Source organism: Dermacentor variabilis, chromosome 7, assembly GCF_050947875.1.
Source record: "Dermacentor variabilis isolate Ectoservices chromosome 7, ASM5094787v1, whole genome shotgun sequence".
Classification (NCBI taxonomy): Eukaryota; Metazoa; Arthropoda; class Arachnida; order Ixodida; family Ixodidae; genus Dermacentor; species Dermacentor variabilis.
The window spans coordinates 35984717-36056805 of NC_134574.1; the positions used below are offsets into that span (position 1 = coordinate 35984717).

The 72089-nt window shown below is 45.4% G+C and overlaps 1 protein-coding gene across 1 annotated transcript; it reads right to left on the reverse strand.

The window, feature by feature from the left end:
- Nucleotides 1-6814: 6814 nt before the first annotated feature.
- LOC142589003 (uncharacterized) lies at nt 6815-30898 on the reverse strand. Its single transcript, XM_075700798.1, has 5 exons — nt 30559-30898; nt 20035-20186; nt 18868-18935; nt 8164-8250; nt 6815-7070 (listed from the first exon to the last, which is right to left on the reverse strand). Exons 1-5 carry the CDS (start codon nt 30655-30657, stop codon nt 6940-6942), a joined length of 537 nt encoding a protein of 178 aa, XP_075556913.1. The 5' UTR covers nt 30658-30898; the 3' UTR covers nt 6815-6939.
- Nucleotides 30899-72089: the final 41191 nt, after the last annotated feature.

Consider the following 72089-nt stretch of genomic DNA (forward strand, 5'->3'; position numbering starts at 1 on the left):
ATTCGAGTTCTTACCATCCTATGGTCACTGCAGCGTACCTTGCCGAGCACGTCTACATCTTGTATGATACCAGGGTTCGCGCAGAGTATGAAGTCGATTTCATTTCTAGTCTCACCATTCGGGCTCCTCCACGGCCACTTTCGACTAACCCGCTTGCGGAAAAAGGTGTTCATTATCCGCATATTATTCTGTTCTGCAAACTCTACTAATAATTCTCCTCTGCTATTCCTAGAGCCTATGCCATATTCCCCCACTGACTTGTCTCCAGCCTGCTTCTTGCCTACCCTGGCATTGAAGTCGCCCATCAGTATAGTGTATTTTGTTTTGACTTTACCCATCGCCGATTCCACGTCTTCATAAAAGCTTTCGACTTCCTGGTCATCATGACTGCATGTAGGGGCATAGACTTGTACCACCTTCAATTTGTACCTCTTATTAAGTTTCACAACCTGACCTGCCTCCCTCTCGTTAATGCTATAGAATTCCTGTATGTTACCAGATATGTCCTTATTAATCAGGAATCCGACTCCTAGTTCTCGTCTCTCTGCTAAGCCCTGGTAACACAGTACATGCCCGCTTTTTAGCACTGTATATACTTCTTTTGTCCTCCTAACCTCACTGAGCCCTATTATATCCCATTTACTACCCTCTAATTCCTCCAATAACACTGCTAGACTCGCCTCACTAGATAGCGTTCTAACGTTAAACGTTGCCAGGTTCAGATTCCAATGGCGGCCTGTCCGGAGCCAGGTATTCTTAGCACCCTCTGCAGCGTCACAGATCTGACCGCCGCCGTGGTCAGTTGCTTCGCGGCTGCTGGGGACTGAGGGCCGAGGTTTGATTGTTGTATTCATATAGGAGGTTGTGGCCAAGTACTGCACCAGGGTGGCCAATCCTGCTCTGGTGAGAGAGTGCGTTACCGGTTCTGGTCACCGGGATCAGGCCGCACTCCAGGCCTGTTTGTGCAATTTTCTCAACACACGTTTTTTTGTATTTTCCGGTGGAGAATTGCGCGGCACCGGGATTTGAGTCACGGTCCTCTTGCACTGGAGACGGATACTCTACCGTCCCCGCAGGAGTTAAATTAAAAATTGGATTATGGGGTTTTGCGTGACAAAACCACTTTCTGATTATGCACGCCGTAGTGGAGGACTCCGAAAATTTCGACCACCTGGGGTTCTTTAACGTGCACCAAATTCTAAGTACACGGGTGTTTTCGCATTTCGCCCCCATCGAAATGCGGCCGCCGTGGCCGGGGTCCGATCCCGCGACCTCGTGCTCAGCAGTCTAACACCATAACCACTGAGCAACCACGGCGGGTCCCGCAGGAGTTGTACGCCTCATTTAACCTACAGTGGTGCCCTATTTGATCAGTCAAGGTGGGCCAATCTGAGCTCGGTTATGCCGCATGGATGGCACTCGGCTAGAGAACCTGGTATTTATGACCTGCACATGTGTGGCCACACATAATTGAGGATATATATATATATATATATATTTTTAGGAGGGTTTCCGTACAGTGATAAAATGAAGGAAAAGACATTAAAAAGAAAGAAAAAAAGGAAAAAAAAGGAACATAACTTGTGATTTGAACTCTTGATCCTTCAATGTTGCCCGGAAAGGTAGCTCAGTCGGTTGGTTCGTCAAGCCAGCGGTTACTTTCAAGCGCCATAGCTCCTCCTCCGAGCCACATACTTATGTGGAAAGGTACTGATGTTGTCCGCGACAGTCGATTCTGAGTGGTTGGAAGGCATAATTTCTTGGAAAAATGGCCGCCAGAGGAGCAGCGTGAACTCGAACGGCTTCAGAGACTAGGAAAAACTGCCTTGAAATGTTTAGACTTGAGGGGAAGCTTCGTTAACAAACTATAACACGGCAATCAACACTCGAATACGACGAGAGAAATTATTGATACGTGGAAAATTCTCTTGAAATAAATCTCGTTTGCGAGACAAATGTTTGTATGTATTGAATCTCTTAAAAGATGAGGCGGGAAATATGCACTCACCGAGAGGGCATCGTCAGCACGAGACCACCACCAGGCACCTTACGGAGATGTGGAGAGCTTCGCGGCCGGAACGAAGCCTCCCCTCTCCGCCGGCCAAGCGTGGAAAACGCGCTTTCCGATCGCTCAAGGTTGTGCAGGCATAGTATAGCTCTAGCGTCTAGGAAAAGCTTAAACAGGTGCGAGGGCGGCACGCATAGCGTGGGAAGCTAGCCGCCGGAATAGCTATCTCAAGTACTGCTGCTGGCGAGGGCGAAATACCTTCGTGTAATTATAATAACCCTAATAGGACTTCTTTCAAAGAAAAAAAAATAAAAAAAAGGAAACGGCTCAGAAGGCTATACTTCGAGAGCTATGACTGATGCTTTTGTATATATATATATGTATTCATCTCATCTATGGGATCGCATGCGCGCGCTGTTGCTTTGTCCCGGCGTGTAGTAGTTAAGAGAGCCAGTTTAAGGGCGGAGAAGAAGGAAGGGGAGGGAAGCAATATTGCAGCGCCGTGGTTTTAAAGCGCTACCGTGGTAGGGAAACGGAAGGCAATATAAGCATGCGAGTCGATGATATGCCCACGACAAACTGCCTTACAATATTTAGACTTGAAGGGAAGCTTCGTTAACAAACTATAACACGGCAATCAGCACTCGAATATAATTATAACCCTAATAATAATTGTAAATATTCCTCTCATCTATAGGATCTAAAGCGCGCGCTGTTTCTTGTCTCTGCGTGTAGTAGTTAAGAGAGCCAGTTTAAGGGCGGAGAAGAGGGAAAAAAGGAAAATCTCTGAAGCAAACTTGCAGCGCCGTGGTTTTAAAGCGCAACCGTGGTAGAGAAACGGAAAGGCGATATAAGCATGTGTGGCCATGATACGCACACGACAAACTGCCTTCTTGCCTACTTTGGCATTAAAGTCGCCCATTAGTATAGTGTATTTAGTTTTCACTCTCCCCACCGCCGATTCCACGTCTTCATAGAAGCTTTCGACTTCCTTTTCATCATGACTGGATGTAGGGGCGTAGACCTGTACAATCTTCATTTAATAACGCCCTAATAAGTAGTGCCGAAACTTCTCCTCGATGCTCCAGACAACAGCTAGGCACTTCAGTTCGTTGGAACGGTAATGGCACTCCGCATCTGACAGTTTGCGGCTGGCGTAGGCGACGACAATCTCGCTTCCATCCGGGTAGCGCTGAATCAAAATTGCACCGATAACAACCTGGCTTGCATCAGTCTGAATTTCAGTGACCAAATCTTCATTGAAGTGGCGCAGGGCAGGGCAATGCGGTAGCTGCCACTTGAGTGTCCGAAATTCATCGTCCTGCGGCGTTCCCCATTCAATATTGGCTCCCTTTTTAAGCAGGTCTGCGAGCGCCTGCAACTGCGTAATACAGTTTGGCGTATGATAATTACATACGGCTTCTATTCTTTCGGGACGGAGCTGTGCTCCATTCAGGGGAATGGCATACCCTTGCTAACATGTAGTGGTCAACCAAAGTAACATTTCTTGTGGTTGAGCCGGAATCCACTGACATGTAACCATTAAATTGCTTTGTCGAGATTTGTGGCGGCGCTCGAGGGCTGGAAGGTTCAGTGGTGGTTCAGAGTTCAAAGGTGATCGTCTTAGTTGGCGCTGTTCTTTCCTAATTAAGAGAAGACTTTAGTGACGCGACTTGACCTCAAAATAAATTTCGAGTCGCAAGCATAATCAGGCTGCTTACGAGGCATCAGACCCAGCACGAGAGGAGTTCAAGAGGGAGAGAATGCAAGTAACGAAAACTAGGGACTTAGGCACTCGTTATTCATATCCTTTATTTTCTTCCCTTGTTAAAAAAAAACAAGCAATGGGAGAATGCTGCTGTGGCAACTAGAAAGGACGCAGGAACGGCTCAATTACACAGTAAAACCTTTATTATTGCGATAGAAATTATATAGACACTCCAGGTGCATTTCTGCCGTCGCCGTCGCCGTGAGGTTTCGCATAGAGTCCAAGGGCGACTAAGTCGTCGCTGCGCGCCGTTTGCTGTACGTGCGAGTGAAAGTTTTCGCGGCCGAGCCGGCGAACGCGGCTGAATCTCACGTGTGCGAGCGAGGAAGGCCGGTCGGAAGTGCGCCGTCTCTTGGTCCGAACGAGGCACGGGGATGAGGAGAGGGAGGGGGAAGCGTTCGTCTCTGGCGGCTGCTGCTCATGGCGCGGCCGCCGTGTCTTGAAAGCTAGTGCGATGTGGACAAGTGCACAACCGCGCGGTCCTCATCTTCCAAGCGATCTGCCATGTTTGCAGAGTGAGCGTAGTGGCGGTAGCTTCGTATGCGCGGTGCTTTCGACGTTGCGTTCGCATTGACGCGAGATACGCACGAAGCTCAATACGTTTGCGGCTGATGCCGCGATTCCTCACTCCAGCATAATGACAGCGAGTTTCCGCGCTCATCGAGCGAGATGTATCCGTGCTTACCTGTGCGGGCGTGACACCTTGCTTGTTAATTTAGTCGAAACAAGTTGGCGGACTAGCTGGTTTGGAGCCATGATTGAATGCATAAGCGCGACTGAACGAGGACGTAAAAGAAACAGACAGACAGACAGACAGACAGACAGACAGACAGACAGACAGACAGACAGACAGACAGACAGACAGACAGACGGACGGACGGACGGACGGACGGACGGACGGACGGACGGACGGACGGACGGACGGACGGACGGACGGACGGACGGACGGACGGACGGACGGACGGACGGACGGACGGACGGACGGACGGACGGACGGACGGACGGACGGACGGACGGACGGACAGACAGACAGACAGACAGACAGACAGACAGACAGACAGACAGACAGACAGACAGACAGACAGACAGACAGACAGACAGACAGACAGACAGACAGACAGACAGACAGACAGACAGACAGACAGACAGACAGACAGACAGACAGACAGACAGACAGACAGACAGACAGACAGACAGACAGACAGACAGACAGACAGACAGACAGACAGACAGACAGACAGACAGACAGACAGACAGACAGACAGACAGACAGACAGACAGACAGACAGACAGACAGACAGACAGACAGACAGACAGACAGACAGACAGACAGACAGACAGACAGACAGACAGACAGACAGACAGACAGACAGACAGACAGACAGACAGACAGACAGACAGACAGACAGACAGACAGACAGACAGACAGACAGACAGACAGACAGACAGACAGACAGACAGACAGACAGACAGACAGACAGACAGACAGACAGACAGACAGACAGACAGACAGACAGACAGACAGACAGACAGACAGACAGACAGACAGACAGACAGACAGACAGCGCTGTCTCTGTGTGTCTGTTTCTGTATATGTCCTCAGAGAGTCACGCTTATACATTATGTCCTTGTTGATTTATAGTTACTAAGCGAACGTTTACAAGTTTACGCGGCCGATAAAACTGCTTTCCTCTCTTTGTATAGCTATCTACTAATTTGCTATCGCAATCGGTGCTTTTCCTTACGGGAGAAACTGCGACTTTGATTCTGCCGCGAATACCCCCTGCGCACGTTCTCTTTCCTTTTTTTCCTTAATATACATAGCTTGTGTTACTGTTTCCTTCTGTCTGTCCCTCTCGCTCACTGTCGCCGTTCTAAGCATGTAGTTTATCGGTAATCTGTTCCTACATTAAGCGAGTCAATTTTAATGCGAAGCTATAACAACCTCCCAGCAAGATTAGGCAAGGTCATATCGAATCTTCTCTTGCATTTAAAAGCGAATTTTAAGCTTGCAAATCCCGCAAAATAATGCTACAACCCTAAACTAAACCAAATAATATCTGTACAATCTAGAAATTGCGCTGATATATGCCCCCAGTTAGTGAAACTTGAAATAAAACTTCATTTCTTGGTGTTGTGAGGAGTGATAAGCTAACTTAAATGTTTGAAAAAAGGCAATCTGTATTACACGTGTAGTGAGGGTTCGCTTATGGTGGGTCACGTGGTCCTATAATAATTTGGGCATCTTAAGGCTACTGGGCACGAAGGCCCCTTCAGCCGCAACAGAGCGCGAGGCTACTCCACCTCCAGGCACGTGCGCGCCAGCTGCGCGCACGTGGAGCGGACGCGTGCTCTTGTTGGTTCGATGATTCTACAGTGGGCACCGCTCGCCACTCTGCACAGTCGCTGCTGCTCTTGGACTGCCAGCATGCCGCGACCAAAAAAGGCGAGCGTCGCCTGTACATCGTGCGCCACACCAGTCGGGGATAATCTAAGGGAAGCAATAAAGTTTAGCTCGGAAACGCGCAAATGTGGAGCCCCTATGTAATGTTTCGCAGAACAGTATTTCCTCTTAAGGGAGTGTCGGCCGTGTTGTCTTATGAATTGAACTTTGCGTGGCTTTTTTGCGCGTTTGGTGAGTGGTTTATTTAGTACTCCCTGTAGCAATTTTTTTTCGTTTATGGTGTTGTATGAAAATTTTGGTAGAGTTGTTTATTTCTAATGTTTGACGTCAAGTGTGCTAATGGTGCAATTTCTTCCATTGAATTTTGTGTTTTTACGTGTCAAAAGCACGATTTGATTATAAGGCATGCCACAGTGGGGACTCCGAATTCATTTTGAGCACCAAGAGACGTTTGACGTACCTGAATTCACGGCATAAGAGCGTTCTTGCACTTCGCCCCATCGAAATGCGGCTACCACAGTCGGGATTTGAACTTGCGACCTTGTACTTGACAGCGCAATAGCATAGCCGTTAAGCCACCGCGGCGGGTGTCCGTGTTCTTCGTATATCTGTCTCCATTAGGTTCATGTTTTTTTTTACAGTACACCTTGGTCAATGTCGCCCCACTTTCTTGTATGGGGTTTTATCTGAATAAGAAAGACAATTAACCGCGTCGGCATCACAGAGTTTTAAGCTCAGGATGTATGCCGGGATATCATGTTAGTCGTCGTCGTCTCTGCAGATGTCCCTGTCGACGAGATTGTCTCCGATTCCACAGATTTCTTCGTAGTTGTCCAAGCAATGCTGGGGAACGTTGTGCACCCGCGCCCTTCTTACCCACATAGAGCAGTCTGCAGAGAAAAGTGCAAAAGTACGCAATTTAGCAGAGATCGAAAGCATTAGAAGTGTGTTTAGGATCTTCATAAGTATGATGCATATAGAAGTATGTTTTATAATGGGAATGCCATTCATTTCAGTTTCGCTCGGTGCATAAATCGCCGCTAGGGCAATGTTATCTTTCTTCCCTGTAACATTGACAGTAATTCAAAGAAGAAAAAAGAAACAAAGAAAAAGTTCGCCAGCCTTCGCATTACTATTGAACGGTCATCAATGGTGGCGCCGTTAGAATGCAAGCAGGCACAGCACTATGCGACTATATACAACACAATAAATTCGTCTTCATCCAAAGTACGGCACAACTCTCGGTGAGACGTGCTGTAATGGCGTATGAAGCTCTGCAAGCACCTTGCTTTTGTTCAGGATCGCCATCTGTTCCAGGCCCTCTACGCGCGCGAAATCACAACGCAGCGCCGACGCTTATCGCTTTCCGAACACATCTACGCGAAATCACCGTATGAAGCGGCCGCTGTGAGGGACGCTTCACTGATGTGCACGAGCCAAACCCGGAGTTGGCAATTCGTGGCTACCTGTAGACATTTTTCTCGTCTAAGTGCTGTCACGTTTTCTTATGCTACATTAATATTGCGTTTTGATTTTATGCTATACTGATTCTATAGTATGGTGTAGTATAGTATAGCATGGTGTGGATGAACCATTGCGATATGCATGTGATTTTTTTACCGTTTTCCTCAGTGTACATTTGGTGCTAAAGCAACCTCCCATTTCTGACGTACGTGGATAGATCAATCCCGGAGTCACTGCCCCAAACCAAAACCGAGGCGCACTTTTCATCACCTGAAGAGAAGGGTTACACAGGTGGCACTATTCTTATACGAAAATAAGGTTTGTTTTACTACGTTCTAAAACGTCGAATAACTACGCCATTTGATATCAGCTCGTTGCGCCAGCACTATACCTCGAGTGGCGGATCAAGGAGACCAAAAGATAGCCAATATATCCTATAACATGGTGTTTCCCCGTTACCCTTATACAGCCTGTATCACGGAAATCAGTAGCTAAGGAACCGGGGATCAAGCAGCTTACGATCATGGCCTCCATAGGGTGTTGTGATCACCGCGCAGGTTCTGTAGTCTGAGTACTTGTAGATAGCAGTGAAAGGGCGGGTTTTGTCTGAAAAGACAGGAGAAAGGACATGAAGCACGCATGGCAAATACAAGAGCTAAAACAGGCCTTGTTTTGCCAGCTTAGAGCATTGGCCCTGCTTGCGAGCAAGCGCCAAGCAAATAAAGAGAGCTGGCATAGGTGATCGTGTAAACATGAGTGTTACTTGTCAATGATGGTCCTTGTTTAAGGCGAAGCAATTTCACTGACAGCAGACCAAAACGGTTGCTTAGAGTCGCACATCCGTTCTATTCTTGATCCCCCCAGAGATGCATCCACTATCGCTTCATGACCTCTTCCTATTGATGCGAGCCTTATACAAGAAGAATTAGAGAAAAGAGGGCACCAACCTAATTTAAATGAACGACTGGCACCGAAATCAAGAAGAAGCACACAAAAATCAAATAAAAAATAATTCTTAACTGTTTGTTCACCAGAGAATGATGTTTACGTTACGACATTTATGGCAGAGCAACAAACGCTTAAGCTTTTAACTGGCCTCTTAACGAAATTGTGGGCAAAACACGAACTTCTCAAAAAGAAGAGGAATCAGCTTTGCATGCACTAATCTTTACCGTCACCCACAACTACTTATGGCAATATGGCATTGAAATTAAACTACCGGGGGACATTGTCTCTGTCATCAATCATGATGTTTTTGGTAATGAGGTAAATATTTTCAAAAATGTGTAATTATTTCTTTGTTGATTGCTTACTTGCCTATGTTTTTTTGTATATATTTTATCGCTGTATCTTAACAATGTTCTTCATTCTTGCACGTATGTAACTTACTCTCCCCCCCACCCCCCTTATGTAATGCCTGAAGGAAATATTAAGGTGCATTAATGAATGAACAAATAAAATTTTCTGTCACTTTAAATGCACGCTTTATTTACTTACTCGCTCAACAGTGGTACTAAGAAAAATCACTGCAGCGAGCACTAGCAGATGTTTTGGTGACAAAACCTGCGCGCTCCGTCCTGCTATTCTCAGCGCGCGTAGTGGGGATTTTCTCGCCGCTGCAAAAATTGTCTCCTTCGTTTAACTACGCTCTCACATTTTATCTTACTAGAGGTGCGTCTCAAGAGCACAAACTGATCTTATCAAAGTGCTTTTGCAGGTGTACATTGCGTAGGCGATGCACGATGACGCTAATCAAAATTGTTGACCTTCCATTTAAGATTGAGGCAGCTGCCATTCTATGGCCTCTTAGAATTCTCAACAAGCCTTGTTTAGTGAAAATTTCATATTCATGAAACAAACCGCGCCAACCATCATTTTAAATAATGGTTCTTGCAAAATGAAGAAAATGTATCGGGCAGACGAAACGCTGTTTCATAAAAACGTCTGTTTTTCTGCTTTTAGCAACGCCAATAACGTTGTCTTTACCAAGACGGAAACAAAATGCTCTTCTGCGGCATAGCAAGAGGGTAGTGAGACGCAGTAAAATATGTCGACTGTTTACGAGCAACTTGGAGCTCCACTCAACTCGCGATAATGCAGCTGATCTAATTATAGATCCTAAGACATAAAAGCAGTCAGCAAACTATAAAAATGTCCGTTGGTTGCCATTGTTGGCGTAGCTACTCCTCTGCGTAATAAATATTCCTTGAGGGTAAGCAAACTCCAACTGCTTCAACGATAGCGAACAGCTTAAGTTTCGTATTGATTCCTAATGCTGACAATAAAGTCTGGAACACGACAAAGGGGGATGGCACCTCTATAAAAAAATCGACAACATAAAAGAGACCTCAATTTCGTGATCTAAATTGCCCAAAATACCCGGGTAGTTTGTGGCAGGTTGCCTAGTAGTGGCCAGGAAAGTGATACTTCAGTTTCCTTCAAGTGGGTATTTAGCAGTGAGGTCACTGTATTTATTGGCACTGAGTTACCCTTGGTTTCAAATGACCACAGTGCAATCTTTCTCTGTACTTGAAGAGTAAAAAGCTTTTCGCTTATTTTCATCATTAGCACAGCCCTAAAAATTTGAGGACATCTAAGCCCTTCTCATGAGTTGTGAATGTGATAGCATTAATGTCCAAATGAACGCGTCTGAGCGGTCTTTCGAGTTACGAACTCCTCGTGGGCAACCCAGTGAGTTGAAACGCTCGTCTAATTGCTTGGCGCGTTTTGATTAGGCCTGACCGAGTCGCAGTTCGAACAGCAGGCGAGAGCTTGCGCGGCCAAGGAACGTGCGGTTATCACAGGCTTCCGAGAACGACAGCGAGGGTGACGTGGCGTGGCGGCGATGCCCTCCCCCCTAACACAACACTTGACGCGTTATCGACGCAGAAGGCGGTCCCTTTCGCTTGCTCCGCTCCGTCGAGGCGCGCTCATGGTGTGGCATCGCAGCCAATGGGAATTTACGTGCCGTTTTTCGCTAGTTCAGACGACAGGCGCAGGGTTTTTTGCTGAATGGGCTATTTCATGATTTGGAAACAAAAAAACGTCCGCTGGTGGTCTTTCTAAACAAGCACCCAACGACAGTCTTAGACCTGCTAAGAACGGCCAGCTGCAGTGCAAGTTTGCCACCCAGTTGCGACTGTGGAAGCAACGTCTCGGAGCATCGCCGCCAACCTCTAGCCACAGCGTGAATAAATCGACTTTGTGTCGGGGAACAAGACGCGCGTCCCCCACTCTCCGTCGCTTCAGCTAGGATGCGTTCGATGAAGCAGGCTTTGTGCTGAAACCGCCGCCAACTTCTAGCCTCATCGCCGTTGTGACGGAATGAGTTCGGCGGGCCAACTATTGTTCCCGAACTCCCCAACGCAGACCTGATCTGCTACGGGTGCGCGAGTTGCCGCGGGAACACCGTTTTCCGCTGCTTCCCACGCACCGGCGAAGACGCAAGACAACGCGCTACCTGGAACGGCTCCGAGTTCTACGGGGCCCTTCTGACGTCGGCTTCGGACCTTCGTACCTGTGTGTTTGCGTGTGTATGTGCAAACTGTGCCGCAGAGAGGCGGCTAGTTTGCGATGACTAAACGAACGTTCGCATCACCTTGTATCGAGAGAGGACCGAGTGTTTAAAAACCGCTGTTGTGCGGCTGCTCAAGACACTCTCCCTCAAGCAGTCATACTGATGTACTTTCTCAAACAGCCATGTTAGACTGATATAAATACTGTAAATAAACCCATATTCCTCGTTCTCGATGAGAAGCAGTCCTTCCCTTTATCAACGTCCTCAGCGTGGATAAGTTGGACGACGGCATGGGCCAGCTACCTTCTAATTCATGCCCGACTCCAACCTTGACAACCGATCACGAGCGATGGGATTGAGCCCCCAATCCTGACAGACCGTAGAATTGCCTATAATTGGGAGCTCACCAATGCTCCTTACCTACTGTATTTCGCTTAGTTTCTTGTGCAACATTTTCATATTTCATCTGACCTGGACTTGTGCAATACAGGGAATAAGTAGAGCAATAAGAAAATCCAAGGTGCATTCGTTGGTATGTTGCTGGTTGAAAGGCTAATATTGGTTTTCATTTTGACAATGTAATATGCGAAACTGAAGGATTGATCAAGTTGTAAAGGCAGAAGAGCTCGTGGTCTTTGTTGAGGCTTCCGGCCTGACGAAAGACTTTAAGCAGGGATGCAGTTTATTTGGCCTATGTCACTGGCTCATGGGGGATTCATAATCCACTAGGGGGAATTATCGAATATGCCTATGGAAAAAGGCTATTAGTAATTACACAAAAAGAACTGATCTAAGTGAAGAAGACTCGATTGTATAAAGAATAATAAATAATTGTAAGTTGAACTAAAGACTCTTTTTAAAACAACTATGAACTCTTCAACCGCGTACCAAGCATCGTTGTGACATTACCGGCGAGAGCAGACTCCGAGGGAAATAATTTCAGGAATTCACTCCAATTTCTGTAAATGTTTTCTAAAACGCTTTTCCTTGCTTGCGTAAATCGTCTACAGAATAACAAAAAATGCCAGTTGTTTTATCGTCAGGCATTCGACACCCTAATCGAGAGAAAGTTACTTCACTTTTACGAGCTTGAGATATATTTCGTCGTGAAGGGACTAGTAAGTGTCGATACTTTAACACCGAGACCGACCGAGCGCGTTTTATTCCCCCTCCCCCCCAAAAAAAAGGAACGCGCCAGCTCATGCAGGAAGAGGAAGAAGATCAGGGATGATGATGGCTATGTACATATGGAAACTATGAACTACGATAATAGTGCACAAACTAAGTTTCCCCGTCATGGAAGCAGTAAGGCTGGCCCCATTACCGACAATATATAAACGGGGAGCGACGGGCTTAATCCACGAGAGGTGAACAATTTCTGCATTCCGGCGACGGCGGTCAGTGACGGAGTGTATGCTGGGACGATGAGATAGTTCACTGCAGAAGTTTGTTGCGCAACTGTGCATAAGACAATGTGGCGCTGAAGGAACTTCTCACGGAGGCCTAAAGTTCGGAATAAAACCCAAATCAGGACTTGGTTTCCAAACTGAATACTGATGTCTCCGCACTTTTTTTTAGCACCGCCGTTTCATCTCAGCTTGGGTAGAGTGCATGCTTCGCCGGGCGATTTGACAGCAATGTGCAACTCTGGCAGCAAACACTTCTGGAAGAGAGGCGTTAGGGGAAGTAGGTGAGAAACAGCATGCTCTGTAGGATATGGAGGAAGGAGATCGTCTATGCACAAGGAAAAATAGGGCTGCAATCGGTAGTCCTTTGAATATCATTATTATATGCGAATGTGGCAAAACGAAGAATTTGATCCCAGTTACTGAAGTCAGGATTGCCGTAGTACATTTAAATCATGTTAGATAGCGTACGTTGAAAGCGCTTGGTAAAGCCGTTGGTTTGCGGATAATAGGTAGAAGTAGATTTGCGCACGGTATCGTTGGCCGGAAGAACCTCGCGAATTTGGGAAATAACACCTTGCTCATGCAAAATGAGATGTATCTGAGTTTAAAAAGTCACGCATGATAGCATATGACCGGAATTCAACAGCAGTAATGTATCTTGGCAGTTGAAGCACCGATAGAATTGGGCCCCTGAGGATGCCTATCAACAGGTTATCTGTCAGTTCATTCATGAATAATCCCTCATTTCTATGCACGCAGGCAAGCTTGATTAACTTTGACTGTGCAGGCACAACAGAACTTAATGTTGGCCGAGTTTGAGATTATCTGCTGGGAGCCAGTCATGAAAATAAGAAAAATGAATCTTTTATTATGGCTATTGATGAAAGTGGTGAACTTAACTTTCTCAGGGCTAATATTGCTACCATGAATTAAGCTAAACATGCTGGTATGAAATCTTGAGGGAAACGAGAATAAGGTGAAGAAAAGGAGCCAACGTTTCGAGAAGGGGGCTTGTCTGTTTGAAGGCGACAAGTCCACTTGTCGATACGTTGGTTCCTTGTTCTCGTTTTGCGCATCAACTTGAATTTCCACTTCCCACTTTCCCCATGTTTTCCATAGTATGAAATGAGAAATTCTAATGAACAAAGACCATTCATGACCTGGGGAAAAATGGCAATACCCGACTATTCTTCTCATTTTGGTGCTTCTCCAGCAATGATTGTATCTATCGCTAGGCCCGCTAAACGCGGCTTACAAGGCAGGCCAGACGCTTGCACGCACAGCGCTACTATTTATGCGGTTCCATCGCCGAAATTCTTGAGACCGATCAAAATAAGGTGACCGGCAGCTAGGGTAGTTTCGGTTTCGGCGAAACACCTATAATCTACGCCAAAGAGCAGAAACTGAAGCAGAACGCCAAGCGGAAGAGCCACCGTGAAGCTTGATGTCGCCACCGTGAGCCACCGTGAGCCATCTTTGTTTATGAGAACAGTGTTGCCTGCACAAGTAATGGATTCTGGAGTTGGCATTAGGACAAGAACCTGGAATTTATAAACTGCTGCACCAGAATATACCACATGTCTCAACTCGGGAGTCTAGCACATATGCATTTTGTAAATCATCAAAAGCCCTTATGTCCGCATTGAAGATCGACTGTTGCTTAGCTTTCGTAACACTTCAACCAATTTCACTCCTTTTCCAGCTATATAATCAATGTTCCCATGTCAGGTATAGGAAACGTCAAAAATTAAACCTATATACTTGACGGAGTCTACTTGTGGTTTACGTTCGAGGCGATAGCAAAACTTCCTTCCGTATTGTGCACAAGAGAAACTAAACTTCCACAATTAAAATTTATGTAGAGCTGAATATTCTCTTAATCATTTTTCAATGACACACAAGTATGTCTGCAAGTAATTATATAGCAAGTGAATGGCTATATCTGATGCGAAGAACGCTTCGATCGTCATCTGCGTATACATACGTATATAGACCATAATAATATTGAATGGACCTTGGTAAAATGAGTAATAATGGTGACGTGACAGCTTCTTAAGGAATACCATGTGACTGCTTGTAAACTCTACGATGAGTTTTGTAAATAACAGTAGCCTTCCCTCGCCTTTAGAAATTTGCCTATCCAATGCAAACATAATTTCATTGCAGCGCCAGTTCCTGTACAGTTTATACCACAAAGAAGATGAGAATCAGTTGCTAGAAGTCTCACGATCAATAGTCTGGCTACCTCTTTATTTTTCTATAAAATAAGGAGAGCCAATTGTGTTCTTGCTCATATGCTACCGGCAGTTTTCCAGAAGCTGCGTAATACCGACCTAGATATATGTGTAAATACTCGCACCCTCGTCAGATGGACGCTGCCGCTTGAACATGCAGTGTGGAAATGAAGTTTATTGCTTATTTATGTTTCAAAGGGAAAGACAAAAATTTGTGAGGATAAAATTTAAATACTCTCTGACTCGGCAACTATCATATAGTGAAATTGGTAAAACGGCGAGTGAAACAAAAAGTAGACCATCGAATTGACGCGTGCAATTAACTTAAAGTTGCAGTTGAAACATGGTAGTTCTGGATATAAATATAAAGCGCGTCTAGTGACCAGAAAGAAAGGTGGTGATGCGTCGTCTTTCGCGAAGAACTGAGAGCACACTTCGTTGAATTATATTTCTTTGCTATAGCGAATCCACGCCATCGTGCCAAATGCGCTCTTTGTCATCATGAGGGTGGGCGTGGTGAGGCCTTTACCCGACACCGTTAGGTCGCAATGCCAGTCGCATACGATGTATCTAACGCTGAAATTCAATAAATTAGTTTCAAAAATTTAGTTTGATATAAAAAAGCACGTCATGCATTCAATGACACAATTCCCCCCTTACATATTTTTAGTTGAAAAACGGTTCCAGCAATGCGTGCCAAGTTCCAGTTCTGAGAATTGGTCGTCTGTTGCGATAAGTGCATTACCAACGCGAGCACCTCACGGGCTGAGATTCCGATATATGTAGTGCGGCATTGCCTTGCATAAAGTGCCGTTCGGCAATACATGTAAGAGCAATCCTCAATTGAACTTTTCTATACATAGTTGCCTCAGTTATTGAACGGGCTGATAAAATGTGCGCCTGCAAAGTACAAATCGCTTTAGAATTGGCGGAGTCCTTCGCGCTCATATAGATATACGTTTCCGGACTCGAAAATGCATGCCAGTTGCCTCGCTTACTAAAGGTATGTAGGCTTACTTGCATCAGCAAGTTATCTTTCGTGTTTTCATGGGCTGTAAGGTCTCTCGTGTGTCACATGTCATAATGGCGTCAAAATAAGACACGCCTAACAGTTAGAGAACGGTGTTGATCACTGAAATCTTGCAGGCAACCGACCTCTTTTACAGAGTGCATGCTAGATGGAGTCATAATTCTGTTGCGCACTAAGACGAAGCTTTGTGTCTGCGCCTTAAAGCTCACATATATATATTCAGGTGAATTCACCGCAACGCATATAGAGAATAGAGGAAATTTAAATAAAAGCTTCCAGCTCTGTATCGTGCAGCAACTGCAGCGATATGTCTGCAAAGCCATTGTCCATCACTCAACAGTTGTATTTTTCATGAACGCATGACTTTAGCTCATGTTCCTCAATATCCTGAGGTGGCGATGAACGAGCAAGAATAAAAGGCAATGCCGGCAGGAGAAGCGTGAATTTTGTATCACAAGACCTATCTTTTGCAACCTAATGCGAAAGTGCTTTATATCACTTCGATGTACCATTTCACTGATTAAATTAATCAATGAACCAGGCAAAATAATGGCAACGTTCAGCTTCTCAGCTAAAAATCACAATGTAGTTCACCATATCGTGTGGAAAGCAGGCGAAATCTCAGGATTTCCTGCTTATGTTCAATTCCGACGAATTTTCCGACGAAAGCAAAACACTAATTGTTAAGCTACAAGATATCGGGTCTTTTTAAGAAACCTGGGGCCATTTAACGTAAAACTATTCCAAAATGTTTTTATTCCGATCTTCTCCCGTCGAATTTGCGTAAACGCCGACGCAAGCATCGGGCGGTGACCCGCAGGGTAACACACCAATCAAATGCTCTCCTCTTTCATAGCAGGTCACTTTTGTTTCCTGGAAAAACGAATAACATTGCCTACACTTTGCAGCGTGTCTTATGTAATTGTCTCAAATGAGGCGAGGAATACGCTCAAGTAAAGAGGAATTCAATGGGGCCGAGCCACTGCACTGGAAATCGATAACCGGATGAAGAGGGTGGTGCCGGCGTCTGCGATTGGTCCGCTTTCCGTTACTTCCGTTTTGTTCAGCATATTAATACATCTTTGACGCGTGCACGTCAGTTTGCCGCGGTGAGCTTTTGCGGTTTTTTGACGTCGCGTGACAGGCAGGTGAAGTGGCTGCAGCCTGAAAACTTTTCACCAATAGCCGCAGGCTAATGGTGAAAAGGCGTCGAATCAGAAAAAATGATTTGTCTTTTGTTCCGTCAAGTCATGCATAATTAGTGTGCGCACATCATATCAGATGGAGAGCTATAGCGAATTTCATGACATCGCGTGACGGACAGGTGAAAGAGAGGTGGTCCAAAAAATGTTTTCACCAATCGCGGAGGGCTGATTGCAGAATTGGAATAGAAAAGTTTGGAATAGATTTACTTTATAGCGCACCTGTTAGTTGAAAGGATATCATCCGATTATCATAACGACGTGTCTGAGAGCATGGAACTTCCCAAATCTCAAAAAAAAAAACAAATGTCATATGTATATGAGTGTCAGGTGTCAAGTGTAGGGTTAAGTTTATTCACCACATACTCTAACTGTACTCATGGGGCGGGGATGGGGTATAAATAGCTATACTGCAGGTTGACTAGCCCCACATAGCCAGTTAATATGGAATCGTGAGAGGAATACGATATTACAGATGACTGCAATGACACAATGTGCATGTTCTACGCATGAAAAGTTCTAACAAGGATGTAGAATACAGATGTAGAATACAGCATTCTCAAAATTGAATAGTCAGGGAGTGTGCATACACTTTCATAGTTAAGCTTGAACTCGCTTGGTGCGCTCGTCGAGCAATAACTTATTGTGTGAAAAATAAAATTTGTGCACGGCCGTGGAATATGACAGTGTTCTTAGTGTCGGTTTATTCGTGAAGACGGATTGTGTTACAACTTGGCCACACAACACATATAACAGGCATTTTTCAGTTTGGAATCTGAAGAAAAGTATTAGTTGGTGTTCATATGTGAGGTGTAATTTACTTTAAACTTGAATTTCAAGTGTGGAGTGTGCGGATTATACGGAAGGTCTGCTACACAACCCTGAAACCCTTTTCTTGCAAACAAAATAGAATATTTATTCACTCTTTGGTTCCATTACTACAAATTAAATCGAACTAGTGCTAATGTTACCCAAAGAGTGTAATGCATAAAAAGAGCTTCTCACAAAGTACGGGCTGATAGTTTCTCGTTACGCGTAAACCGTTACAAAGTTGACTGCGTAAAAATTCCTCATGCTGGTTCCATTTAATATGTTCGTGAATAATAACACCTAAAACTCCAATGATTGGAGCAAATTATTTTTTTTTCGTTCAACGAGAGAGTGTGAGAATGAGTGAGGTCGCTGAGCGGAGAATTACATTGAAAAATAACTGCTTTAGCTGTGTAGCAGTTTATTTGTAGGAAAGTTGCAAATGTCCATGTCTATATTTTTTTCTAATACTGCATTAACTAATTCGGCGAGATGTGCACATTTATACTCGAAAAAAAGAAAAGCTTGCACCATCATAGATAATGCATCAAACTGAAGAATAAACCATTACGGTATCATTATTATATTCTCTGCCGGCAAAATTTACGTCGGAGTGAACTTTTTTTTTTTTCTTAATCCCATCAGGTATAGCCATTCCGCGCATTGGTTCGTAACTGTTGTGAAGGAAATCTAAGTTAATTTCTTGAGTTGTTTCTTGTTGCCATCTTGTAAAGTATTAGCTATTTCGTTAAACACGTTGTACTGTACTCCATACAAATAGGTACTATTAGACAGTACTTTTCACCAGAATAGGCAGCTTAAAACATACCGCAACTCAGACAAGTAAATGTAATGCTCCGCAATTTTTTCTTAATCAACTAACCAAATTTGATCGTCTTGCAGTGTTACACGACGAGTCACGAGGTCGGAATGCGTCAAACACGTTGCAAAACGTACCGGTAATTCGTGATACCGCGAAAGTTAATATTTTGCTATCACGGCTGAAAAAAAAAAAACTTACCATTGTTTATAAAAAAGGTACCTTGTCCGGGAGTGTCTGAAAAGTCTACGTCAAAGATAACGTCTCTCCTGAAACAGACACAATACAGTTGAGGTGAGTTAAGCATCTTCATCTCCAAAATTAGCCCTCAATAAATTTTTTTACGTCTTTCTGATAAAACATTATACTGCAAGAGAACCAAATGGGAAACGGCGTCGGGCACCTTGCATAGGCTGTAGACCAACGTAAGCTGCTAAACCACAATGATTAATCAAAGCAATTCCTAATTTGTTCTTGCGATATGTGCGGAAAGAAGGAGAAAGGAAAACAGAAACGAATGGTGCGCAAGCCCTAAACTTAAAACATAGCGCAAAAAAAAAAAAGCATGAACAGCCACCAATTCACTCTTTTCACCGCCTGTTTAAACAACGCATCTAAAGGAATGCAGAAGCAGGCTAGACAAGTTGGTAGCTAAGAATAGCCCTCAGTGGGTTCAATAGATGTCACGCCAGCACTTCCAACATTTTTCTCAAGATAAAACAGAGAGAAATATTCAAAGGAGTTTATGGCAAGCGGGAAAGTCAATGAAAATATCGCAGTATATGTTTCTTCGTGACATGTCTGCTCTGTGACGCTCTTAAGGAGCCTTCATGCGTGAAAATTGCGTGTGGCGTTTATGAGCAAATATTTGCAGCAAGTACGTTGGAGTGTTCTTGGAACGACAGAAAGCTGAGCGAGTTGGTAAGGATTTATTATGGATTTCTTGGTTTTTCTTTTTCATATGGACAAAGAGGCCAAACATGTGAGAGAAGTGAAAAGCTGAGTAAGTTTGTTCAAAAAAAAAAGACGAAATCGAAGACATTTTTTATACAGGATACGTGGCCTGTGCTCCACTTGTAAGTTAACACATTTGGTAGCGGAGCGCAGTGTTTCAAAGGGTAAGAATTCAAGCTGAGTTCACTTGCGTTTGCTCCTGCAACCAACACTAGAACAATTTATTGAATCTGCTGTGTTAAACGTATTTATCCATTCTATCTCTGTCCTATTGTTTGTAGTAACTTCATGTCATCTGTGCACCGAGGAGCCTTCGACCGTTCGTCGAGGAGCCGTTATAGCGGTCCCACAACGGCCTCCTCCTTGCCGAAGAAAGCACTGCTTCGCGGATGCACGAAGCTTTAGGTGACCCACCTCTGGTGACCAGTGTGATTTTTGAAGTGCCAAACATAAGTGGCTGTCTTTTTCAGTGGGTTAAAATGCCTTCTTGTAGCGCTGAGGCATTTGAAGGACGTGTCGTTTTTGGTTGTGAACACAGCGACGGCGTGGGGAAAAGCTGAGAACATCTATAATAAGAGAAGAAAACAAGACGGCAGATTTAGGGTGATGGGAAGTGAAAGGTACTGTCTTTTCACATATCAAGAGTTATATTTGGCAGGACTAGGGCGATATTATTATGAAAAACAGGAATGCCAGTAAAATGATAGTAATATGCTGGTTTGTCAGCACCGGCTCTACCAAGTACGCGGTTTTAGGGCACCCAAACTAACCGCATAATCAGTTTTGTTCACGGGCAGTCATAATTTATGAAAAACTACAAAACGCGTTAGGCGACCCCATTTGTGCTCTGAACCCGACACTGGGCAGGTAAACAAGGAAAACTAGAGAAACCAACCTTTAACAAAAAGCCACAGTATAGAGACTACTCTTCCGTAGTTGAAGTGAAATGTTCTTACATGTTCGCAACGGTGCCACCGGTGAAGACAATAAGTAACATTAGTGACTATCTTGAAGAAATATTACCTATAGGCACAACTATTGGCTGATAAGTGTGCATAAATAACCTGAGAAGTAAGCATCATATAATCAGTTGTTTCATTCATTCATGCTTCATAAAAGAATCAAGCGAGCAGCTATATTAGGTAATATTGTTGTGACTCCGAGAAATCTTGTTCACGACAGACGCATTGGGAAAGTCTAAGCCATGATCACTGAATCACGCGTTTTGATCTAGCCCAAGACGCCGCAATGGCTTGTGCAGTGTTCGTATTCAATAGGAAATCGTATGTCTTATTCTGTTGCAGACGCCTGTATTAACGAAGAGACGAAATAACTTTAACTTACATTACGCGGTACTCTTTTCTGTACATGTTTTGGGAGTTCTATACCGTAAAACTATTCCAGTCTATTTCATTGCAATCACCTGACGTTAGATTTACGTAAGCACAAATTCAATCGTTGATCGGTGACCCGCGGCGTTGTTTTAAGAATCTAATCAAACGTTATCCGCCTTTATAGCAGGTCATTTTCCATTTCTTTCGGAGTTAATGTCATTACCTACTCTGACAGGTTTTTTTCTTATCTAATTGGCTGACAAGAGGCGAGAAGCTCGCAGAAGTGGAAAAGGCTTTGCGGGGGCCGAGCCGTCGATCTAGCACGGTGAAAGTATACAACCGGATGAGGGTGGTACCGACTTCTGCGATTCGTGTGCTTGCCCTTGCTTAGCTTGTGGTGGCCGATCGAAAATCATGGCTGCTTGCAGTGGAAGGTTACAAATGCCGCCGAAATGGGCCCTCAGCGAACAAGAGTTGCAGAGCGATGTCGTATACGTGCCGAAAGGGCTAAGCAACGATATACTGCCATGCATTTTTTTATTATACACAAACAGACCCATCCTACCCTGTAGCTTTAAGTAGGCTATGCCAAAGCGATGAGTGGGCACCCATCTTCTATTACTTCGAGAACGGAGCAGTGTCAGGCAGTGGCGAAACAAAATTTTGGGCATAATAATGGCCATCTGCAATGCGCACGTTCATTGTGACGTGGTTATTTTTGACGATTTCGTGACGTTGCGTGGTGGACAGGCGAAGTGGTGCAGCCCGGAAAGTTAGCCCGGAAGACGCGTAGCCCGGAAGACGCGTAGAAACGAACAAAAAAAAAAGGATATTTCGTTTGTTTGGTCTAATCGCGCATAATCAGCATGTACACGTCATATCAGATGTGGAGTTCTTGCGGTTTTGATGGCGTCGCATACAGACAGGTGAATTAGGAGTGGCCTGAAAAATGTTCCGCCAACCGTAGAGGGCTTATTGCATAAATGATATAGAAACCTTTTGGATTACATTTACGTTATAGCTCCCTATTTTACGCGAAAGTACATCAGCCTCACGAACCCGAAAGTTACGTTTCACCCTGCATTGGGGTGAACATGTTAGTTTATTTCATGGCAGGGTATGAATGTCAGTAGTTCGGGCTATTGCCGCTGTCACTTGCTAACTGCGACAACCAAATTCATGGTAGTATGGTCGGTCGTATGCCTGGTAAATGCTATAGAGATGAGTTTGATATTTCATGATCATGCTAATTTCACGAAACTGCACACATCGACCAGAGAGCGCACTAAACTGTTTGACAGTGCACACTGAACTGAGGATAAAATAGTATCTGATTAACTGCGTGGAGAACACAAATTTGCGGCAAGTGATTCCGTTCCGCGGTAGGTGCAGACCCATAATGCAGCGACGTTTGTTCTTCGGGATTCCAGGTGCCTACCGGTGCGGATTTCACAAAGCTCCACGATAGCTGGATTTTCCTCGTGTATAGAGCGTTCCAACGAACGCTCCCTGTGCACCGCCATATTGGCATTTGCATTGTTGTTAGCCAGCGCTGCTGAGGAAGTCGTTGCCCGCGCTCAGAAGGCACTGGACACGCGACAGCGCGTCCATTTCGTGTGCTCACACGCAATAGTTCAGAGTGGAAGTGCTGACCCCCCTCAGACGGAAAAATCTACACTCGGAGAAACGTACTTGGTAACTGGTTTGACTTTACCACAAAGGGCGGTTCAGACAAGCTTCTAGCGGCTTTACACGGAGCGCACTTGTGCACCACGCAATTCTGGGAAAAAAAAAACATCCATGGGAAATGTTGTTCCTACAGATCGAGAGTGGGTCCCCATTGTTCAGCGTGATTCTTAGTGGTTTTATTTATAGACAGTCTCTCACTTGTCATGAAGTCGTGAAATTATCGGCGAATTGAAGCGTCGTGTGCATCCAGTGTGGTATAAAGGACCACGCCAATTGCAACCCTCGCTTGGTTGCCGCTATTGGAATATTCAGTCGACGGACCAAATGGGCGATTCCTTCAGCGAGCAGACCGTGGCGAGGCGCACTGGCACCGAATTGCTCAACCATCAGCAACTCACTGACAGCGGCAGAGCCATTCTGATACGTACAGTAGTGAGCGATTGCAATGCGATATTCGGAACGCGTGATGAGCAGTGTTTCGTGCGCTAGCCGTGCGGGCTAGCTCATCGCTGGGAAACCAAAATTCAGTCTCAATGCGTCACAACGCCACCTCCTTCGTCGCATAACATAAGGCATCGGCTGGGGGCTCCCAAAGCCCGCCGGATGGACAACAAACGCCGGCAGCCATGCAATCCGAATATCGAGTTTCAGTAGCTAAACATTGTATATTGGCGTGCAGACATACAAACACATGCACGCACACGCACACACCGGTAGGTACTGGCGTAGGCGCGTGAGTGAAGTTCACCTAGCTCCCAGAGGGCCACACGTAAAGACAACACTGGACTGCAGACCTACAGGGCGCCATCGCCACGAACACTGACCGCCTCCTTTTTTTTTCTTTTTTGGGTGATACGTATTTCCAGAAATGATCTATTATCCCTTAGCGGCTGCTTGAATGTGTCATTTTTAGAGGCCGAATAATAACCTGTTGCATTATTGCGAGTGACTCAGACAGACTGGAAAACCTCATCTTCCTAAACAAAAAAGGAATAGGGTGATCTCACGCTGCAGCGATTCAGTTGTGTAGGTAATCAGACTTTTTTTACCACCACCTGGGATCCAACTGCGTAAGCTATAAAAAAACACGCGAAACTAGCTGTTGGCACAAAACAGCTGGGACAATGGCCGCTATCGTTGCCCAAGTGCCGAAAAGAATGAGTACTTGGGCAGCGCATTTTAACTTCAGTGACTTCATTACCATGCAGTTTGGACGCTTAGAGAAACGCCATACACAATGAGCGAAATGACTCGGCACGCATTATAGTCCAATGTTTAAATCCACCTAAAAGGCGGCCTTACTCTGCGTGGTACGACTTACGCATTGGAAATTAGTGATTAGGTTTATTGAGTGATAGCACAACTCCGTGGCGTGACGAAAGGCGCAGCGGAGTTCTGAAGAGAACCACGAGATTCTGTAGGTGGCCATAAATCAACATTAACTAAAATGTTAATAGCGCTGCTTTATGCTTACCAATAGGCAATATTTCCTTCTTGTTAGCTATTCAAAGTTTACTGTGTCCGTATATGTGCAGCCACTTACAGCATAACCGTGCACCAGAAATGCTGTCTTTAGAGTTTTCTAACTACACAAATTAATAGAAAGAGCTGTGGCGCTAGTGTCTACGTGAGCTGCAAGCATGGCGGTTCCGCCAGTATTGGAATCGCTGTGAGTACATGGATTTGCCTAAGCTTGATGCCTCTTGCTCTAAACGGCTTTGTGACTTTTTAACGAGATCATTTTCACTAAACATTTTTATTATAAGCGCAGGAATTGGCCTTTCCAATGCTAGTGAGAGGATTTTCGTTGCCTTATGAGTTTATAAACACAGGGTAGATTTCCTGAAATTTGAAACCAATAACGGCGGATGAAGCGTAGTAAATAACTCAACTAGAACATTTATAGCCACAATAATGAATATTAAACAAATCTCATGTACATTAACAAAACTTCAAATTGAGGCTACACGATCTCATCACCGACGTTCGCTCTAGTAACTTCCACAGAAATGTCTAAAATGTAGACGCTGCCACAGTCGCCCTGCTAGAGACAACTTCGTAGACAACAGGAACGAAGTACTGAGGAGTATTTGGAAAGGAATAATGGTGCCGGGGCTTACTTTCGGGAACGCGGTCCTGTGCTTAAGGACAGAAGTTCAGTCGAGACTAGAAGTAAATCAGAGAGCTGTTGGAAGATTAGCACAAGGTTCCCACGATAAAACAACAAACAAAGCAGTACAGGGCGATATGCGCTGGGCATCGTTCCTAGCACGGGAAGCTCTGAGTAAAATTCTGTACGAAAAGCGCCTGAGGAAATTGGACGATAACAGGTGGTCAGCTAAGGTATTAAATACCCATACAGAAAGAGCGTTCGCTCACAATGGCGGAAAAGAACTAGGAAGCTAACCAGTAAGTATGCCAGACACGAGGACGGAGAAAGACAGGGCATTAAACGACAGGTTAAAAACGCGGAAGGTAAAAATTGGATAAATTCAATGGAAAAGAAGCATAGTGTGGAGCTATATACTGGAAATAGCAGATTAGAAAGGAAGCGTTTTGTGATAACTCAAGAGGCAGTGCCCTAGCTACTCTTTGAAGCTAGGTCAGGGTGTCTCAGAACGCGGACCTATAAAATAATTTAACGAAGAAGACAGATGTACTGTGTGTGGTAAATATGTGGAAACAATAGAACACCTCATACTAAAATGTGATGGTATCCATCCCGATGTGGATGCGGGCACAGTCACGCTTCCTGAAGCCCTAGAATTTAGAGATAACAATAGCCATGCAAATAAATATGCGGTGGAAATTAGCCAAAAATGATTGGAAGATTGGTGGCTCAAAAGCAGAGAGGTGACATGAGGTTAAAAGTGTAGGAAGAAGTACTTAAGGGAAATGGGGAATTTTAATAACTTACAACACACGTAAACAAAAATGAAAGCCTGAGAATGGTGGCAACTGCCATCATCCCATTTCGAAGGGGACGCTCCTACCTTCCATCTACCCATCTATACTGGGCTGTGATATAAACCGTAGTGGGTTGTAAGAGTGCTCCAGTGAAGAAATACCGTGGCAGTACGTGTTCATGATTATGCCTTCCCGCCAGCTGTTAAATAGAATCGAGTCAGTTAACAAAATAAGTATACCTCCTGTAGTTGAACTTAGCGTCAAAGGAGGTCACCAGCGCCTATACTCACGTGTATTTCTCCGGCATTCGGAATGCCATAAGCGTCAATGCGTTCGCACACACAAAATAAAAATTTATACGAATACATTACCTCGATCCTAGAGCTGTTGGCATGAAAAAGGCAGATTGCCTTAGCCAGGTTCTGACAATATTGTTCGAAAAAAGGGGGGCAATCTATAAGTATTTTTTTTACTTCCTGTTCTTGAGCAGCCATGTCTAAGAACAGACGGAGCAATATGCACCGCACAGCATGGGTGGCTATATAGGTGCGTGACAAGGTATGTAATACCGTGTAGGTATTTCTCTCATAAAGTATGCCGTGATAAAACGTTCGTTTTTCTGCAAGGCTCCCTGTCCATATTATTACATTATTCAAAGGTTCCGTAAGATATGAAATATCACGCGTTTTCAGTATTTTGCGATGATCGTTGTACACAGAAAAGTACGGAAACACGTTAGAAGTACTCATGTAAGCGTTGGCAGCGCACAGCTCTTCTCTCGCTTTGCTTTCTTTTTCGCTATTTAGTCAACATGTTCAATTCACTATGTATGCGGCTGAGTAGCATTATTTACAACGGCAACGCATTCTTTCATTTACATTCGGGTTACATGCTTCTACAGCCGAATGCCGAAGTACGGGAACGCTGTAGATCTTTTCGCATTCGTATTGGTGCTTTGTGCGATAATGCCCGGCGTATGGTGGCGTGCCCGACTTCAAACAGCCAGCAATGGTTCCAGCATAGGATTTCCGAATTTTTTTAAGCATTATCATCAATGATTGCAAAATGAAAGTGACCTTGCGTATGCTTTACTCGAACAGATAACTTCGTTGCGCAGTTTTTATTAGCGAGTAATCTGCGATTTTTCGTTTCTCACGCCCCCTTTTGACGACTTAATTTGCATCTCAACGACAAAGAGTGGTTCGAAGGGAGTTTTGCTTTTCGGAGCAACTTTTGTTTCTTTAATGTTTTGTCCTGTCTTCAAATCTGGCCAATTAAAAGAGCGACACCTCTTCAGTGCTCATAGCTTTCTCATAGGGGTCCTGGGCCACACCTCGGGATTGGTGAAAAGACACAATTCGCAGATACCATGCGCTATAGTGAACATATCAGTCAAGTTTTGCTGTCGTACGCGGCGCGTTGAGGTCGCAAGCGGAGCGCGAAGTCACCTTTCTCTCAAACGCTTTCTTTTCAGCAGAAGCCTACTGCTCATTCTCTTCTGGAAACGGTATTTGGTAATAAAGCGGATTCCCATAAACGGCTGTTATTGACCAATAGCTGACCTCAATCAAGAGAGGTATTTGAATCAGTGCACTTCCTATTGTTACAGAGTACATTTATTGACAAAGTTTAATAAACAGGCTAAAGTAAGAGAAAATCTGTCTTCGAATTTCCATCATAACCACGCAATTCCGGAAGAAGCCAACTATCGTCTGCTCACGTACGCTCGGCTACGGCCGCCCCCGTAAAAATCAAACTTGGCCACCCTGCTTATCGGTGTCGTAGCCGGCAGGTATCGCTAATACTCACATATTATGCTCAAATACTCAAATAAGCATTACTCAAATATTATCGCATAAAATCTAATTTTATTTCTGCAGTATCTTATATATTGCATAACACATTACATAAGCTTTGTATGACTTTGCGATTGAAGCACGGTTTGCCACCAGGGCACACGGGGGTATGCATTTTTCTGCAATTCTGCTCCCGATTTAGCGCCAGAGAATAATTATTTATTTATTTTTACAACAGCAATAACCAACCCTGCATGTACTTAAATAAATATACACATCCAAGTATCTAGGGAAATTGAAATTTTCATTATGAGAAAGTGTCCCGCCTTTGAGAGGAATGATAAAAGTGTCGTCTGCTACCATGCCTGCTTGCTGGGAACTCGATATTTTTCCCGCAGGGCTCAGGCAGTTGCCAACTCTCTCGCTCTTTCTAAAGGCTGCGTCGGCTGCCAAGATTACTGAACGTCTTCAAGTACATTTAAGCACATGTGCTGCAGTGCTAGCTAGGACTCACGTGGCCTCCTACGAGTACGCTTAATTATATCTTATATTGACGTACTGCTTCAGAATCGGCCGCCAGGAGCGTGGCTTTGCACTTACCCATTTTGCGACGGCAGACCACAGCCAGGAAGCAGCAACCTTTCCTACCACAAGTAAGTTTGTGTTTCAAAGTCCTAAAACACACATTTCAGTGAGCGCATAGACGAGCGATGCGTAATAAAGTGCTCAAAAAAATTTGATTGTCAAGCCACTGGAAGTACAACTGTCTATGTCTTGTATCAGTACTGCCTTCCTTTTGCTCTTCTGAAGTTTCATAGAGCACGCAACACTACAGCGCCAACCTAACACACTTAACAAACCAAGGTCAAAACTGCCTAAACGCGTTCATTCAACGTTAACCATGCCGTCGATTTCTCGTCAGGGCTTCGACACCACACCGCAACACAAACAACGGCCCAGCCGCTGGCCCAGCGTGCTATCGGCACTTCGAGCAACAGAACAAACACTTGCGTTGCACCGTCCCACTGCGGGTTATGCAATTGGGCTTGGAGAGAAACCAAAACTGCCAAAAAATACCTGTAGACTAGCTCACCAGTCAAGAAAATACCGATCCGTAGCCTCTACTTGCCATCATTCTCATGATGGTTGAGCGATCGCAGCGCCAGATTTCCCTCTAGTTACAGCAACATAAAACTTTATGCTGCTGGGCACTCCTGTGTAGACGCCTTGGCAGACTAATGGATAGCGCTTGAAAAATGTGCAAGTTGGATGTGGCTACTGCCCGTCAGTCAAGCTGGTAAAGGACAAAGCCGGACCGCAACACGTAGCGTGGTCCGACTGTAGCATATAAGCACCAGCACGCACTCAAGCCCTGTCGTACACAAAGCAAACGCTGCGCATACCTACTGCAAGTAAGTGCGGTGTAAGACACCGCGGCCGCCGTGGTGTGGCGCCACGAGTCCGCTGACTAATCGCACTGCGCCTGGCTGAGGGAAACCGTGTTTGGCGTAGGTTTGACGCGTCGTAGGCGCCAAAATTGGTGGCCGCGTCTACGCTAACATCCAAGACCAAATTTGACTGCGCGCCACGGTGATATTCAGAAGGCGTAGCATTGTGGGCAAGCCCCACTCCGCCGTAGCCTTCGCAGTGCAAGGCACTGAAGAAGGAACGGGAGCACAGGATGCTTGATTGTCAATAACGCTGCTTCTGCTGAGCGCATTGCAATACTTTTTGCGGCAAGATATTTGTTAAATATCCTTCAAATCCATTTCTCCCCATGGATAAAAAGTGGTTCAGGGCCTTTTTGACACATGCCCATTAATTAATAATTGCTGCACTTAATAAACTAATAGTTTGTTGAAAATGATCAATTACTTCTGTCAGAAAACCATCTGAAGTCAGAACGATGAACTTTTGTAAGAAAGTTTATGATCGCCTGTACCCTGCTGGCATCCTAATGCGCTTATTGGGAAACATTTTAACCGCAACAAAACGAAGACCCTTCGTTGCATTCTCCTTGTTTTATTTTTATGCCATGTATGGCGCACATTATTGCTGGGAGCCTGTGTCATCCAGAAGGAGCAGGCAGTTCGTTCCTCGAATTCATCAAATTATTTCCTACTAAACACAAGTAAGCGTGGTTCGATCAAAGCGGAACAAGAAAACTGCGGGCCATTTCGCCTTTGAATTTATTGCCTGTTGAGCAGGAATGGGCGTTCTTGTTTTTTACGGGAGAATTCACTTTGCATTCGAAACTGAATATCTAAACAAATGGGCAATTCAAGTAAGCAACACCATTTCAAAACGCCCAATTAAAGAACACGTTTGATTTTATTTTTTTGTTCACTACCGCCGTGTCCTTTCTTTTTTCTAATATCTGTACATCTGTTCTATATCGGAAAGAGCAGCCGGGCTCCAGTATCATCTGATTATCATGCGTAAATATATTGTCAGTTATCCATGGCTTATCGCAGCAACATATCGATTATGTTAAAGTAATAAATGCGTTTGATTTTTAAAGGTTACCTTCTGCATATAAGAAAAACAGTTAAATGCGCTTTTGAGGAACAAATCGAAGCGATTTTATTTGTGCGAAAATCTTATTAAGACGATCCTTGCAGACGTATACTCATATGTACCGATGAAGGTAGAAGAAAAACTGCGCGCTCTAATATTTTCTACATAGAAGACCGATACACACACCTGAATTTCTTATCGATGGTGTGAGTTAATGTTTCTGTAGCCCTGGCTACTAGAAAAATATACCAGACTGACACGTAATCATGGTACCTACATTAAAAAAAAAAGGCCAAATAAGGAACATGAATGATCTTAATTTCGATTTGTGTTATTCTACACACAAAACAAAACTCGAAATTTCGGTCGCACGTGCCTTACTTGGCGTGTCTCCTATTGCGTACATCTGCTAAGTACCTTGGGCACAACGCGACACATAAGAAACAAACGGTCCGTGTTCCACCTGTACAATCTCTTTACTAGCGGCCGCGCTTTTTAAGAAAAGCAGGAAGTGAAAGCCAAGGAAATAAAAACGAATCGCCACTTAGTAACACAAAGAAACCAACATCTCCCATAGCTTCGCGTTGTGCATTCGTCCGCACTGATTAACTGAGATTCCCAGTCTTCACTGCATGTCCGACTACACCGCATACAGTCGGTCTGAGTCGTGCCAGTACACGTGTGTGACGACTCACCCTCAAGCTGTCTGTTGTTTCACGGCGGCGATTCTCTGGGGGATTTGCGGCAGCCAAGGCAAATAGTAGCAGACACACTGCAAGTTTCAGCCAAGCCATCTTCGAACAATAGCTCACGGCACGCCGACGCCCGTTGAGGAAAAAAATATTCTTTCTCGACGGGGTCTAACGTGCTCTTGTGCTGGGCCTCTAAATATCTGCCCGACAAAAGAGGCAGAGGGGAACCCGTGAGCGCAGACTTCGTGTCTTTTGCAAGAAATGAAAAAAAAAACAAGCACTCAAAGAAGAATAGCTTACAGACTTGACCCCACAAAAAAACAGATAGCACACTGCTGTTCGGACGCGGGCCACTTTTGCACTGGTTGCGTTGCTAGCTAAGTGGACTGAGAAAGCGGAGAAGGGAAACAGGAGATGACTCCGGTCAAAAGCCTTTGCGATAGGGAGTGAGCGGTTTCTGGCCTTACCTCATGTCCAGTGAGGGCTGCGATGGCTTCAGATGTCTTTTCTTACTTAGTAACACGAAAGCAGATAGGGCGACGTGACCGACATCTCAATGGAGGAGTGTTGTCTGAACCGGACTAGAGGCCGCCATTGGTGGTTTTTGTGAAGCGCCCTGCTCATTTTGCAGTTCTTTTCATTTGAACTGCTGCAAAGTGCACGTTATGTGAAGTAATACATCAGTCAACTTCGTCTCTTTTTTCGTCGCTACTTGCAGTGTGAAAAAAAGAAAAGAAAGATGCCAAGTTAAAGAAATATGGATGTATTTTATGTACCATGACTTAAGGATTCCGGATGAGTGAAGGAATGCGGATTATTGCTTAACATCTGGGCTTTTTTAACGCGCACCACCCGATGCATGGTACACGGATGTTTTCGCATTTCGCTCTCCATATATAGGCAGCCGCCTCGGCCATGATATGATCTCGCGTCCTCGGGCTTAAGCAATGTAAACGGTGTCGTCTATTCTAGTGTCTCACTGTACGGAGAAATAGGCGTCGTGTTTCCAACTTATATTGTACATGTGCATATAACTTGAAGTGTCCTTTTACGGGAGTTGCTCTTGTTATTCATAGTATTATTGTTGTAAAAGTGTGCATTGAACCTGTTTGATGTATTTCCATTCACATGTTTTGATGTTCTTACCGTTTCGTATATAAAACATGCATTGTATGTGTAATCATATGCCCACCTGCTATGGTCTCGGTATGAGACTGGCACTATTGTGAATAAATCAATATTGTTTTTGGGGGAGGTATTTCCTTTCGGGCCATAGGTAAGTGCACATTCTTCTGGACATTCTGGTATGCAATGATCTGCTACTGCGAAATGGTTGCTTCGAAACAACATCCGTAATTTTTTTACGAAACCGTCTTCTCCGAATCAAGCCATTTTTTTTATGTGTGGGCAATCTCCCTTTAGCAACTCAGTAGCCCGCATGCGCCCTACCTAGCGGCAAGCGCCGCAAACCTTTTGTGCGGCTTCGGTGGTTTGTGGAGTTAACAACGCACGCGCATGCAACAGTGCGGGCAGCCTGAAGAATAGTACACGTGAACGCGAACTCCTTTTGTCATAGCAGTGACGACCACGCTATAGCTGTGCTAGTGTAGAGCGACATGGAAAACTCCCGATACAGCTTTCGGTTGCTCAGTACGTCGTACATAAAAGTGTTTTTCCCAGCTTGAAAGAAGCCGAAGAATAAACGCAAAGTGCCTCGATCGGCCCGTCGTGCGGTGATTTTGCGTGCACTCGCGGGCTCCTTTCACGCTCAGAAAAACACGTTTATGTAACACGTATTGATAACCGAAAGCTGTATCGGGAGTTTTTTTTTTATGTCGCCCTACAATTATCTCACTGACACATTTCATATAATTATAATATTTGACAATTTTATTAAATAAATAACAAGATTATTTAAATAGGGGGAATAAAAAAAATATTTTGGTGTCTCCAAGCGACGGCAAACAACAATACCTTGGTTCTGTCGACCTACGTGGCTTAAGTTAGCTGCGACACTGGGTATATTCTGCTAAAACCAAATTGAATCTTTTAGAGGAGATCTTACTTTTAAAAAAAAAGGTTATTTCTACTGGTGATATGAATGTGCTGCCATTCATAGAGTTGTTTACGTAGCGTTTAAGTATATAAGAAGATTTTATGAAGTTGTTATGTTTTTTCGGTTATGTTTTGCACAACTGCAAAATATAGCGATCTTTGGAAGCACCTCCTTGTGAACTAAATTTTCACGAGAATCATCGTGCTGCACGAGTCCGCGTAGCTACTGAACCTGACTGCTACGTTCGAGCCCGATTGTCCGGATTGCGGAGATCCCTTCTGCACTTCACAAGGCATGCTCTGGCGGTATCCCTCGTTAGGGACCACGATGATCTCACCACGGAAGAAGAGCGGGAGGAGGTGCTCAAGAGCTCATACCTCGCCGCTCAGCTACGGGCCGCCCGGAGGGCCCGCGGCGTGGCGGTCAGGCACGGCCTGCCCGTCCCGACTTGGGAGCGGCCAGGGGCGGCTCCTCCCTCGTAAGGGGGTTTCAGAGTCGCTCCTTAGGACTTAAATAAAGTTCATTGCCTGTCTGAATCGTGCTGTAGCTTTTCAGTGGCGCGAGCATGGACTGACACTGTTGTTTTTTTGCGCAGCACCTCCGGTTCACTTCCTGATTGGAGCGGGGACGAAATTGAAAATAAATCAGAGATAGAAAAAATCTTAGCACAACTAAATTAATGGGTTCAATTAAAAATATGATATCACTGCATAAGTTTAGTTACAAGTTGAGTTACTGAAGCGGGTGAAATGATTAGAATTAGAAATCGCTGATTACCACACACCAAAGCACATAATTGTAGATTTTAGTGACCCGCCACATGATCAAGACCTTGGCGAAATACTTGGAAACCTGGAAGTAGTAAGCGGAAGTAATGGCGTCACTAATGAAGTCACACTCGAGAAGATGAAATTATATTTAACCGGCTAATTAATGGTAAACAGTCTCCTGGCATAGACTGAACGCCTGCCTAGCAGTGCGGATGTAACGTCACTCCCTCCTCTCTTGCTTCTCCTCTACCGGAGCTTGCTCGCAACAGCTGCGCGCGCACGCGCGTTACATGCTCTGACGTCAGCAGCAGAGAGGGCGCGCAAGGCGCACTTTTTGCGCCCCGCCAGGCCGCGCTCGCCCTCCATCGCTCCTCGACCACATATCGTGCCTCCTGGGGAAAGCCGTTCGTTTGCTTAGCCTAATAAACACCAGCGCTGAGATGCGAGTGCCACTAAGAGACACCTTAGTCAAAGATTATGGTTGCCTACCATTTCTTAGTTCTTTTTAGATTGCAAAGTGCCGATATCTATGCAACCTGCTCGTATAATTGATTTCAATACTCAGTTTACTCACCAGATAGTACCGCTTGGCCACCTGGGCTAAAAGCTGTGTGCACAGCCTGACAGAGGCCGACGTAGCTGTTACAAGCCAGATACAGCGGAACGGCAAGAACAAGACACTTAACAACAATACATGAAGTGGAATTTTAAGCATATATGCTAATAAACAACGCCAACAAATAAAAATAATGCAGAACGAAAATAAAAAGAGTGCGTCATCAGTACATTTACTACAACACTTTTACTTATTTAAACATTTATTACAGCACTTATACAAAAATCGCTCGCAACTGAGATGACGACATGCATTGCGCTTCTTTGTATTTGTTCAAAGGTAAAGGGAGGTCATGTTGTGGCACTTGCAGTTTGTAAACTCTGCGATAACGTAGAAGAAACCACATATCTGTGCTGCGTGTATTTAACACAGGCCTGTGTAGACATAAGCTCCCCGTTGTTTCTAAGAACTGCGCAAATATTTCATTTCAAATTAAATAGACGCCAGAACACGATATAGTCATACATAGTCGTTATGCGAATTATATAAAAGTTTTGAAAATCACTCACACTAGATTCACCATATTTAAGGTTTCCAATCTGTCGTAAAACTCTTTTGCAATGTTCGAACTTTTTGTTTTTTTAGCTGATGTTCGCCAGGCCAAACTACAGTAATTCATTTGAGAAGCAACCAGTGAATAATATATTTTAATTTTAATATTTAAAGAAGCGCACGGCAACGTGACATCGCACCACTGACCGATGCAAGATTTTTACATAGGTTTAAAATGTGTGAATCCCATGTAAGATTCGGAGATAGTGTTACGCCTACTAAAGTCTGTTCCTCAACAATTTCTATTTCATCATTACTGCTTCTAATGACGTGCTCTAACCTCTTAGCCTTGCCTCTGGCCCGGACTGAAAACATAATTTTTATTTTGAAGGATTAATTTTGAGCGAGTATGGTGAAGACCAGCTGACAAGCTTTAATGTTAAGTATGATTACAGTCGACTGGCAGTTTGGTCGCGTTAGGACAAGAAAGAAGCACGGTGCAATCTTCAGAATATAATGAGCTTTACTGCCGAAACAATGTTAATTACGATATTGCTGCATTAACTGGTCTTCTGAAAAAGGACCTGCCGTTTACGTGGGGACCCGCTCATACTGCCGCGTTTGTCCACCTCACCAACATTCTCACCAAGCCACCCATACTGGCTTACTTTGAGAAGTCCTCTCCTACAGAGGTGCGTACCGATGCCAGTGGTGACGGTATCGGAGCCGTCTTAGCGCAGAGCCAAGAGGGTCAAGATCGTGTTTAAGGCCTACGCTAGCCGCCGCCTCACAGCAGCGGAGCACAACTATTCGATTACAGATCGTGGATGCCTGACTCTCGAGCTGTCGGCTGAACTGACCAGCGCTGCAGTTATCCATTGTAAATATACCTTGGAAATAGTCTCCAGTTCTTAATCCTTTTTGTTATTATGGGTTTTTACGTCCCAAAACCACTTCTGATTATGAGGCACGCCGTAGTGGAGGACTCCGGAAATTTAGACCAACTGGGGCTCTTTAAGGTGCACTTAAATCTAAGCGCACAAGTGCTTTCGCATTTCGCCCCCATCGAAATGTGGCCGCCGTGGCCGGAATTCAATCCCGCGACTTCGTGCGCAGCAGCGCAACACCATAGCCACTGAGCAACCACGGCGGGTCTTAATCCTTCGCTCGCGTAACACCATTTATGTTAACATTAAACAGAGGCGCTTTCAATACGCTTCCTTGCGGTATGCCTCTGGTTATTGTCAGCAAGGATGACTTGTGCGTGCTGATACATATATATTATCTCCTGTTGGAAAGGTAAGGTCTAATTAAAGATAAAGGTTTGCCGTGTATTCCACAGATCGATAACTTATGAGCTAAAATTTTATCGTCAAGTGAATCAAACGCTCTGCTGCACTTGTTCAACTGTCATTCAATAATTATTTTTTATAAATTAAAACTAAACAGCCCTCACATCAATTGATTAATTTCAGGCACCTGATCAATAACAATAATACCAGATTTGTACGTAAATCGGATTTTCTACTGCGGATGGTTCATTCTAATTATGGAAAGTGGCGTCATCGTTCGCTGTTATAAAACTTTGGAATTGCTTACCCATCAGCTTTAAATCTTCATCCTTTCAAACATTTAGTCATGCCCTCAAGCTTTTTTATATGTATAACTATATTTACGTCATTAATTACACTACACTTGCCATTTCTATGTATTGACAGTTTTTTATGCCCTATAGGCTTGTATACAGACAATTTTTTCTCGTTAATTTTATTTTTCTATGTTGTACTTTCACGATTGCGTTTTCTTCTTTTAGTTGGCTTGCTCTTCTTTTGTACATCTCTCCATTGTTATTATTAATCGAAAGTCCCGTTGTATTCTATGACATTGGGACCCTCATTTGTATGTTGTCTCTTACCAATAAATTATTTCCAAAGAATAATAAACTAAAACTGAAACTGAAGTTTACGAATAAGGATAGAGGTATTAGTTTCTTTTGGATGTTTGTTAGTACGTGTTCGTTCACTTCTAATAATGCTGATTGCGATAATTGTCCCTTAAGAAAAATATATTGTGAATCTGAAAAAAGCTCTATCCTCTAAAGAAAGTTGTTGAGCCGATAATACAAGATTTTTTTCAAAGGAAGAAGGAAGACCACGAAGTGCGGACGCGCTTCGTGTCGGCTCCGGTACTTTCCTGTGTTTTTGGCGGATTATTGAACTTCTCGTGGAAATTCTTCTGACCAGTGATCGGCGGAAGCTTCAGGACTCCCCCGACACCAATTTTTGCCAGGTTGGCCCATTTTCTGGCCGGTAAGCAGCGCCTTTTGTCCCGCCACGCAGGCGGGGCATGCTAGGCCTATCATCCCCACGTACGCCGCCATTGCCCGGCCGCCGTGGCGGTGGGGCGTGCCAAGCCTAACGTGCCGCGGGAGCTCATTGCAGCTCCCAGTCGCCGACGACAACTTGCCAGGCCTTTCCCGGCGTTAAATGGAACTTGTCCAGATTGAAGAAACAGAGATGAGGCCGGAAGATTTCGGCGAGGGAGCGGGGTGGTGCGATGTCAAGAGGAAGAAAGAGGCCGATGGTGCGACCGAGTCGGCGCATAACCGGCAGGTGCTCATGCAGTGGCGGATGGTAGCCACGTCAACTACGGGAATCACCACAGCGCAGTACAAAAGGAAGTACGCCCGTCAAGTGCCGCAGATTTCCATGGCAAGCCGAATGCCATAGTTACCGCCGGACGATTACAAAATCGTCGTACGCCCCCGAGGCGGTTTCAACGGACGCGATTACGGGGTGGATCGCGTTCCCTGCTGCCTACGTAACGTTGCGGGCGTAGGCAGAGAAGTGGCCGGGGAAGATAGCACCTGCCTCAACGTTAAACGGGACGTCGTAGTGCTCAGCATGCCGTCTGAAGACAGAGCCAAACGTTATATAGCCATTAGCAAGCTCTGCATCGGAGACCGAAAGTTCGAGGCGAACGCCTATCAAGCCGCCCCGGAGAACACTTCCAAGGGCCTGATTAGGAACATTTCTAAGACCGAGAACCCGGCAGATGTCATCGCTAATCTAGTGACGCAGCGCAACCTCGGAGTACTCCACGCCAAGCACATGGGCAACACGATGAACATTATCGTATTGTTCGACGGACTTCACGTACCGAGATACATATATGGATTCCACATACCGAGATACGTTTAAAGGAAGCAGATTGACGTGTGATAGACAACGGGCCGACGTGTGCCCCAATCCCAACGACAAGATTTGCGGTGGATGCGGACGTAACAATATGTCGCCTGACCATCGATGCGAGCCGCGGTGTCGACTGTGTGGCAAGAGACGCTTCACGGGAGACCGCAGGTGCAAGGCGAAATACAAGACCCCATACATAGTCAAGCGTCACCAACTAGAGCGAAAAAGAGAAGAAGATGAAGAAGTGGCCGCAGCGTTCGGCAACGGTTACAACAGCAGCTACTGTAATGGCAACGGAGGCTACTACCTCAATGACACAGAGATAGACCATCATTAAGTCACCGACAACCGAAGAGGACGCTCAACTAGCCGCGGCGTGAAGGGTGGAGCGAGAAAATCCCGATCGCGCGCTCGCAACTGGGCACAGAGGCCGAGAAGCACGTCAATGACGCGCGCTGGCGCCGGTTCGGGCACCGCAGTTGTCAGCCACATCAATCAACAAAGTCAGCAGCAGCAGCCGTGACAGCAAAACAAGGTCACAGCAGCCCTGGGCAACAGGTGATCTGGACGGCTGTCGCTGCTTCCCCCGGCGGCGGAGGCGCTCCGGCGGGCCGCCTTGGTGGACCCGCCGTCGGCGGCGGCGGTGGGAACGAGCTCGAGCGAGCGATAGAGCGAGTGCTACGAAAACGCCTAAAACCATTACAATCGGTTATTGCCGAGCGTAGACACGAAAATGCGCGCCTTAGAGAGGAAATTTTCATATTGAAAGGCGAGGCTCCATGACCGCAATAACCGCAGCAACATCAAACGAGGATGCCGCCGTCCTGGGTGCCTCGATCGCCGGCTCCGTCGCGGCCTGAGCCGGCCGGGATGGACACGGACGATGAGAGCGACTCGGTGGAGCCGGCGGATGAACACGAGCATCGTCCAGTTACCGCGAAGAAGATCGCGCTAGATCCTGCAAGACCCGACACCAAACAGCGATGTGGTCGTTACGAGAAACTACAGAAACGAGTAGACAGCATCGAGAAGAGCCTCGCGGAACGTTTTGCTACACAGACGGCACATATGAACGACATGTTCAATAACGCGGTCGGTAAGCTCTCTGAGCAAATAACACAAATGTTCGCCGCGCACTTGGCGTGAATAGACGACATAGAAGCGAGGCTTCCGCCAGCTGCGGGCCGACCAATAACAACGATGCGCAAGCCGTACGCTAGACAGCAACAACACAATCAGCAGCAGCGAAACACGTTCACAGACGTAGAGACGCAACCGCAGCTGCAACCGCAGCAGCAACCAAGTTGATTCGATGGCCACGGTTTAAATTAAACACAAGCATCACTAAAGCTACACACGTAACGAACCACTCTAACACTTGGAAATAACAATACACAATCTGGCAGTGGAACTGCCGGGGCTACAGGAGGAAGCGGTGTAATTTCTAGCAATTCATACGCAGCCGCGAGACGAAACCGGACGTGATCCTTTCACACGAGACAATCCATCCGGTCAAACTAGCTGGCTACAAAGCCATAGACGCGACCGCGACGGACAACAGCCAAAGAAGGAAACGGGTTACACCCCGCGTGGCGGGGGGCGCGGGGCCGAGGGCGGTGGTGGCACGCCGGCCGTCGCCCCTGCCACGCCCGTCGTTGGTGGCGGCCGTGCTCGACGTAACGCCACTGTGGCGCAGCGCGAACTTGCCTGCGGAAATATACCTCACGTGTTCGTAGAATTAATTCCTAAGAGCAGCCGAGGACTCTTCGTCCTTAACGCGTACAGTAAACCCACGCTGCAGCAGCGATTCGAGGACCTGCTCCGGGGCGCGCCCGCGGCTTCCGGCGGCGAGCCTCTACTTGTTGCAGGCGACTTTGACGCGCCCCACGGAGCCTAGGGCTACGCCCGAGAAACACCCAAGGGCAAACACCTTTGGGAAGGCTCGCAAGACGAAAGGCTTGAATTGATCGCGAATGCCGCCGATCCTACACGCAGAGGGAACAGCATGAGTGTCGACACGCTACCAGAACTCGCGTTCGTTTCGAATGGAACCATAGCGCACTGGCAAAATACGCAGGAAGATTTAGCGAGCGACCACATGCTGATCGAGATGACAATAGGCACGGGCCCGAGCGGTCATGGGACTAACCCTGTAAGCACAGGCCGTAAACTCAAACTTGTGAAGTAGGACACGTTCCGCAACAAACGAGAAGAAGCGGGGCGAGGTGAGGAACCGATTACGGATATAGACGAGTGGACCGAGACGCTCAGAAGGGACGCAGACGCGGCATCGAGCGACGTTCCGCCCGAGGCGAACGTCAAAATAAGTAACAGCAGGCTCCTACGTATCTGGGAAGCAAAGCGAGCACTGCTAAAGAGATTGGAATGTCAAAGAAATAATGAGGCGTGGCGCAAACGCATAGCACAATTAGACAGATACATACACCTGCGATACACCTGCGACGGCCTCGAGAAGCAGATGACCGGGGAGAGCGCTTGACGCCTATTTCTACACCTATTAGATCCGGAACAGACTCGGGCAGCTCAAGGGCAGAAGACTTGTAGACTAGTAAGAGATTATAAAGGGCGATAACTTCCTAGACGCAATACGTGACCGTAACTTTAAGAAAGCCTCCAGCAAGCCGGGTACGACGGCATCGCAAACGAGAAAGTGGACGCACAATTTAGCGAAGCAGAAATTCGGGTAGTCCTGTTCGAGCTAAACACGTGATCGGCGCTTGGCCCGGACCGGGTTACCTACAAGACTCCCCGTAACCTAGCCAACGGGTCGATCACCCGCCTCGCGACCTACGTCAACGAGTGCTGGCGAGGGGGTCCCTTCCCGAAGCGTGGAAATGGGACCTGGTTATCATGATTCCAAAACTAGGCAGGAAAGTTACGCTCGATAATCTGAGACCGGTTTTGATTACGTCTTTCATCGGCAAAGTCGTGGAACACGCAGTTCTCACCCGCGTGAACAACTCTCTCGAAGACCGTGACACACCCTCGCACACCATGCTAGTATTCTGCCGCGATCTCTGCGCACAGGACGTCTTGCTTCAGCTTAAACAACAAATCGTAGATGACAATACCAGCTCCAGGCCTAGATATTAAAAAGGCCATTTGACAACGTTAAACACAAAACGATCTAAAAAAATTAGAACATTAGGACTAGGCCAAGGAACGTATAATTACGTTAGAAATTTCCTCGTGGGCAGGCGCGCATGCAGCTTCCTCGGCGACGAGGAATCGCCAGAATTTGAGACGGGTCCGTCCGGAACGCCGCAAGGATCCATTATATCACCAATACTCTAATTTAGTTCTGCTCGGTCTACCCGAGAAATTCACAGAAGTAGAATTGCACCACAGTCTCTACGCGGATGACATCACCCTCTAGGTTCCCGGGAGAGGATGTGACGGTCACGTCGAGGAAATGTTACAGGCAGGAGTGGATGCGGTGCAGAATTACATGCGTGGAACGGGCATCGAGTGCTCGGCTACCAAGTCCGAACTGTTAATCTACAAACCCACAAGGAGAGGTGGTAAAACCCTGTGCAAAGAGGAACGGGAATACTCCAAAATACGCATTATATTGACAGATGGCACTGCCGTACCACACGTAGACAAAATTAGAATCCTGGAGTTAGACCTGAAGGCAACCGGCCATAACGGAGAGATGGTGCGAAGACTTCGTCGTTTGGTAGATTACACAATCCGACCGTTGCGTCGCATCACGAATAGACGCAATGGTATGCGCGAAGACTGCGCGATCCGTATCATGCAGGCCTGCGCGATAAGCCGCCTAACGTATGTTGCCCCCTACCTGAAGTGTATAGGGTGCGAAAGAAACAAGGTCGAATGCATGATACGAAAGGCTTTCAAGAGGGCGGTCGGCGTTCCACTCAACGCCAGCACCGCCAATTTTCTAGAGCTTGGACTTCCCAGCTCACTTGACGAGTTAATCGAGGCGCACGACGATGAGCAATACCAACGATTATCTAAGTCGAAGACAGGTCGATGGATCCTCGAGTCACTGGGCATCATGTACCACACTCAGCATGGAGAAAAGACGGCGGTTCTGGCATCGGTCCGCGACCACCTGATCGTCCCGCCGCTTCCCAAGAACATGCACCCGACGCACCAAGCCGGGAAACGCAACAAACGAGCAAGAGACCTTCAGAAGAAGTTTGGCAACAGCAACGCGGCGATGTACGTAGAAGCTGCGCGATATGGAGGAGGGAGAAGCGCACACGCGATCGCGGTTGTAGACCGCACGGTGAAGTATAACTTGTGAGCGCCACGGTGACCACGGGACACACGGAGGCTGCCGAAGAAGCCGCCATAGCCCTAGCACTGGTCGCACTGCCGAACGCTGAGATCGTGATCAGCAACTCACAGGCGGCAATCCGGGGCTTCGCGCGCGGTCGCGTCTCCAGGGAAGCGGCCTGCATACTCCAAATTTGTGACGACGGCGTCATCACCCTCGCATCCCCCAGCATTCTACAGTCTTCCTCCTCCACCCTGAAACCTACAAAACGCCACTGTCACTTTTCAACTCTGTTCGCTGCCGGCTGCATTCCATCCACCTGGAAGGAAGCAATAATCATTCCAATACTAAAGGACGGCAAGGACCCAACTTTGGTCAACAGCTACAGGCCTATAGCCTTGGCAAGTTGCCTATGTAAACTCTTTGAGAAAATGGTTAACCGACGTCTCCTTCATTTTCTATAAAGTAACAAACTATTAGATCCCCTATAGTGTGGTTTCAGGGAAGTTTGGTCCAAAACTGATCACCTTGTCCGCATCGAGACAAATATTCGCGATGCTTTTGTGCAATAATTCTTTTTGTCAGTATTTATTGACATGGAGAAGGCTTATGACACCACGTGGCGTTTTGGAGTTCTCCGTGCTCTGGCTGAAACGGGAGTCCGAGGCAATTTGGTGAATGTCCCCCAAGGTTACCTGTCTAACCACACGTTTCGCGTCAGAGTTGGTAATGTACTATCTCGTCTATTTACACAGGAAACGGGTGCACCGGAAGATGGTGTGCTTAGCTGCACTCTTTTCGTGGTAAAAATGAATTCGCTTCGTACTATCATACCACGTACAATGTTTTATTCTGTGTATGTGGATGATGTACAAATAGGTTTTAAATCATGTAGTATTTCCATCTGTGAGCGATATGTGCAGCTTGGGCTATGCAAATCGTGAAAGTGGGCTGACGAGAATGGGTTTAAATTAAACCCACAAAAGAGCGCCTGTGTTCTCTTTTCCAACAAGTGAGGTATATTACCTCAACCCGCTATTTACCTTATTCGACAACAGCTCTCTGTGAACCATGAACATAGCCTTTTGGGCTTCATTTTAGACTCTAAATTAACATTTATCCCCCACTTGAAATACCTCAAGGCCAACTGCATGAAGACAATGAATCTTTTGAAGCTCCTGTCCCGTATATCCTGGGGAAGTGACAGAAGGTGCCTTTTGAGCTTGTATAAAAGTCTGATAAGGTCACGCCTTGAATACGGTGCTATAGTGGTTAGCTCTGCTACGCCTAGTGCTTTGAAGATGGTAGATTCGATTCACCACTTGGTTATCCATCTTGCTACAGGTGCTTTCAGGACTAGCCCTTTAGAGAGCCTGTACGTTGAATCCAACGAATGGTCTCTACATCTACAAAGAACACATTTAAGTTTCTCTTACGACCTGAAAGATAAATAAGATATTCAGCATCCATGTCATTTTACAATTAGCGACTTGTCCACTGCCAGGCTATTCCGTAACCGCCCAGCCACCAGGCCTCCTCAGTCCATCCGACTGGAAGCAGTGTCGGAGGAAACAGGCGTCCCTTTTTTAGAGAATGTCCTAATGGCTTCTACACGGCTTCCACCGCCTTGGGAGTGGCGAACTATCCAATGTGACGTCTCTTTCTTAGAAATATCAAAACGAGCGCCTGAGGCTCACAAACAATCACATTTTCTAGAACTTAAGAAGAAGTATTCCTCTGCTGAATTTTGCCCAGATGCTTCTAAGCCTGCTGGTGGTGTTGCTTACGCAGCTCTCGGACCCTCATTTTCAACATATGGGGCACTAAACACACACACACAAGCATCTTTACAGCGAAAGCATACGCTATACTCTCGGCTATTAAACACAAAAGGCTCACAAACGTCGCAGAGGCTGTTTTCTTCAGACTCATTAAGTGTCGTGAAAGCACTAATTAGTTTACGAAAACATAAGAATTCCCTTTTGAATGAGCTATACAACTTATTGTGCTCCTTGGATATGTGCAATCAAGTGATTGTCATATGCTGGGTGCCTGGTCAAAAAGCTATAAAAGGGAACGAAGCAGCTGACGAAAGCGCTACGTCAGCAACTTTTAGCGGCGAAAATGGAAATATTCCATCCCTGCCACAGACCTAAATCCTTTCTACGCCGTAAATTGAGGAATCATTGGCAATGCGAGTGGGATACACAAGCAATGAATAAGCTTCACATAATAAAACCAAAACTGGGGAACTGTATAACAGGGAAAACCGCACGGTACAAGGAAGTACTTCCTTGCCGATTAAGAGGAAAAAGTATTTCCCTTCTGTATATCGTGAAAATGTACCTCTTTACCCTGAATTTTTTCTTAGCAATGAACAGCTTTTTAACCTTAAATTAGTCTTAGAGTATTTAGCGCAAAGAGAGTCTGAAAATAATTTGGACAGATAATTTTTAGTACACGACCAACATCTCTTCTATTCAAGGGTTCTCTTGAAGAACTAGTGTCACTGTTATGTTTTGTTTTGTTCCATCATGTTTTTAACAAAACTCAATTGCCATCGTTCATGTTTCCCAATTAATCAGTGTCATCATTTTAGTACCTATATATTTGACGCCATTTACAGCGACAGTATTTAGGCCTTTTTACAGCTGTTTCACATCTACCATGATGAATTCATTGTCCACGCCATTCAGAATACATTGTTAAAATTACCATTTGGCATGACGCCCTTTGGCCATACCTGGCCTTTGCGCCATTAAACACCACATATCATCATCAACAGTATCCCTCCTCTGGACCCCGGCGCACACTGATGTCCCGCTCGCGGGCAAGGTGGTGGCCCAGGCCACGGTTCGAGGGCTCACACGCCAAGCCGTCGCAGATCATGTGGCCGCCGCCTCAGCCCCCGAGAGCACGGCATCGGATCTGCCGGATCGGGACACTACGACAGAAATGCAGCAAGGAGAATCACAGTGGGCGTGGGGCGATCACCTAACCACGTTCAGAGACCTCACCCAACCCTACAGACTCGAAAGACGCACGTTCCCGCCACCACACAATAAATTAAACAGGAACGAGGCCGTAACATTACGCTTGCTCCAGACGCACACCTACCCTGGCCCCGCAGTCTTACATCACTGCTACCCGGGTTTATATCCAACAGATGCTTGTAAAGCTTGCGGACAGAGAGCAAAGCTGCGACACATGCTCTGGGAATGTGCCGGCAACCACGATAATGACACCTCCGTTCGCGACGCGTCCGTAATCGCGGCCGTTGCCACAGTACGGGAAGCCTCGAGCTCGCTTCTTCCCGACGACGCCACCATGGCTGCGGGGCCCGCCGGGGACCTTCTCCGTCGCCATCGCTGCCGCTGGTAGGCGGCTCTCAAAAGTTCAGAGTGGGCAGACCAGCTCTGGGCCGTCCGGTAAGCCGAATATGCCCCCCTAGACTAAGGACTTCGCGCCGCCACCCGAGGCCACCGCAACAAAAACTGCCGGACCATGAGGATGATGAAGATGAAGCCTCAATTAATGGCACAAACCCACTATGGGGGATAGGCCACGAATCGGGTGGTAATACGACCCAATGAATAAAAAAACATTAGTAGATAAATAAATAACTCAAAAAATGGAAAACAAATATATAATGCAAGATGAAAAACAAACTGTGAATACATGAGATAAAGTATTGATCAATATTATAGTAAGCCTTGCGTTGATAGGCATACGAAAAAAGGATATACTTAAACTTGATAAGTTAAATTATGAACTATAATAGTAAGATCTAAACTGTGAATTAGTGCTTTTACTTTTTGAATTTTCTAAACTGAAGTAGAAGTAAATCAATTGTTGAAACTAAGAACTATTAACAAGGCACTCGTTTTGGGCCACACAGAAAATTATAAATGGCTAGGCAAACGTTCGTGTGGCTATATCCCAATACTGTTGCTCCAAGGAAGAGTATAACAGTACTGCTTAAAGGCAGTCCTAAATTTTGAAGTGGAATTTCTAGACATGGTTTTCGATGAGTAGAAAACCACCGACAAGAAAATAAAAAATGATCTATAGATTCCGGTTCATTGCAGAGGTAGCATAGAGGGGATATCGCTAGACCACATCTGTGCAAGCAAAAACTAAGTCTTGGAATACGGCGACGCAGCCTAGTAAATGAAACTATGAATTTCCGGTTAGGACACCATTGCCGGTTCCAAGAATTATTTAGGTGCAAAAGATCTGAAGATTTTGCTAATGACAGGGCTTTTTTGTCTTCGCTCAAAGAAAATTGCCTATATCTGGCTGCAGTGATGTACGCAGTTGCCGGCAGCACAGATTGCACAGGACCTGTTAAACAAGCTCGTGCTAAGGAACCGGCTATTTCATTAATATGAATGTCTTGGTGGCGTGGGACCTATACTATATGAACTAAACTTAAGTGAAGCGTAGCTAATGAATAAAACGTATTCAATGTTGTCCACGTTCTAGACGCAGTAAGTGCGCTGCATACAGATAGAGAATCTGTTACGATAATAACTCTTGTAGTATGAAGGGGTAATTTCAGTAAGGCAAGAACTATTGCCAGAAGTTCGGCATGAAAAACTGATGTGTAATCTGGTAGGCGAAGTGAAAAAGACCTATCGAGGGATGGTGAGTAGATACCCACGCCTGCTTTCTTTTTACACGAACAAGGATCAGTCCCTATTACATTTAATTTGAAACGGGCCAAATAATCTTGTAAACGGTCATTCAAATATGTTCTGAGCAGAAATTTCGCATGGTGTGGAAAAATGCCTGCAAGTTCAATTTTGAGTGACCCCGGAGATTTATGAAGCAGAATTATTTTTCTAAGACGTACATTTAAAGGTGCTAATTGTGCTTGCACAAACACAACTTGTGGGGTATGGAACTGGGACCATGTGGTCTAAAAAAATGGATTTGGTTCACTAATAAATGCATATTGTCCACGTCGTAGCGAAGATTCATAAACTCTTACGTAGGTTTCAACCGTAAGCATGCGGAATTGTGTGTGAAGAGTAGGTAGGCGCGCTTCTTGGTATAATACATTATTAGCAACGAATTTAGGAAGACCTAAACATAGTTGAAGAGCTTCTTTTTTAACATAACAAGGGGTCTTAATTTATATTTTGCACTTCCAGAGAATGAAACACAGCCAAATTCTAGAATCGGTCGTACATACATGCGATAAATCATAACTAGTGTGTCACTTCGCATGCCAGAACGTCGGTTACTGATTCTACGTAGTAAACCTATGGCTCGTGTCTCCTTCGTTCTAATATTTTCTATGTGAGAACGCCAGTTAAGTTTTCCGTCATATGTGATACCCAAGTATTTACGCGACTCTACCTGAGCAATCGTTCTCTGTTCATATACTAATGATAACTGTAACGGCCCGGAAAGCAGAAAAACAAGGACTGTACTTTTGTTTACGTTTAGTGACAGGTGCAAATTGTGAAGCCACGTCTGTAGAGTACAGAGGTACGTTTGCAAAGACAGGTGAATGGAATTGATGTTTCTAGCTGTCGCGAAATATGCACTGTCATCTGCATAGACACACAGATTCACATCCTGGTGTAGTGGTACTGAACTCATCAATAGGTTAACGCTTCCGTTGCCATGCTGCCGCCATTTTCGACCAGCTACCTCAAGCTAAGTATGGGAAAGAGAGCCAATCGCCGACGTCGGCAGCACCCTCTTAATCCGGTTATCAATTTTCCGTGCACTGGCTCGGGCCCATCAAATCCCTCTCCACTTGAACCTGCTCCTCGCCATTTGTCAGACAATTAGGCAAGACAAGCCGCTTGCTGTAGGCAATGTTATTTATTTTTAAAGCAAGCAATAGTGACCGCCTATAAACTAGGAAAGCGTTTGATTGGTTTTTGACACAACCCCGCGGGTCACCATCCAATGCTTGCGTCGGTGGTTACGCGAATTTGACGTCAGAAGATTGGAATAAAAACATAATTGAATAGTTTACGTTATAGGGCCACTTTTTACGCTGGAAATATTCACAAGAAAGAACTTCAGCGAATCTTCACGTTGTACATAATATTGGCAAATGCGGCTACGTAGTGCCAAAAAACACTTAAGAACGCAAAGATATTGTGAAGGACAGAAGCAGGCAAGGACAGAAGTGCCGAACGCCTCTTTACGTGCGCCTCTTCCCTCTGCGCAGCCGCAGTCCGTGCGCCCGAATTCAAGTGCGCTTCCTTGTCTTCATGAGATACATTACACTATGTTTAAATGAGGGCATTTACTAGCGAGGTGTGAATGTGAGACATGTGCGCGGAGGCATACTGTCCGCAAACACGTCCTTCTGCTCAAGCGATGTTATAAATACCAGAAACTAAAATACCAAATATCTCAAAGCACGAGCAATGTGATAAAGAAATCATTCCTTTGGTCCACGCTTAATTTGGACTGCGTTGAACTTTTATAGAGCAATTGTTTTGCTTTACAGCTGCGGTGAGTATACCGTAAGGCACAATCTCCAAAAGTGGGCTTTGGAACGACGGGACAGTAAGCTTTCAAACACGACAGAAAAAGATAAATAAAAGCGAACAGCAGCCAAGTCGAGGCACTAAAAGTGCATCGTGACGATACTTTATTCATCATCGTCTTTGCAAATGTCCTTGTCGACAAGTGGCACTCCAATATCACATGCCGCTTCATAGTGCTCAAGGCAAGATTGAGGTACGTTGTGCACCACGGCTCTTCTCACCCACAGCATGCAGTCTGGAAGAGATAGAATTGTTGAAAAAGTCAGATGCTCATAAGTTCTCCATTCACAACACGTTTGGTACAGGTAGTCGCAGTCTTCAACAAGCTTCAAGCACACGAGGAGTATTGATTTCTGTGCGCGACGAACGAACAACAATTTCTATGCAAATACATTCGTGCATTAAAATACTTCAAACAGATTGAGTGCATTGACGCTTTGTTTTATACATGGGCCGTGTTTTCGTAGCGATGCGTGTCGCTCGATTATGTGCCAGTCATTTCATCTACCATTCACGGCCGGTTGGTTCTTTTGACAGCGCGGAGGGAGCGTGGTTGTGTCTACTGACGAAGCGCGCAACGCGCGAAAAGGAACTGCATCGGAAAGGCGTCACTACAATACCTTGAGCCAGGTTGTAGACATCGACCGAGACGCGTCATTCGCACAAAGATGGTGTATTCACAGACCTTGGAATCAGAAATTCGACACTGAGAGCTAGCTTTCAGAATTGTAGTTTCCCTTATTTCTGCCACCTTTTAACTTCTGAAATTTATCGACGAGGTGGAAAATTTATAACGTTGATCTCATTTAGAAAATACAGGAAAAATAAAGAAAGATTCACAACGCGCTTTTGGCGGCATGTGAAAAGTATTTATAATGAATCGCCAAGAAATCAAGGCTCCGGACGAGTACGATTGTTCGGCCCTAATATTTCACGATCATAACAGTTTGAAGCAAAGACCATTGTTGTGCCAGCAATGTCAAGCGATCTGCCTTATACAGCATGCTCCCAAAATACTGCACACGACGCTAGCCTCAGCGTGATTTGGCGAATGGACAGATGCGCTACATTAAGGAGATCCACGGTTACGTGCGGGTAGTAACTAGAGTTGCGGACGCTCAGATTTTCCATGGTTTTCGTCTTTGGTTTTCCCCAGATAAGATATTTGTTGTAAAGCTTCATGATATTTCTACCAGTAAAGGCTAACAGAGGAGGGCTTTCTAAGTTTTCTGGTACTTGGTGTATACTTGATTTTCGAACAGCGATGGTTGTCCGACTCACCCAAAGTGGTCCAAAGCTCAGTAATACTCCGTGCACTTATGCGGAAACAAATAATTTCGCCAAAACTTTTGAACTGCCCTGATGCTCGCGTCGCGGCGCCATTTAGTCATGGTGTGGTTCTGCAGGCGACTAAATAAAGTTGTTTCTCTCTCTCTCTTAACTGACCTGATGCGTTCCGTTATAGTGGGCAGTTGATTCGTGAGACTGTTTACTTCGGAGGTTACGATGAATTACCAATTCGCCAAACTTCACGCCCTGGTAAAACACATTATCCTTCCAGAAAGTTTCTTGCTGTTTCGACTAAGTGAATAATTATGCGCACGAAAGGTATTTCAATGAACGTTTCTCCCTATATAATTTCGCGCGCTGCGTAGCTGGAACGACAAAAAACCAAAAGCGCCTTCCTATGCCTATGCCTGGAAGAAAATTAGAGTGAAGTGTGCAGCGCAGTGAAACGATAAATATTTGAAGAGTGTCTTTCGAGCGTATATTTCGCTAATATACAAGTGAAGCTTAAATTCAGATATTGTGCTTCTTAGTTGCTCGGTCCTGTTGGATTTCAATTCTCTCGTGGATTTACCAACGCCAAGTTGGCTTATGTTATCGCTCTTTGAGCACGCCTTTTGAAGCCGTTTGTTGAATTTTCGAGCTAAATTTTGTACGCGATCTAATAGAAAACCATATTTCTTTAGTTTCATGCTTGTTTGGGCATTTTATTGGTCTTACATACATTAGTGGGCATTTTTTGTCTTTATCACTCTATTTCTGAGTACTGGTGAGATGTCCGTTTATGTGGAATCAATGTTGGGACCTCTTTGCACGGGAACTTCTGCGTATGCATTTTTTTTCTCACATTTTGGTGCTCATGACGTACTTACATTTGTGCCTGTCGATTTCGCAGAGTTCTAGTATATCTCTTTGTGTAGCTCTACTGACGTGTGTGCTCTCGAGTGTGCATTGTGCGCGGGTTAATGTATATGAACCAGCCGGTATTACTGCAGGCGTGTTTTTAATTGAGCCGTACAATTAACTCCTCCCCTCAGAAGCTATCAAATGCGCTCCGTATGTTTTAAAGAATTCATTCCAGTGCAGTTTACAGTTATTACATTGCCATCACCTTCTGTGGTTCCTGTGGTGCACTTAAGTTACTGCCATTTGGATCGTTTCGCATTGCCCTCTAATTTATTACATTTGGCAATTTCACCAAACATTCTGCCATGGATTCACACGATCGCTTCAAGGTTTTGTGCACATTGGTTCATGTTTTATTAATCTTAAACAGATCGTTTCAAATGCCTCCACCATTTCAATAATGACAAAAAGTGATAGTATTTCCTTCTGGTTTCTTTTATTTTTCTCAGACTTGTTCTTTAAAGGAAATTGAATGCAAAAAACGCACTAATGCTTTCAGACTGATGTAAATTGACACCCCACGTTAAACTATAATTCCCCCGACAAAGCTTAAAATTAAGGGCCTGATGAGGTATTATTCTATGTATAAAGCTTCTTACCGTATAGAGAAGATGAGCTATTATTAAAACATACTTTACCTTTCGTTCTTCGCCTTATCAAAGATCTTAAAATTCAGCGAATAAAATAACATGCAAAAATTAAACTTTGTAACAAAACGAGCTTACGATCATGGTTGTCGTAAGGTATTTTTAGCACCAAGCAGGTCTTGTAGTCGGTGAAGTCGTAGTATGTTCTGTACTGATGAGCTTCATCTGAAAATACATAAATCTTTATGCGCACACAGGACAGAAAGCATAAGGGAAATAGTAGCTAATGTACACTGGGTTATAGCACAAAAAAGCTAGGTTCACAGCATCCTGTCAATGTTTTAGTTAACTGTTCCGAGCGAATCTAATAAAGAACCTCATCCCGGACTGCATGTGCTTGTATACTTTACCGAATATTGCAACGTTTGTCAGAGAACGCTGATACATTCACATATGTGTGACTGCTATATCAAAGCCCAAGCTGCAATGTGTAAGAACTTCGCCTTAGCAGACTTTTTACCTCTCTGAAAAACGCCTGTGTGCTCACGTGCCAGGCTTGCTGCTAGTAGGAATTTCATGTACAATAAACGGACACGTCAAAAGTCTGCAACCTGCGAGTTTTGTGTGTAGAAAGTTTAGTTCATTTGCTGCGTGTTTCAGAGCGCCACTGCGGTGGTATGCACGCGGGAAGGGAACCTACGTCGCCCATTTGTTTTACTTATTTGTGGTCAGTTTTTAAAAGAATTACGTTCGAGATAGAGTGCCGAAAAAATATGTTAAGAGTAATGTTATCACATGTATTCTAACACACGCGGTAGGAATATCTGCAGTAAATATAAAAATGCAAAAGTTTACTCATTAGAACATACTGAATTAGGAACACAAAATACTGAGGTCGATAACTTGCATGATATGTCCACAGCATACATTTCGCTTCAACTCGATAGAGTGAGTCGCTTAAAACAAAGGAAAAAGCCTTAGTGCTTGATAGCTGGGACGCCCTGTATACAAAATACGCCGCTAAGGGCACCGAGCGGAACGGCTTAATATTCTAGCGTTTCACGTGCTGAAACCACGGTGGGATTATGAAGAAAGCCACAGCGAATTTTCACGAGCTTGATTTCTTAAAGGTGCACATAAATCCAAGTACGCGATAGATTTCGCACCTATTGAAGTGTGGCCGCCACAGTCGAGATTCAACCGTGGACCTCGATTTCAGCAGCACAACACCGTAGCCACTAAGGTAGCGCAGAGTGTGCGCAGAGCCGCTTAACTTCGCCTACCGTATAAAATTCGCGACAAAATGTAAACGCTTGATTGCTGGTTCTGCACCGGCCCGAGGTGTGCGAATGTTTTAGTCGCATAGCTGGTGAATTCATCGATCGACCTGAGGGATCGGCGTGACACTTTGGAAACATCGAATATAAATGTTTCGGCGTTGTGGTCGTAAACATTACGATGTACCGCCTTGTGACTCATTGCGCTTACCGATTATAGTGGGCTTACTTCCTTTTATTAATTTTTGCGATTTATTGATATAAATAGAATTCGCAGAGCGAAATATAACTAATTACCGTTGTTCAGGAAATAAACGCTCGAATCAGGACTATCGCCGGGCAGCAAGTTGAAGGCAACATCTTTCCTGCAAGAAAGAGCATTTGTCCATAAGCGACAAATGGGTCATAATTCACGCCCAGGTAGAAAAAATTTGTTTCCTCAGCACGTATCGGGAACTGTGCCGTTGCGAAGCAAGGCTTATGAAAGACACTTGTCAATGATTTTGACTCAATTACAATTGCAGTTCTGTTATATATACGAGAAGACAGGGGGCTCACCGAGGGGCCCAATTTTTATTAATCATATCATAAGAAGCCAAAAAAGACACCAAGGACAACGCAGGGGAACTTAGTTGTACTTACTAAATGAATTAAGGAAGCGATAAATTAATGGAAATTAAATTGGCTGAAAAGAAAACAACGTGGAATCGTTCTCCACCCGAGGCAAGCTTTTTCATCGACTTTCAGTTCCACTAATTTATCAGTTCTTTAATTGAATTTCTAATTACATGTAATTTCCCCTATGATGTCCTTGATGTGATTCTTATTATATGTATATATATGTACATATATATATATATATATATATATATATATATATATATATATATATATATATATATATATATATATTGCGGCACTTTTGAAATCACTAGTGGCAGATACCACCATTCCAGTCCGTGAGTTCAGCTATTCGAAGAGGCGAACTATGCTTGTACGAGAACTTGAAATACATATTCGAATTGTCACCTAATTTTTGATAAATAGGCGATTAATATGTTAACTTACGGTGCTTCTGGTAATTTATGAATTTTAGTGGTTGTGTTCGCAAGGCGAACGCCTTGCAAAACCTGAGAATTCACTAGAGTGAATTCTCAGGATGACACCAGCATGTGAAAAAATACATTGGTATGCTAGTTATTTCTACGCTTCTGTTTGTTAAACGATTATTTGTATAAAAGTAAGTAGAGCAACTGTGCATCTTACTCATACATTAGACGTCACTCAAATTTGGCGTCATCCTCGGAATTCGTTACAGGTGGGTGCGCTTTAGAAACACACCCGCTACCATTTGTAACCTGTGATATGGACGGAAAACAATTGTAGTTGGTGCATTTACATGGCGCATCCAGTCGGAGTAATTGCTTAGTTTAAACTTAATTTGTAAACTTTTGCGTATTTGTCGATTGAGCAATTTGATGTACTGTGAAGGTAATGTCTGCGTTTCTAGCAATCCATTTCAATAATTCTAAACTGGTGTCGGCCACAGCCAATTTTTTAAACATGAAATGCTTTTATCTCCCATTGAAGGTGACCTTCAAGTCCCCTTGAGCCAAATGCCAGAGCCGTTATCCGGGCACTCAAACGAAAACATCCGGGCAAGTTGCGCGAACAAAGCGAGATCATCCGGGCAACCAGACAAGACCGCATTGCATACACTGGTTACTTGCGAAACGAGTAACAAACATTATTGCTTCTGCGTTTTCCCAAGTGGTTGTTCACAATATTACTCAAGCTGGACTTCTGGTACAATTAAATTTTATTTGTCACTTCCAATAGCGGCGCTCAAAAGGCAGACACAGGGCACTATACTCTTGATTGTCGTGTTTTGGCGTTGAGTGCTCCTTTCAACGCCAGTGGTGCGTTGGTCCATAAGGACTCAATAGTTTCCTGTCACAGATAAAACTTCATTGCAAGTCTCGTGCCGATCAAACAGCCATTCGCGGTACATGCTGCAGTGACCGGCGCGCCACGAATGGTTGTTTGACCGAAACGGGACTTGCAATTAGGTTTTGTCTGTGACAGGAAACTATTGAGTCCTTATGGACCAGTGCGCAGTATGACTTGGTGTGATGGGGAGCGTTGTGGTGGAGTGCGAACATGCACTACACCCGTTTTAGGATTATGCCTAGTATCATTTCCAACCAATCTGCTTTGCCGGTGATCATTTCATGCTTACATCTACTCTCAATTACAGGAGAGCCAGCATTTTTTTTAATTTCCTATAATCGAAAGCGTACACCAGCTTTTTTTTACTCGCTAGCTCTTTGATTATACGCCCACCTAGACGCAATTACGAACAGCCCAACTAGAAATAGGACTGTGTTTTGTTTACTTTCTCCTTTTGCTTCGGTATTTTTTTTTTTGCTTTTGCATTCTTCGTTTCATTGTTCTATTCCATTGCCTTGGACAACCTGTCTTCGTTTTCCCACATTTATTGAGAAGTAAGGTACGAAACGTGTTCATTGTTTACAAATCGGAGACAGAAAATAAAAATCTTCTTCGCCGTTATTTTGGTCTTTACAGAGTACTTTGCCGATTGAGCTTCTTGAGGTACGAAGTAGTTACATAAGGACAATTAGCCTCCTGATGGCGTTGGCATCGCACAGAAATTCTAAATGCTGTCGGAATGAAGTTCGAGCACACACCACTGCTCACAGATAAAAATTTATGAAGTGCTTCATAATCACATGGTGGTTTTGCAACAAAAAATCCCAGAACAGCCTCCCCCCCTCCGTACCTTCCCGGTTATTACCAGAGTGTTTAGCGGGCCTTTGGATCAGGTTGTTTGTGGCACTCTGCTGCACTATGAATTATGGGTGGTTCTTCCGTTAACACTGTGACTTATCGCCGACATACGCTCAATTGGCATGGCCTTCCGCATGTGTTTCACACGCTCGTGGCTACACGGAAAACAGCACATGTCGCACACATCTTCACAAATTTCAGTTTACGCTGCTCGTGCGGACTCAGTGTAAACCGAAATTTGGGCGCCTGTGCGTGACAAATGCAGTTTTCGAAACGTCCGCACGCGAGCACAAGGCCGTGTGGATAGACCGCATGTCGGCCCTTGCATATGCGTGGACCCTACCGTTACTTCGAGCGCAACTTGCTCACGATCCCTTTCGCAACGCAGTGGAGCGTCTGCCACCATCTGTGTTGGCGCGGCGTCTACAATGACAGGGTCTGCATCCTCGATTAGAGGAGCAGCATCTGAACTTCAGCGTCTTCAAATGCTAGCCATCACGAGAGAAGAATGCGACAATGCTTTCCTTACCACACTGCCATAGTGTGATACAGCCATACGGTACCTCATGGTGGTGCCAATATCATCAATACTGGTGGCACCGTGCCAGCGTGCGGTTTTCACCGTTTTGTTAGACTTCAATATCTCCTAGATCAGCCCACGAGAACTGTTAGACATGAAAGGATCGCGGTTTGTTCCCAAAGAAAGGCATATACATTAAACATACTATAAGAACAAATAAGAGAAACAAAGTGAGGGAGGAAATACGAGGGTGTCTTGTTTTGCACTGATTTCAAACGAAGCCCAACACATGAAGAAATGCGCACGTTGAAACTTGCTGTTGTATCCCCTCATCTCCGCAAAATTCTGATTTTAACGCTCTTATATATTGCGCCACAGTAGATATAACTCATCTATCACATTTGATTATTTTCAAATTAACCATGTGATATCATTCAACTGTTTTTCTTGGTTTATAGGACTTGGACTAAAAAAAAGGCATTCGCGTTACAAGATCAGCTTAAGTACAGCAGGATGTCGTCAGGTTAATTGCCCTTGCATCGAGCACGTTACTTGCAGCCAATTGCTGCTGTTAATTTAGTGGGACAACCGCTGCGTTGTCTCACTCCGTATAGTGTTTACCTGTTTTACATCAGATTGCCGATTCGGCTCTTTGATCAGATGGTCACCTTGTTACCTAGGTATAACTATGAAAAAGAAATGGCCCTTGTACATCCAATAAACTGAGCAATGAGAGATAAAATCAGCACGCCTCAATTGATCTGTAATTTTTCGCTGTGTAGCTTATAACATTTTCAGTTGGTACTTCTAGAATGTAAAAGCGCTCTTTTTTTACCAATCAGTCAATCCAAAACAAATCTGTGGCTGAGTATCAATACAAATTTTTAGTGCAATTTCCAGAGGTAATTTGGGCACCGAATATGTTGGTCAATGTAAAAGCATATTACCACGAGCATAACAGTCGGCAGCGTAGTGTGTTTGCCGCTTCTGCAGAAGCTGAGGCTGACGACGACTATGACGCACTCTCAGTGAAGGTGTCGGACCGGAACTGTCTGCTTCCATTAGATTAAACTTAATAGTTGTTGTCATATATATAGTAACGTGGCTATATAGGCGACCGCGTATATATATATATATATATATATATATATATATATATATATATATATATATATATATATATATATATATATATACAGAAAAGTTACACGACTCACCTCTTGTGGCCGCTGTGAGACTTGAAGTGCCATACATAGGTGGCCGTCCCAGCTTCCGGGTCAAACTGCGTTCTTGTAGCACTCAGGCACTTATACGACGTGTGGTTCTTGGTTGTGAAGACCGCCACCGCGCGAGGGAAGGCAGCAAACAGCTGTCGTGAAATAAAAGAACGGCATAACGGAAAGTTGAGAAGGCAGCGGGTCCACGAAAGAAGCATAACTACTTCACTGAGGAGTGCCAAAGAAGAAGGCCCTCTGGATTCTTTAAGAAAACGACTTTCGTATGTGAAGAAAAATAATAAAGACCATGAGATGTCTTGCTTTGCTTAAACCACCTTCAGCCCACCATGTTTTACAGATCACGCATTCCTCATTTGTGTCCAAACTGCTGGTGAACAGCCCAGTGAGTTTGTTACACCTGGGTTTTCCTTATCGTACAAAGGTTACAAATCACACTAATTCATTTGGATGTCAGTAATTGCTTCGGAACTCCAAGCTTTACGACGTTGGTTTGCGACAAAGCAAATTGGCGCTACAAATGTTACTGAAGAGACATTATTAAGTAAGCTGCTGGGAGTAGCATGACGTTCTTCCGTCATGCTCATGATGCGCCTTCGATAAAGTTAGAAATTGTGGTAGGGGAGGGCACATCGTTATATGTTGTGATGCATTAGAACATAGCACAATATAGCAGACACATCGAGCCTGCAGAAGCAGGAACGGCAAGTTTTAGTTCTTAATTGTTGGTAAGCATGTTATTTTGAGCGCTGCTCTTTTGTGACTACTCTTCCTGGAAAGAGTTAGCAATGCTGTATAGTGATCTTAAAAGCATAAAAATTCATTTGTTTGCCCAATGACCTCTAATTATTTACGTGTAGTGATCTTAAATGCATAACGATTCATTTGTTTACCCAATGACCTCTAATTAAGTTACCTGCATGTGACCTGTCTTTATAACTGCAGTATTCCATACTATTAAAATATTGTGATTGTTTGATTCCCTTGATTAAGCGATACAGTGCTTCACAAGACACAAATAACTGAAATGAGGTCCCGTTACAAAGCGACCATTAAATCTGTGCGTTTAAGCCTCCGGCGACGAGCACCCGACAAAAAATAGCGAAAGTAGAAAGCAAACTTGGTACCCGCAGTCGAGGCGTTAAATATACGATAATCATGAAGATGGACTGTTGCTCTTGCACTAGCGCTGACCAGAAGATAGGCTATAGATTCATTTATTGTTTTGGCTAGTTGCAATTATTTTATCAGTCTTCCCGCAACCTAGCTTATGAGACCTTTATTCGTCCCCAGCTCGAAATTGCCTCTCCAATCTGATCACCCTATCGTTACAACCTAATCAGCTTAAAGGGCCCCCGAAACTCTCCGGACAAATTTTGTAGACGCGTAGGGTACAGTTTAAGTAGAACATCCACACCACAGTTTAAGTGAAGCGTTACATATTAATGGAGCTACACGCGATTGCAAGTTACCCTCCTTCCTAGCCACACTTTTCCTCCTCAACTCGTTCGCCGAGTGATCGGGGCTAAGCTCCACCTTCATTGGTTCTGCGTCACGATCCGACGTCACATCGTCCACTTCCGATTGTTTTGGAGCCCAGCCCCGCCCGCGCGAAACGTCTCCGCTAGCGACTTGGCCGTCAACCCCAAGCGAGAGCTATCAAAGCAGTGTGCGTTGCGAGCGTTCTGTCGTAGCGCCGAACGTGTCTGGTATTCCGGTAATCACACACTAGCTGAACGTTTCGATGGAACGGTGGAGGCATAAATTCAAGCTGATGAAAAAACTTTAGCGTAGACGTACGGGAGCTGCCTGAGCGGTCTCCACGGTCCAGTCACCCATTGGCGCAGAGCTTCACCAGCCAAAGAAAGAACTAATATTGCTCAAACCGAATGTAAAACATTTCGAACATTTACAAAAACAACGTGTTAACGATTACACTCGTGCGAAAAATTTACACCAGCAGCAAAGAAGAATACATTTTGTTGCTGCTACTGCACGTGGTTGAGCTCTATGCCACCAGGTGGCTGCACCGTGCAGACCATCCAGATTTGCACTTCTGTTCATCCCCAGAAACAACACGCAATGGGACACGGCCAGGCCCTGTCTCCCTGCGTTTGCGTTTACCCTAATACCGGATTCGCGAAACGCTATTGCGTTAGTAATCTTCCGGTGTAAAGTGACGGCCGCAATCGCGCAAATCCTGGCGCCGATCAGATAGCGGCAGTCCGATGCGCTGCAGCCAGTCCGCTTGTTTACTGGCTTGCAGAGGGACACGATGTCGCAGCTTGGCATATTTCCCGTCGCTACGTTTGCAGTCCACAACGCAACAACGTCGAATCATAGCGCTCGCGAAAAGACAGACCGACACTGACTGCGGAGCTCTCGTCAAAGACGGAGCACGTTGTAACACAAGTAGACGACACTTGCTGTGTGCCGGAAGTGCTTAAGTGTTCTGAAAAAATGTTCTTGTGCATTCTCTTTATGTTACTTTCTTTTTATAAAAACAAATTAACTAACATTCCAGCTATTACAAACACCATTTTTTTACCATAAAGTTGGAAAAATTATCGATCACGCGCCCTGGTCAGCCAATCGGATAGCTCGCCCCACTGATTTCCATCATATGGGTTGGGGCGGCTGAATATTCTGCCGAGCAGTGTGCGGCGAGCGGCAGCGATGTGCACTTTTAAAACCTTATAATAAGTTACACGCTATACGCGGAGCACTTAGATGTGTCAATTAATGATCAGAAGGACCTACTCTAACGACTCAGTACCTTTGTAGGAAATCGTCCAAATCGGTTTAGGGTCCCTTTAAAAGAATTAGTTCAAAATAGGGGCGCTAATTTATCTCACGTAACTATACTCACAAGTTAAGCATCTCACAAATAAAATTTGATATTTCACTTCCGCCCTTAAGTACTCGACGTGACTTTGCGCTCTTCATTACTTCACAAATACGTGCATGCGCCTCGAAAATCTTCAGTACGGCTTGAAGTCGCACTTTGCACATCCCGCAGATTACATAATAACCTCAGCTTCAAGCGCGTCTACGGGAACACTTACGCATTCAATTGGTCGGTGCTTCCTCGTGCCATTCTGTTATGGAACGCTCTTCTTGATTTCATTGTGTCCGAAACAAATCCCGATAAATTGCACCCGCTCATAAGTTCATGTTCCACTGCCTAACTTCCAGAAAAGGCACCATGTCTTTTCTTTTTCTTGTCATATGCGTTCTGTGTGCTCTCTTGTTTATGAGCTCATCATTTTACTTATTAGTCTTGTAGTTTTTATTCTGTGGCATTGGAGTGGCTAACTTTGTACATGGTTTGCTGAGAGGATTGTATCTTTTATCTTTCTTCTAATACGCACGTTCCCCTCTCCTATTATTATTGTAAATTTTCCAACGTGTGTATAAAATGCTATGTACATATCTTATACCATATATTATTCATGTATGTATATTATGTATTGTTATATACACCTTCTGTAGACTGCTTTAGTCCTTCTGTGATGTCCCCCTTACATAATGCCTCATACGAGGCCTGTAAGGAAATTTTAAATAACAAAATAAATAAATAAAAATGAACTAAAGATAGCTGTCGTAAATACGTATTTAGTTACCATGCGTACGCTAGATGCTTAGCTGCTTCGTAAGAGGCAAGTTAAAATTTTGCAGAATTATATTTGCAATTACTGCCTGTAAAAATGATTTTTCTTGGTGTCTTATCACCCGCAATTGTAGACTTTCTTGGTTTCAATTAAATTAAGCCGAGTGAATTCAGCGTATTCTGAGCAGGTTCTTTTTTTTTGTTTAAACTGGAAGACGCTGAACATCCACTTGTAACGTTATAAGTAGCGAGTATGAGCTTGTGCGCTTGAATGATTGTGGGTGACTGTTATTGCTGAAGCAAGGGAGGCAGAGAACGGTGTCGTAAATTGCACATGACCATTTTATTGAGCCATTGGCATTTAGGGGACCTGGCTAATTGAATCTTGGAGATGCTAACAGAATCACAGCGCCTCTGCATCTAACTATATATTAATGATTTCTAAATTAAGTGCCATAGCAAATGCAGTAGAATTGAAGACAGATTTCTTTGTTGTGAATCCCAGCGAACAGTCTAACTCGGAATTACTGGATAAGCTTTTCTGCACTAAAAACAAATAAACATTGATCATCAAGCGGCTGCGGCAAAAATAATAACAAACAGTTGAGACGTACTGGAATTCTCACAATAGCGGCCACTGTAATAAATAAGAGAATTCTATAGGCTCGCGTTAATAAATCTTGACGTAAAGTGGACAATGGCTTGCTTATACAGTTTCACAGTACGAACAAGGTCCATCCAAATGGGTCACGAAGCTTCGGGCGAACGGCGCTGGATAATTAATCGTCGCCGACATCAGCAAAGCAGGTTATGGGAGAAGCGAATAAAGTGTGACTCTGTAAGGGGAGATCGAACACTGAGAAAGAAAAAACCGTTTTTAAATAAAACAAGACAGAGTTTGATTTCATCCAACGCAAATGAAATTCTTAACCAATGTTCCACACGCGTGGCAAGGAAAGAAAAGGCAACTCTCACTTACCATTCATATTAAATACCTGTTTTGAAGCACCCGCTATAGAAGCAGGCGTTCACGTCGCTATCACTGGCACTGGAAGGAACTCTTGAAGTGCGAAGAAAGGCGCTCCCGTAAAGTTCACCTGCTACCACGCGCCCCTCCTCGCAGGTTGTGTTGTTCTGCTTTTCCCCTTTTGTCGAGTTTCGGTGGCGCGGCGTTCGCCGAGCTGCGTTTCATCGTTGTTTCACGTGTGCAGTCTAAATTAGCGAGTAATCACCACCACATATTTGTTTACGTTATCTGCCTTCGTGTGACTGCGCGGGCCGATAGGCTTGGTGTCTGACGATGCGACTAGCACACAACACCCAAATATTGCTTTGGCCAGGAAAGAAACGATATTCTGCGCATGGGTGTGATCTTGAAACGCATGTTACTGTCGTTCCGGTGAACCGTTTTTAGCACTAAAAATTTGTGATGCCCATCAACTCGAATTGCGAGGCATATCGAAATACAGCTACAGTGGTAGGCCACGAAAAAAGAAACTTCGTGTCTTTGACAACTAAAATGGCGTCGCTTCCGTTTTCGCACATTATGACGTCACAATATGTTTTGTTCAGCCGGAAGTGTTCCCTACTCAAATAGATGGCGCTTAGCTTCTTTAACCGCCATTTAACCCCCATGTTTTTAACCTACGGGCTTCCTTGGAAGCTTCGCTACGAGTTAGATTTACCTTGATAGCAACATGCTTCATCCTATCCTTTCAAAGAAAAAGGCGGGCGTCATAATGCCCGCCACCTTTCTCGTGGAAGTTTCGTTCAGAGTAAAATAACTTCGCGTACATTGTTTTTGAACACGATAAAGATGAATCGGTCCTAACAATATGCAATATGACTTTATTCAACACCCTACACAATAACACACCTTATACACGCATACACGCACAGCGTCCGTGTGCAGATCTTCTTCGGGTATGCGGCGTGTTCTTTGAGTTAGAGTGCGCTAACTAAGGGAATTTCGCTTGTCGCGGGATTAAATCTCGGCCAGGCGGCCGCATTTCGGTTAGGGCGAAGTGGGAAAACATCCGTGTACTTAGATTCATGTGCAAGTTAAGGAAACCCAGGTGCTCAAAATTCCCGTAGTCCTCCAGTACGGCGTGCTTCAAAATGAGAAAGTGGTTTTGGCACGTAAAACCCCATAATTTAATTTGAAATTTCGCTTTACGGGGTACGGATCATAACACGTGGAATTGCGGCAGTTCACAAGCAACAGCAGGCATTCGCCGTTTATTCACACAGATCACCAATAGAAGAGACCACTCACCCTTTTACTGTCAGTTGGCTCTCGATGGCGGTTTGGCTTCGGGTCGGCCGTTGCAAGAACTAATAAGAACAAGCACAAGCTTATGTTCAGAAAAGCCATCGTCAAAGCGCGTTCAAGTCCGTGCCACAGACCGCACATGCAAAGAACCTTCTGTCAGGTCGAAGAGTCTAACTCCTCCTATTTCGTAACCATCTGTAAATATATTGCACGGGAGAGAGAGGAGGAGCTCAGTTGATTGCCTAATTCGAAAAAAAGAAGAAAATTCGGAATAGGGCGAACATTCGGCTCACCGTGCGTAAGCGTTCAAGAGTAAGACGCTGAACTGGAAATGAACTTAACTGGCCTCCTAGGAAGTCACGGGTCTGAAATTACGGCTTCGCTTATTGTACCGCGAGTAAAAATATCACTGATACAAAACTCAAGTGCCTCTGCTCAGCCGCATACGGAATAGAAGAGAGGCTGAGTGAAGCCAGGCAGTGTACGTGACTGGCATCTGAACATCATCATTTTAAGAGCTAGCCGTTTCCAGGGCCAATTCACGATCGCCTTGTAATCGGCTCATTTCTCCCTTTCATATTTATCTGTAAGCACTCTGCATCTCTACTGCGCGCCTCATATGTTACTTACAAACTTGATTCGCGGCCAATGCCCTCTCTGAGCCGCGTTAGCTCTCGATAAACGATGACGAAGAAGAATTTCATCCCTTAGAAAAAAATACCAAGAATAAATAGCCGTTTCCATAACACAGATATAAAAGAATGACAACATCGAAAAAGGACTTGAAGCTGCGTGGAGCATTGTCCTAATGGTGGCATACGCGAGAAGCCTGAAGCACCTCCATCTACTATATTTTGGGTAAGGGTTTGTATGATACGGTGAATTAAGACACGAATATCAACCAAGCCGACTAAAGGATGCACTCCTATCAGGCGCCCAGTGGTGCAAATCACAACGCAGTGCTGCATCGGTGTGTAAATTACATACATCTTGAACACGGGTTGTCGACCTTCCCTTTCACTGCATTGCAGTGGGGCACTGTACGGGCCGCAAGAGGATGAATAGCGCAGCTGTCTCGACTACGAGAGTAAAAAAGCAATTTCTAAGTTTGTTGCTTGCTTTTTTGGCTTTCGAGCGAGATTACAAAAATAAAGCTTTGCTGTCCTATTTGAGTTATTTACTTTTTTTTTCTGTAGCAGTGCGAAATTACATTACGAATAAAAGAAGATATGTATAGAGACTCCTTCGCAAGGCAGCATAGCAAGGGTGGGCCTCAATCGGGGCAACAGACAGAACGAAGCGATAAGCCTTTGAGAAAGAGAGGTTGCATAGTGGAAAGGTGCCCTGTTAGTCGGCTTCTCGCAGCGAAAGCGGCTCGGTGCTTACGTATAACTGACGGCTTGCCACTCTCACTTCCCACGATGTTGTCGACATCACGTGCTCACTGTGAGTGACCTCGGTGAACTCAACGCTTAAAACTTCGCATTGAAAACTGCGAAAGGCCGAACAAAAAGTCAAGACAGGTATGCTAATCCTTTTGGTAAGTTGATGCTCTTCGAAAGGTATTCTTTTTGCAAACGTATATAAGAAAGTTAAAACAGAGCCTTAGCGCTATTGGTCGGCCACAGCCTTGTGAAAATGAAAGCGTCTGGTATTGGAGCATATGCTCTAAACGTAATCAGCCGCTGGTATTTCTAATTATCCTGATCACCTCTGGGTTGTTCTTCCCTTTAGTTTATGTGACCTGGGGTGGCTTGTACGAACATTTCATGACTATAATAATAACAATTTTCACAACGTGTTATTAAACGTTTCCTAGATCTCCGCCACATTGCTCCTAGTCACAGTTTATTGATGATACTGGTCGAGAAATATTACTTGAATATGTTGTCCATTGAGGCAGAATATTTGAGAACACATGACTGAAATATTGAGGACCTTACCCGAAAAACTTTATGAGTAGGGTTGAAGAATGATATGCGCAAAAGAAATGGGACGTTTAATAGCCTCGCAAGGGAAGAATATTGTTACCAAGAGTTGCGAAGAAATGGTTTGATTTACAGGTGATGGATGATGATCGTAGCGTGACAGTAGCGCAGCTCGGCCTCTCAAACTCCTCGTTCTCTTCGTCTTCTCTTCTTTCCTCTTGTCCATGCCTTTCGTATCTGTTACACTTCCCCGCGAGCAGACGAAGCCGGTGGGGCGAGTCAGGATGCACAAGAAGGGTAGAAAGGCTTCAGGCGACCAATATGAGTCAGCTGAGTTCTTCTTGATCGCCGACCATGGCACAGTAGGCGAGCTATGACGTAAGTGAATTTGCTCAGGCGGTCCACAACTACAAATGGGCCTGAATATTGTGACAAGAACTTTCGGCACAATCCACGCTTGCGTTGCGGTGTCCAAAGAAGGACCAAGTCACCTTTTTTCAACGACACTTGTACGTGACGTTCGTCGTATCGCTCTTTCGAACGACTTTGCGAGGCCAGAGAACGAGCTATGCGACGGGCTTCTTCGGCGAGACACAAAGTCTTCGATACAGAATCGTCACTGTGCAGAAGGAAGGGTAAGAAAGTGTCGAGAGCGCTTCGCGGTAACCTTGCATACAGGAGATAAAATGGGCTATAGTTCGTGGTTTCGTGTTTCGCCGTGTTGTATGCGTAAGTGATGAAGGGCAGCACGTCGTCCCAGTTATGATTGGAGGAGACGTACATGGCAACCACTTTGGTCAGCATTCTGTTTGTCGTTTCAACGAGGCCATTGGTCTGTGGACGATACGGCGTGGAATGACGGAACTGGGAAGTGGACAAACGAAGTAACTCTTCAACGGCATCAGCCGCGAACAGGCGACCACGGTCGCTGATGATGACACGTGGTGGGCCATGACGAAGGACCACGGAACGCAACAGGAAGACCGCCACGCAAGCGGCGGTGGAAGATGGTATGGCTGCAGTTCCTGCATACCATGTGAGATGGTCTACGCAGACAATTACCCAACGGTTCTTGTTGTTAGATAACGGGTATGGCCCCAAAAGGTCAATGCCTACTTGCTCGAACGGCGTGCTGGGCGGTGTCAATGGCCGAAGGGGACCCGGGCTGCGGTGGTCGGTCGCTTGTGACGTTGGCACGTTTCACAACTAGCGACATAGCGCTTGGTTGTTTCGTGCTTTTTGGGCCAGTAAAAGCGCTCTGGCGTGCGCTGCAGCGTTCGTACGAAGCCGAAATGGCCGGATGTCACATCGTCATGCATGGCGCGTAGAACGTCGGAGCGAAGGCTCTCGGGGACAACAAGCAGAAAACGCGCTCCATGCCCGGAATGATTAGTTTTGTAGAGTAATTTACCACGGACAGTAAAGCAACCGCTGCCTTGAGAAGTACGGGCGGCAACAAAAAGCGGAACGAGGGTAACATTACTCCGTTGTTCTCGCTGAAAATCAGCCGCGTAAGGGAACGTAGAAGTAACAGCAGCGAGACAGTCGTCAAAATTCTCAGCATCGCAGTCGGTAGCCTCAAGAGGAATCCGAGAGAGGCAGTCTGCGTCAGCGCGATGACGGCCACTCTTGTACGATACCACAAAGTCGTATTCCTGGAGGCGCAGCGCCCAACGTGCGAGGCGACCAGAGGGATCGCGCAAACCGACCAGCCAGCATAAATAATGATGGTGGGTGATAATCTTGAATGGCCTACCGTAAAGATAACACCGAAACTTCTGTATGGCGAAAACAGCTAACAGGTATTCCTGTTCCGTAACCATATAATTGCGTTCAGATTTGCTCAGGCAACGGCTGGCATATGCAACAACATGTTCAGCGCGACTATGACGTTGTACAAGAACCGCTTCTATCCCAATTCCACTAGCATCAGTGTGAACTTCAGTCGGGCAAGATGGATCGAAGTGACGCAAGAGGGGTGCTGACGCTAGTGTAAACTTCTGTTCAGAGAATGATGCGTCAAACTCTGGTGTCCAATTGAAGGATGCATTTTGTAGCAAAATACTTATGAAAGGTTAAACGATGTCGGCAAACCTGGGAACAAAACGACGAAAATACGAATATAGGGCAATGAATGAGCGAAGTTCTCGATTTGATTGTGGTGGCTTGAAGGAGCTCACCGCTTCAATCTTACGAGTATCGGGTCTGACGCCATCCTTGTCGACTAAGTGTCCCAGGACCAGTGTTTGACGTTCGCCAAAGCGACACTTTTTTTAAAATTTAGAACCAGTCCAGCTTTCTCGATGCAGTCGATAACAAGGCTGAGATGTTCATCATGTTCTTCAAACGTGCGGCGAAAAATTACAACATCATCGAGGTAACACATGCATATCTCCCACTTCAGAACACGTAGTACTGTGTCAATGAATATTTCGAAGGTGGCAGGAACATTGCAAAGGCCAGAAGTTATAACATTAAATTCGAATAGGCCATCTGGAGTCACGAAAGCGGTCTTTTCTTTGTCGGCGGGGTTCATAGATATTTGCCAATACCCCGATCGCAAATCAAGTGTTGAGAAGTAAGAAGCAGCGTGTAAGCAATCAATGACGTCATCTATTCGCGGTAGTGGATAGACATCCTTCTTCGTCACTGCGTTTAGATGTCTGTAATCCACGCAGACTCTCCAGGAGCCATCTTTTTTCGGACCAGGATTACTGGGGCTGCCCATGGACTAGACGACTCTTGAACGACACCTTTGTTCATCATCTCCTTGACTTTCTCTGCAATAACTTTTCGCTCGGAGGATGACACTCGGTAGGGCTTCTGGCTGATGGGGAGTGCGGAGCCGGTATCTTTTCTGTGACGAGCGCGGAACGACGGTAAATAAAGGGGTGCATCTCATTGCGTGAAGTCGAATGCAGCCTAATGCCTGCCAAGGACATGTACTAGCGCTTGCCGTTCCGACGTACCGAGAGCCTTGCTGATCATGCCAAGCATTAGCTCTTCAAAATGGCCATTATCACAAGGAGAGCAAGCTGTAGAGACGCCCGTAGTTAGGGCCGCCATTGAGTTACATGTGGCTTCATCGAAGAGAGAGATTTTCATACCGCGACGAAGGACAACCGGCGTGGCGGAACAGTTCAGCGCCCACAATGTGGCGACTCCTTTCGGCATGCACACGGCAGAGCAGGGTACAAGTACATCTCTTTAGCACAGTTTATGTGGAGAGGCCTAACTACAAGGTCAACACAATTAGCGTCAACAGTAGTTGCAGAAACACGAACGGGCGTCAGGCACCACGATGGTGCAATCACTTCATCAAGAACACTGAGTGTGTCTGTGTCCCTGTCTTCGCCACGCGAGCTTTGTTCGGAATCTGCTGATATAATTAACTTGTTCAATGATATTTCGCCACAACCACAGTCCACGGAAACGCCGCACTGTTCAAGAAAATCAACACCAAGAATAACATTAAGCGAACAAAGAGCAAGAGCAAGAAATTCCGACACAAAAACTTACCCAGCCAACAAAACACTCACAGCACAAACGCCAAGGGGATGAAGCCACTCGCCGCCCACTCCACGAAAGGTAATACCGTCGTTCCACGAAAACATAGCTTTGTGGCCTAGACGGTTTTTGAAAGCGAGGCTCATTACAGACACAGTCGCCCCAGTATCAACTGACGCCATGTTCGGTATCCCGTCAATCGAGACATTCACTTTGTTTTTGAGGATCACAACAGGCAGAGGGATTTCTGGCAAAGGCCGTCCGGCGACCTCACCTCCATTGGCCGCGGATGCTAGCTTCCCGGCGGCGGTGACGAAGAACGGCGGCGAGGGGACGGAGAGCGACGGGGACTGTTATTTGGTGGCGCCAAACTCCGCTCAGAAGTTGGCGAATCGCTGCGTCTGGTCTCGTGTGAGAAGTGGTTCATTGGAAAGGAATCGGTCGTCCACAAGTCATATGAAGTACGGGTTCTGGGTGGCGAGAACATCGGTGGTGTCCTTCGTGATAGACGGCCTTGGCCACAATACCGAGCTATATGGCCTATGGAACCGCAGTTGTAGCACACGGGAGCGCCGCGGTTCACAGCATCTTCCTTGAAACGGATGCTAGGCTGCTGCGGGCGGCGAGAAAGTTCGTTGTCATGTGGATAACGTGTCTCTGCCGCTCGCTGAAATCCGTTATATTGTTCATAAGTCACGTCGTGGTAGTAGGGTCGGTGCTCTTCATGTCGCGGCCTGACAGAAGTCACAGGGCCTTGGGGGTAAAAACGCGGCTGCTCTCGTTGTGGCCGAGCGTCATAAGTAGCGCCTCTGTCGTAGAGACGTGGCTGCTGTCGGGGCGCGAGTTCATAATCCTCGGTGCCCCTCGCCGCAGGATACGGGGTTTAGGATGCCACGTTTGGCTCGAAATCTGGCCGTAGGCGGAAGCTATGAGTGCCTGGATGTGTCACTTGCGCGTGCAGGGTGAGCTCTTCCCGAACTATTTGTCGGATCGTTGATGCAAGATCGAGGGGCTTGTTGCTGTACACGCTTGCAACTGACGTCACATTGGCTAGCCTGCCAAACTTCGGCGTGATGCGCCTCGTTATCAGCTGCTAGAAAGTACGACAGTGCCGAATGATGTCAGCGACAGAAGCCAGGTTGTCTTTTGCGACGAGGAAATTATAAACGTCTTCGGCAATTCCTTTCAGGATGTGCCCGACTTTATCTTCCTCAAACATTCCAGAGTTCATCCTATACAATTTTATTACCGCCTCAATGTAGGTCGTGCAGGTTTCGCCTAGCACTTGCTCACGTTGCAGTAGCGTCTGTTCTGTCCTTTTCTTTTTCGTCGCGGAGTCGCCGAATCGCTCTTTCATTTCGAAAACAAATCTTCCCCATGTTGTAAACGTTTCCTCGTGATTGTCGAACCACAGCAATGCAGTATTCGTTAGAAAGAACACGACATTCGAAAGCTGAGAAGCGCTGTTCCCCTTGTTGGCGGCACTCACCCGGTGATAATGGATAAGCCGTTCCTCGACGTCTTCGTCCGATCTTCCGGCGAAGGGACGCGCATCTCTCAGTTGTAGAACGGAACTTGTCGGCGCAGCTGTTGGAATGGGCCGTTGTTCGTCTGCGTCGTGGGACATATTCAACTCCGGTAGATTCAGTGGGAGTCCAGCAATGAGACGGCTCCGTCGAAGAACTTCTGGTTCAGCCTCCGTCTTCGGGTGTCGACTACCCCGCACCTTCCACCACAACTGCTACGAAGAGTTGCGAAGAAATGGTTTTATTTACAGGCGATGGATGATGATCGTAGCGTGATAGTAGCGCAGCTCGGCCTCTCAAGCTCCTCGTTCTCTTCGTCTTCTCTTCTTTCCTCTTGTCCGTGCCTTTAGTTTCTGTTACAATATTTCAATATTACCAATTAGCCTCTAAAATTTGTGCACGAGTATGTTTATTAGGTCAATTTCGGTCAAGGAGAAGGAAATTTACAGACGAATAAACATGGGTTGGAGTGCATACGGCAGGCATCACCAAATCCTTACTGGGAGCTTAACATTGTCGTTGAAAGGAAAGCTGTACGATTATTGCATTTTGCATGTGCTAACGTATGGGGCGGAAAATTGGAGGTTAACAATGAAGCTTGAGAACAAGTTAAGGACACGCATAAAGGAACGAAGAATGTTAGGCCTAACATTAAGAAACCGGAAGAGAGGTGTGAGGATCAGAGAGCAAACCGGAATAGCCTATACTATAGTTGATATCAGGGAAAAAAATGAAGCTGGACAGGTCCATATGATACGTAAGGTAGATACGTAAGGTGGGTCATTAGAATTACAGAATGGTTGCCAAGGAAAGGGAATCGCATTCGAGGACGGCAGAGAATAAGGCGGGGGGATGAAATTAGGACACTTGCAGGCGCAAGTGAGAATCTGCTAGCGCAAGGCAGGGGTAATTGGAGGCCACTGGGAGAGGTCTTCGTCATGCAATGGACATAAAACTAGACTCATTGAGAACTAGAGCGGAACACGTGCGACCACCTTCTAGAACGTTCCGGTGATATCGCGGTGTGGGAATGAAGAAGCAGAGCACATTTAGCCATAAAAATAAAGATACTTCAGCCAGACTTTGCTTAATTTCTTTATCAGCAAGTGTCCTGAAACATGGTGTTTTCTTACGGCTGAAAGGGGATTTATTGCAGCTAGTACGAGCGATCGCAAGTAGCTCTTGGTCGCGAGTCCTAGCCGTTCGCATCAGCAGACCTGAGCTCGGGTCTCGCACCGGAGCGGTGACAGTCCGCACAGCGCCACATGCATGTTACCCACTACAATTGGCCTGGATAGCTTGGAGAGAGAGAGAGAATCAACTTTTGTGCTAAGCCCTTAGTGACGGTTGGTGCGCGCTGGCACCAGATGGGGTGGAACCTTCTTCTCAGGTCCCATATGCGTCCAGCAGTTCCTGGCCCCTAGCCGCCAGCGCGAGCTGGGTCGGTAGGTCGGGGCAGGGAAGGGCAGCCGAAGCCAGACGTGAGAGTCCACGGCGAAGCTGGGTCGGTGGGTCGGGTAGGGAAGGGCAGCCGAAGCCAGACGTGAGAGTCCACGGCGAAGGACTGTGTGGGCTGATCGTTGTCGTGGCGATCTTTGTGGATTCCTTGGGTATCCGACGTGAACGAGCGAGCCAGTTGGCGGTACTCTTCAGTATGGCGAGCAACTTCGGAAAGAGGGGTGAATTCAGAGGCATCCGGATGATATGGTAGCATGGTGTCGAGGGTATTGGATGGTTCACGTCCATAAAGAGGGAAAAATGGGGAGAAGCCTGTGGTAGCCTGAACGGCGGCATTATACGCGTACGTCACAAAAGGGAGGACATCGTCCAAATTGGAATGATCAGACGCAACATACATGGTGAGCATGTCCCCAAGAGTGCGGTTGAATCGTTCCGTTAGACCGTTAGTCTGTGGGTGATACGCCGTAGTGGTGCGGTAAATAGTGCGGCAAGCGGCGGGGAAGCTCATTAATAACTTCGGACAAGAATACACGGCCTCGGTCGCTGAGCAGTTCTCGCGGTGCGCCATACTGTAAGATGAGATGCCGTAACATGAATGCGGCGACGTCGCGAGCAGCAGCCGAAGCAAGTGCAGCAGTTTCGGCATATCTTGTGAGGCGGTCTACTGCGACAATTATCCAACGATTTCCTTTAGCAGTGG

Bases quoted from the DNA above. Each gene is read 5' to 3' on its own strand.
- LOC142589003 (XM_075700798.1), bottom strand. From the start codon at position 30,657: ATGGCTTGGCTGAAACTTGCAGTGTGTCTGCTACTATTTGCCTTGGCT. The intron at 18,936-20,034 runs GTGGGTCACCTA...TGTCTGTTTCAG, and splicing joins AATCACACTGGTCACCAGAG to GAGAGACGTTATCTTTGACG. The intron at 7,071-8,163 runs GTAAGCTGCTTG...TTTTCTCTGCAG, and splicing joins ACCCTATGGAGGCCATGATC to ACTGCTCTATGTGGGTAAGA.